The following is a 63,434-nucleotide window of genomic DNA, read 5'->3' as shown; positions in this document are numbered from 1 at the left end:
GAAAAGGCCTAAAGCCCTAACCCAAGTAATATGTCCAGGAGATTTCCGCATGGCTTGGTCATTTTTTGCACCGGCGATTTGTTCTTTCTCTATGTAAATTTCGGGAAGAAACATCATATTCACGAGTCTACCATTCAAAAACCATTTGATCAATTCCGTTGCAAATTTGATTTTGTACAACTTGAGGGGGTCTTCTTTGCACATGATAAGGCTTAAAGCCCTAACCCAAGGAACACGTCCATGAGATCTCCGCATGGCTAGGTCACTTGCCAGCGATTTGCTTTTTCTGTATAAAAATTTCGGAAAAAAAACATCAATTTTACGAGCTTACCGTTCAAAAGCCATTTGACCAATTCCAATGCAAATTCGATTTTGTACAACTAGAGAGGGTCTTGTTTGCACATGAAAAAGCCTAAAGCCCTAACCCAAGTAATATGTCCAGGAAATTTCCGCATGGCTTGGTCATTTTTTGCACCGGCGATTTGTTCTTTCTCTATGTAAATTTCGGGAAGAGACATCATATTCACGAGTCTACCATTCAAAAACCATTTGATCAATTCCGTTGCAAATTCGATTTTGTACAACTAGAGAGGGTCTTCTTTGCACATGATAAGTCTTAAAGCCCTAACCCAAGGAACACGTCCATGAGATCTCCGCATGGCTAGGTCACTTGCCAGCGATTTGCTTTTTCTGTATAAAAATTTCGGAAAGAAACATCAATTTTACGAGCTTACCGTTCAAAAGCCGTTTGACCAATTCCAATGCAAATTCGATTTTGTACAACTAGAGAGGGTCTTATTTGCACATGCAAAGGCCTAAAGCCCTAACCCAAGTAATATGTCCAGGAGATTTCCGCATGGCTTGGTCATTTTTTGCACCGGCGATTTGTTCTTTCTCTATGTAAAATTCGGGAAGAAACATCATATTCACGAGTCTACCATTCAAAAACCATTTGATCAATTCCGTTGCAAATTTGATTTTGTACAACTTGAGGGGGTCTTCTTTGCACATGATAAGGCTTAAAGCCCTAACCCAAGGAACACGTCCATGAGATCTCCGCATGGCTAGGTCACTTGCCAGCGATTTGCTTTTTCTGTATAAAAATTTCGGAAAGAAACATCAATTTTACGAGCTTACCGTTCAAAAGCCGTTTGACCAATTCCAATGCAAATTCGATTTTGTACAACTAGAGAGGGTCTTATTTGCACATGCAAAGGCCTAAAGCCCTAACCCAAGTAATATGTCCAGGAGATTTCCGCATGGCTTGGTCATTTTTTGCACCGGCGATTTGTTCTTTCTCTATGTAAAATTCGGGAAGAAACATCATATTCACGAGTCTACCATTCAAAAACCATTTGATCAATTCCGTTGCAAATTTGATTTTGTACAACTTGAGGGGGTCTTCTTTGCACATGATAAGGCTTAAAGCCCTAACCCAAGGAACACGTCCATGAGATCTCCGCATGGCTAGGTCACTTGCCAGCGATTTGCTTTTTCTGTATATAAATTTCGGAAAAAAACATCAATTTTACGAGCTTACCGTTCAAAAGCCATTTGACCAATTCCAATGCAAATTCGATTTTGTACAACTAGAGAGGGTCTTATTTGCACATGAAAAGGCCTAAAGCCCTAACCCAAGTAATATGTCCAGGAGATTTCCGCATGGCTTGGTCATTTTTTGCACCGGCGATTTGTTCTTTCTCTATGTAAATTTCGGGAAGAAACATCATATTCACGAGTCTACCATTCAAAAACCATTTGATCAATTCCGTTGCAAATTTGATTTTGTACAACTTGAGGGGGTCTTCTTTGCACATGATAAGGCTTAAAGCCCTAACCCAAGGAACACGTCCATGAGATCTCCGCATGGCTAGGTCACTTGCCAGCGATTTGCTTTTTCTGTATAAAAATTTCGGAAAAAAACATCAATTTTACGAGCTTACCGTTCAAAAGCCATTTGACCAATTCCAATGCAAATTCGATTTTGTACAACTAGAGAGGGTCTCATTTGCACATGAAAAGGCCTAAAGCCCTAACCCAAGTAATATGTCCAGGAGATTTCCGCATGGCTTGGTCATTTTTTGCACCGGCGATTTGTTCTTTCTCTATGTAAATTTCGGGAAGGAACATCATATTCACGAGTCTACCATTCAAAAACCATTTGATCAATTCCGTTGCAAATTTGATTTTGTACAACTTGAGGGGGTCCTCTTTGCACATGATAAGGCTTAAAGCCCTAACCCAAGGAACACGTCCATGAGATCTCCGCATGGCTAGGTCACTTGCCAGCGATTTGCTTTTTCTGTATAAAAATTTCGGAAAAAAACATCAATTTTACGAGCTTACCGTTCAAAAGCCATTTGACCAATTCCAATGCAAATTCGATTTTGTACAACTAGAGAGGGTCTTCTTTGCACATGAAAAGGCCTAAAGCCCTAACCCAAGTAATATGTCCAGGAGATTTCCGCATGGCTTGGTCATTTTTTGCACCGGCGATTTGTTCTTTCTCTATGTAAATTTCGGGAAGGAACATCATATTCACGAGTCTACCATTCAAAAACCATTTGATCAATTCCGTTGCAAATTTGATTTTGTACAACTTGAGGGGGTCTTCTTTGCACATGATAAGGCTTAAAGCCCTAACCCAAGGAACACGTCCATGAATTGGTCAAATGGCTTTTGAACGGTAAGCTCGTAAAATTGATGTTTTTTTCCGAAATTTTTATACAGAAAAAGCAAATCGCTGGCAAGTGACCTAGCCATGCGGAGATCTCATGGACGTGTTCCTTGGGTTAGGGCTTTAAGCCTTATCATGTGCAAAGAAGACCCCCTCAAGTTGTACAAAATCAAATTTGCAACGGAATTGATCAAATGGTTTTTGAATGGTAGACTCGTGAATATGATGTTCCTTCCCGAAATTTACATAGAGAAAGAACAAATCGCCGGTGCAAAAATAGACCAAGCCATGCGGAAATCTCCTGGACATATTACTTGGGTTAGGGCTTTAGGCCTTTTCATGTGCAAAGAAGACCCTCTCTAGTTGTACAAAATCGAATTTGCATTGGAATTGGTCAAATGGCTTTTGAACGGTAACCTCGTAAAATTGATGTTTTTTTCCGAAATTTTTATACAGAAAAAGCAAATTGCTGGCAAGTGACCTAGCCATGCGGAGATCTCATGGACGTGTTCCTTGGGTAAGGGCTTTAAGCCTTATCATGTGCAAAGAAGACCCCCTCCAGTTGTACAAAATCAAATTTGCAACGGAATTGATCAAATGGTTTTTGAATGGTAGACTCGTGAATATGATGTTCCTTCCCGAAATTTACATAGAGAAATAACAAATCGCCGGTGCAAAAAATGACCAAGCCATGCGGAAATCTCCTGGACATATTACTTGGGTTAGGGCTTTAGGTCTTTTCATGTGCAAAGAAGACCCTCTCTAGTTGTACAAAATCGAATTTGCATTGGAATTGGTCAAATGGCTTTTGAACGGTAAGCTCGTAAAATTGATGTTTTTTTCCGAAATTTTTATACAGAAAAAGCAAATCGCTGGCAAGTGACCTAGCCATGCGGAGATTTCTGCTGTGTGCGACTTGCTTAATTTTATGTTGATGTCGTTATTTACGATCAATTATTATTCATTTGTTGATCTGGTATATTAATTCAATAAATTAACCTGCAACTGTTTGTATTTGGGTCTATTTACTCAGCTTGAATGACGAATGTCATAAGGTAGAATGCGCATAGCCGAATGCAGCAAGCATAATACAACGCGACATCTGGTGTAATAATATGTGACACCCAAATTATGCTAACAGGTGGCGCTACAGGTATATTCTTGGTAAAGTCCGTATTGCGGTTCGGATTCAGTTTACCAAGTTACGTCCCTTTGTTTTAAAATTTCCATTTGCACTCATGGAGAAATATACAAAACGATTTAACCAATTTTTATATTTATTAATGAAACTCTGTAGGTCAAATTATATTTCCAGCTGACAATGACAAGTTGCACATTTCCAAATCAATGGTTTTAGAATTTTTTTCATCAACAAAATAATTATAAAATAGAACAGTTGTTCAACATTGTTCAAAGTGCTTGGGCCATAAAAAAACTTCTTATTAAAATATTTCATACTCTTGAAAAGTTCTTAAAGTTTGACATGGCTTATTTCCAATACCTGTGACCATCCACAACATTTTTAATGTGTTTTTATTAATTAGGACATTTTGTTGCCTATTTTCAAACTAATTTTGTACACACGTTAGATTTTTTAAATTCAACTTGTCCAAAAAATGTTTTTTTTTTCACTAAGTTGAAATTATTCACTAAGATGCTTTATGAATACGACCCAGGTTCTTGTTCACAGTGTCAGCTTAAAACTGAAGAAACTGCTGCCAAAATCACCTGATTCTGAGGAAAAAATAAAATAAAATGTCAAAACTGTCTAGTCTGTCAGACTAGACAGTTTTGTCTTTTTTTTTCTTTTGCAGCGGCACGGGCTACCTCTCTTCATTTGAATTTTTATATCAAAGGTACCCTCTCATTTTTTAACACATAAACTGCTGCCAAAATCAGCTGATTCTGAGAAAAAAAGAAAAAGAGGCAAAACTGTCTAGTCTGTCAATCTGTGAGAGTTTAGCTTTAGGACGAATGATTTCATAATATTAATTGACGAGTACATAAAAACAAAATGTACAAAAAATGTCCCAAGAAATGGTTATAAAATCAAATGAATTGTTTGTCATAGAAGATATTAATAAACATTTTTTTTTTCTACATTCTCAGTGGTGTTTAATTGTATTGCAAATACTATTGCCTTAAGGTATAAAACTTTTTTTGTTTTAAATGAGTAAGATCTGCTATACATTTCCAATATCATGAACGCTATAATTAAAGAAAACTACTAAAAAGACATCTACAGAAACATGCAATATTCATTTTATAACCATTTCTTGGGACCATTTTTGTACATTTTATTTTTATGTACTCATCAATTGATATTATGAAATCATTCGTCCTAAAGCTAAACTCTCACAGATTGACAGACTAGACAGTTTTGCCTTTTTTTCTCAGAATCAGCTGATTTTGGCAGCAGTTTATGTGTTAAAAAATGAGAGGGTACCCGTGATATAAAAATTCAAATGAAGAGAGGTAGCCCGTGCCGCTGCAAAAGACAAAAAAAGGCAAAACTGTCTAGTCTGACAGACTAGACAGTTTTGACATTTTATTTTATTTTTTCCTCAGAATCAGGTGATTTTGGCAGCAGTTTCTTCAGTTTTAAGCTGACACTGTGAACAAGAACCTGGGCCGTATTCATAAAGCATCTTAGTGAATAATTTCAGCTTAGTGAAAAAAAACACATTTTTTGGACAAGTTGAATTTAAAAAATCTAACGTGTGTACAAAATTAGTTTGAAAATAGGCAACAAAATGTCCTAATTAATAAAAACACATTAAAAATGTTGTGGATGGTCACAGGTATTGGAAATAAACCATGTCAAACTTTAAGAACTTTTCAAGAGTATGAAATATTTTAATAAGAAGTTTTTTATGGCCCAAGCACTTTGAACAATGTTGAACAACTGTTCTATTTTATAATTATTTTGTTGATGAAAAAAAATCTAAAACCATTGATTTGGAAATGTGCAACTTGTCATTGTCAGCTGGAAATATAATTTGACCTACAGAGTTTCATTAATAAATATAAAAATTGGTTAAATCGTTTTGTATATTTTCTCCATGAGTGCAAATGGAAATTTTAAAACAAAGGGACGTAACTTGGTAAACTGAATCCGAACCGCAATACGGACTTACCGAGAATATAACTGTAGCGCCACCTGTTAGCATAATTTGGGTGTCACATATTATTACACCAGATGTCGCGTTGTATTATGCTTGCTGCATTCGGCTTTCGGCTATGCGCATTCTACCTTATGACATTCGTCATTCAAGCTGAGTAAATAGACCCAAATACAAACAGTTGCAGGTTAATTTATTGAATTAATATACCAGATCAACAAATGAATAATAATTGATCGTTAAATAACGACATCAACATAAAATTAAGCAAGTCGCACACAGCAGAAAGCATAATGTGCATGTAAGAAAGCAACATGTAAAAGTCAGAATGCAAGATGTATATGTCAGAATGCATAATGTACAAGTTAGAAAGCACGATGTACAAGTTAGAAAGCACGATGTAACGTAAGAAAGCAAGATGTAATTTTGGCATAAATCACCCTCCATAGATATTGGATTGTTTAATTGTTTCCTATATGTAAGTTTCAATAAATTTGAAGCTTATTATAACTTATAGGCTTTTTCTTATCTCTGAGGTATCGATTTGACTTCTGTTTAAAATTGCTTCTATAAAGAAAAAAAAAGAAAAATATATACATCTGTAGATATACCGTATTCAAAATACAATGAATGGGCTAATTGTATGTAATGTAATTGACATGTATTATCTCTTGTAATTGTATGTATGCAAACTGAGAATATGTAAATTAATCATGAATCACTATATATATTGCACTACATATATTTCGTCTTACACTATAGATGGTTAATGAGTTAACAAATGTATTTTCTTTTTCGTCTAAGTATTTACCGAACAACATTAAAAAGGTAAATTGTTATTGAACTTATTTCATTATTTTTTTTTTTTCTACATTACTGTTTCTTATCTTCAAGCCTAAGCAAAAATGTTGAAGTTTTTTTGTTTGTTAATAATTGACATGTTTACAGTATGCCTTTGGCGAAACGAAATGTAAGAAAACTTATGGCATGCGTGCCAGTAGATTTAGCACAAAAAAAAACGTAAAAACACATATACAATTCATTCTCACAGAAACTCCTGACACAAATATATATCATATAAATTTTGCAAGCTAGCAAACATAAACCTGTGTTTTTATATATACATAAACACATACATACACACACACACATGAAATGATGTTTATATGCATATAAACATGTTCATGCATTTACAATTTTTTAAAACATTTTTATCATTAAATAACATTTACTAATTGTAACTTGATTTAACATTATTATCTCTAGAAACTGACATAATCTGATTAATCTAATTTTGTTCTCACTATAATATAAAATTTGATTGTATTTCAGTATATTTGGATCTCTATAATAATATGCTTTACAAACAATTCTCTTTGCATGCCAGTACATAATGAAATTTATTGTCAATATGCATGTGACATAATTGACATTTTCTTTCTGATACTGGAATACTATATGCCATCTTCCAACCTAAATTGGCAGTCTATGGTTTCTACATAGGAATGCCATCATTGTTTTACAGTTCTTTTTATGAAGAATCTTTATATAATTACTTTGCACAAGATTTTCTTTATTAAGATTAAAACAATTTGCACTAGATGTTTGTGTGTGAAATGTTTCCTTTCCGAATTTTCATAAATCGATCTCTTATCTTTTGTTTAAATGACAATGTTAACCATTTTGCATTAACATCTGAGAAGGCATTCCAAAAATATCCATAGCCATTTGATACAATTAATTGTCTAACATTTTCAATCCATTTACATGTAATTTGGTTTTGATTAATAAACATATTGAAATATGAATTACCGAATAATTTTCTGAATTTAACATTACGTAACGTTACTAACCTACTCCAAAAAGCAATAAGTCTAGATTTTATATCTACTTCCAATGGTAGGACAACTAGTTCTCCATATATCATATTAGATGATGTACTCTTTTCAGATTTAAAATTAATTGTATGTTTTAACTGTACTCTTTCGAATATATCTAAATTGCCAAATCCCCCTATTTCACAACCATACAATAAAATTGGTCAAATAGTTTTACAAAAAATATCAACTTGTAGATCAATAGGTAAATCAAGTATTCTGATATTTTAAAGTGAAAAAAAACATGGCTTTATTTGCTTGTTCTGCAGTCTGCTTTTTGACCGTTCAATTGCTGCCACTTCTTGATACATATATACGAGATGAAAGTTGAATATTGACGGGACGTTAGTGACGTCAATTTCAAAACACTAGAAAAAAATCCACGGTAAACGGTACGCGAACTGTTTATCGTTCTTTGTATCTGCTTCGGGTCTACTTATTCAGTTTTAACCAAAGGATTGTAAATAAGACATTTGTTATCAACACTATTTTATTGTATTTAACTAGATATACGTGTAATCAATAGATTAATGTCATAATTTATGGTAATAATTAGTAGTGTTTTCCCAAAAACTTGTTTTGATAAACGATAGACTGTGCTAAGTAGAAAAGGATACTTTTCAACTGATAAATATTCTTATTGTTCTGTATATAATCATATTGTTTTAAATACATTCGATAACATAGTAAATTAATAACATAAATTGCTTTTGCATTAACATTTTAAGTCCTACTGAGTTCCAAGGTTACTAAAAACACGAGAAAAAACGGAGAATGGCCGGCTTTCGGGCAATTTTTTTTTTAAAAAGCTAGTGGAACGAGAATATTATCGCTTTTTTTCTTGCTTCATCTCCACATATGAGGCCAAGTAAAAGTTACATGATTCATACACCTAGAGACTAGGGATACTTCTTTCAGAAAGAATGATGCTTGTTACAATTTCTATTTATTTTACGACGTCATGACCGTCAATTATTGTATTGTTAGCGTGCGCCACATTTCGTACCCCTTGTCATTTGAAAATTTCACAGAATTTTCATTTGTTAACATTTTGTATTGATTTTTTCACTTTATATAGATGTTCCGATATTTATCTCGTGTAAAGTTGTGTACATAAATTAAAAAATGTGAATTGTAGAGCTGCAGTTCTATTACTTTTTGAACAACCCTCGTACATAGGTACTTATTTTCATTTACTATCTCTAATTCTTGACCATTGAATAAAAACTTTATATTGCAATTCTTTTCCCTTGTACCCGCTAAAAATATTTTGGTTTTGCTTAGATTAACAGTTAATTTCCGCTGTAAACAATATTTCTCCAAAATATTCAAACTATTCTGCAAGTCAGGTTCATTTGCACTAACTATAACAGTGTCGGCAGCATAAAGAATTATAAATATTTGTAAAAAAAATGATAAAAACTTTCACATTGAGCAACACTATTTTCACCTTTTTGCTCTTTTTTCACACAGAAACTCTTCTAAATCATTCAAAAATAATGAAAAAAGAAGAGGAGACAAATTTTCCCGGTGTTTAACATCTTTTAAAAAATGAAAAAAAATAACGAATTACGATTTTTTTGTTAAACTTTTTGTGGATTTAGTGTTTGCATACATACTTTTAATCAGGTCAAAACAGTTACCATTTTTGCCATATTTTTAAAGTTTAAGTTAAGTCATTGTCTCCAAACAGAATCAAAGGCTTGTTCGAAGTCTATAAATGCACAACATAATTATTTTTAGATGCTGTTAGTAAATCTTTGAGACATTGTAAAACAAAAAGGTTATCTATAGTTGAATGATACTCTCTAAAACTAGCCTGACAGTTTCCACTAAACATTGTTTTCTTCTACAAATTTATTCAATCTAACAACAGCTGTAAATAATTTACCAACACAGCTTTACAGTGTAATGGGTCTGTAATTTTCAGGCATCGTTTTGTCACATTTTTGCTTATAAATAGGAATAATGTTTCCACTGGTATAATGGCTGTATCCAATATAAGATTAAACAGTTTCACATGAATAGGCAGCATACAGTCAATTGCACTTTTTATATGTTTATTAATAATTTTGTCAACACTAGGGCTTTTATTGTTTTTTTTATCGCTGTCGATTTTATGGTACATTTTTTTTATTAAAATGTAATTTGATAAAAACCAACCGACTCTTTCTAAGTTCTTATTGTCAATGAAAAATAACTTTTGAGTTCCACGTCCTATGATTAATTAACTATGAATTAGCGCTAACAATTAAGGACCGACGTGAAGTTCACCACGACATTGATAGAAAAATTGTCCATAATCACCGTGTATATCCAGTAACGCCGGAATGTGAAAATAACGCATGATTCGTGCAATATATAACGCAGAATTGTGTAATAAATGGCGGATACCTGACAGGATTTCATACGCGGTAGGTAAACTGGCCAAAATATTTTTTATTTAACCGAATTGAAAAAAATCAATAGCTAAAACATTACTCTTAATGCCTTATCAAGATTATTTCCACGAAATTGTTTACTTTTCAAGATCATTCGTGAAAATGATGAATTGACCGTTTTGAGCGAGATTTTGGCTTTTTGTACAACAATGCATATTTTTCCGTATAATTTCGATTTTCGGTAGGCAAGTGACATTTACTAAAATTCTGGTGATATAGAAAATTGAAATAAGCTGATGAAATGGGATTCAGGTAACGTGAATATGTACGTGAATAGTGCTTCGCGGTAACGCCGGAAAATGTGATTTTTTTCATATATGGTACTGAACTACAGGTTTAACGCCATTAATATCTTTTCAAATATATTTTAATTCATTTTATACAGAATTTATTTTAGTTTGATTGCGTAGAAAAAACACAGTCTCGAATCCGTCCCTGAAACCACAGAGCTATAAGCTTCCTAATATAAGTCTTTGTTGAAGTGAGTACGAAGCAATGCGTGAAAAATTTCTTACTCAAGGAAACAACGGGGTAGCAATTTCTCAATACCTATTGAGATGGTAGTTATGAAAATGGGCTTTGTTAAATTATAGAATTTTTCATTGTTCTCACTCTTTATTAATTATTAGACATGAAGAAGTCCACTTTTAGACCTTCATGGCATGGATAGATGAAATCTTCCATAAACACATCTCTAGTAGCTCTCCATATACATGTACATTGAGTAAGTAACCAAAATATATTCAACCTATCTTTAGTCTATGTCACCCTTTACCTGAAATGATTTTGCTCAGCTGTGAATTTGGAATAGTTCATTCAAAGTCTGAGAGATTGCTATTAGATATTTAATGTATTTGTGCAAATGAGCTACCTGAGTGAGCACATGGTCACTCTATATGGATGTGACCTGGCTCTGTACTGGTGGCCTTTTTAGGGTCATTAGTCTTGTTAGTTTTGTAAACGTCTAAAGTAATGCCTAGCATAAACTCGTACGGTAGATTTAAGTGTTTTTCCCATACAAGTTAACAAATAATAAGAAACCCTAAGAGTTGGGAAAATCTTTACCCCAAGGGTTATAATCTATTTAACTTTAGCAGAGGACAATAAGGTGATGATTTTACAAGTTTTGGGCATTATAGTTTCTAAGTAAAATATCTTTTGAATACAAGTTACTTCCTTATATAAGAGAAAAAATAAATTAAAAAAATAATCCATTTTCACAGAAGTTCACCAGGCAAATTGCTACAGCAAAATATTTGTTTTGGTTGGGTTTCACATCACGCCGACACAATAAAGAGACTTTCAAGCTTTACTGATGTATTATTTCAGGCATAAAATATACATACACTTCTCTTGATTGTCTACTTTTATTTTTTATATTAAATTTATTTGCAAACAAAGTTATTTTTTCTTATTTCCTAACAAAATCAGACATTGGCAGCATGTTTACAAATAATGCTTTTATTTCTGGATACAATTGTCAAATTGTACTAAGTTACAATATGCAATCAAAATGTTGAAAGTTTGTCAAGATCTAATTATCATAAATTTCTTAGTTACGAAGAGGATACATTGACTATAGGTTGCAAATAACTTGATTATTTTCGCCGATAAAAGGCATTTAACCTGTGTAATGATTCTATACCATATAAGAAAAAAATAAAATTTTCTGACTATAGGTCGCAAATAACTTGATTATATTCGCCGATAAAAGGCATTTAACCTGTGTAATAATTCTGTACCATATAATAAAAAAATAACATTTTCCGGCGTTACTACGAAGCACAATTCACGTACATCGGCGTTACCTCATAAAAACGTTTTGAATCACATTTTGTAAGTTTATTTTCAGTGTTCTATATCACAAAAAGATAGGTTTATGTCACTTGCCTACCGAAATTCGAAATTATACGGAATAATATGCAGTGTTGTACTTATAAGAGCCGACAAAAAGCAAAAATCTCTCTCAAATCGGTGGTCAAGTCATCATTTTCATGGATGATCTTGAAAAGTAAACAATATCGTGGAAATAATCTTGATGAGGGATATAGTGTTATGTCTACGCAGCCGTATGTGGCTACAATCGCCCTCGGCCCTTTCCGTCAGTCTTCGGATGGACCTCGAACACAACAGTATGAATACACAGAACGGATGCGGTATTTCGGTCTTACCTACGCTAAGAAACTAAACATGTAAACAAATAGTAATTTAATGCTGGGAGTTGTTGACAAGTTTATTTCCAATATATGTAGTAAAAGTCCACCTAAAATAAGTGAATTCATAGGTACAAAAGCATACTACATTATTTATATATTTATTATTATGGCTGTTGAAATAACCAACCTATTGACATTTAGTCGGATTTGTTTAAAATTGAACATCAGTGGGCATATTTAAATTACAAATTGTTGTCAGACATATTTTCATGCATAAGAGTACCGGAACAGACATTATATGTCAAATATATACATTCGTTTTACATTATCTCTGTTTCTGTTTACATCTGAAACCACGTGGTAGAACTACTTTCAATCCTTATTGTTTCCGAGGTTATTATAGATAATAGCCGAGGCAGTTCCGAATGATGTGGCTATTGATGTTTTTCAGTTCGTTCATAAAATATATATTAGCCAGTTTTGTTACCGCGTTGGAAATCCTGTCAGGTATCCGCCATTTATTGCACAATTCTGCGTTTTACTTACTTATTACACGAATCGTGCGTTATTTTCACATTCCGGCGTTACTGGATATACACGTGGTGATTATGGGAAAAAAACACGAGCATTTCTAGAAAAGTCGGTCATTATGAGATTCGGAAATTCTGATTAGCGGTTTCATTCCACAGAAAAATTTGACACTATTTCCTTGTAGCAGTAACACTACACAGATGAAGCATGCAGTAAAAATAAGTAAAAATGTTATTGTGTTTTTGTTAATATAGCAATATTAATGAGTAAAATTAACAATAATTAAGCCCAATAATCATTAGTTATTATTAATATTATCATTAGTTATTATTAATATAATCATTAGTTATTATTAATATAATAATAATGATGATTGCAATCTTGGATTGCAATTCTACATTTTTGCCACACACAAAAAAATCGTCAAATGGCGACTTTATAATAGTGAGGAAGACCTCAGGTGCCTCTTCATGCATTATTTCACAGGGCTGGGAATCAAAACTGCGTCGTATCCTACAAATTGTAAACAAACGCCGCCATCTTGGAACGAAAAATGTATGTTTTTGTTTATAACTCTTTTTGTTGGAAATGACTGAAAACCAGATATATGTATTAACACGCTACACTATTTTCCGCTTCGTTCGGTATATGTTGCTGGCACAACTATTTTGTAAAGTAAAACAAAAGTTATAGCGAACTTGCAACTCGAAGCGGAGCAGAATTTTAATGAAAATGTGTGGATACGACGCAGTTCATATTGCTTTATCTATCGTTTTTTCCTTCAAATCAAAAATATATTCGTTTTCAGGGTTCACCATAAACTTCAAAACATAATTTTGCATCATTTACTAAACTTTCACCAAAAAGAGATGTTTATTTTCCAAGAAAACAATGATTTTTACGAAATGATACGACGCAGTTGAAAATAAAATATGATACGACGCCGTTGTATTTTCATTGCAGGCTGCATATTGGTTAAACTATTTAAATTATGTGCTAGGTATGCTAAAAATGTCCATCAACATTTCTTGTTTACAACTTAAGTCAAAAGCAGAGGTCACTCATTGGTTCCATAAAAATGGAAATGTAATACAATTCCATTAAGGCTGCATTTTTCGGTCGCATTTTAGTACCTATCATAAGCATCTACAAATTCCGAAAAGCTGTATCAAATGCAATATACATTGAAACACGTGATCGCACACCCATATGATAACGTGTTCTAGTGTTGCCTTAGCATGTTTCTAAAATTGTTCCCGTGAGTTCGAAACGGGAGTGATTACTATTTTTTAAAATTCAATATTCCTGTGTAACCTCTCCTGGACCCTGTATTAATCAGGAATGACCTTTTTTTTTAAAAAAAAGGGAAAGAATAACAAATTTTGAAAAGGTCTCTTGCTATCGGAAAAATGCATGCCTACCTTTGTTACTTGTAATTAGCAATAATTTCCGTCCATTTCGTCATTACTTATGTCTTTTGCGTGCCGATTTTATTGTATTCATTTTCTTTATAATCGGTGAGAACAGATGAGCTTTATTATTTGAAACTGAACTTTAAATTTTTAAAATTATATTATAAATGGATAAGCTACAATATATTTTTGCAAGTAGGTTATGCGTTCCGTTTAGTCATTTTATGTTCAGCGCCGCGGAACTTTGCCGCTGATTTTGTCGTAACGCATTTCTTTATCGCCGATGAGGAAAGGTCTACGGAATGTAAAAAAAAACTTTAAATTTTCAAAATCGAGTTACATATGATACAACTACAAATTATTTTGTAAAGAAGGTGTTGCAAAGGTACTTTACGCTGTGCACCGATATATTTGATACAGATGTAGGCAGACATGATCTTTCAACAGTATTGAAGAAGTTTTCACAAAATTGAACAGAAAATTTAGGTCAGATTATCGCATCGAATTTTCAACAGCCTAGAGACATGGCATCTTAACATACCTCCATACTAAAGTGTGATTATTATTTGATAATGAATTGCCTGAAAACTTAAACAAAAGTTTTCAGAAAATGACTTCACAGAGGATTACCCCCTGTTTACATTGAAAATTTCTCTGCTAGTCATACCGAAATAAGAAATTTAAATGTTATTCTCTTTATAATTAATTCAAATATTTATAATCTTAAAACTTCACGCCAGAAGTTAATAAAAAAGGTGCTTATTTGTACAGCTGACGTTAACAAACTTTGTTTTAAAAAAAAATCAGACAGGTGTGTCTGACCGAGGCCGAGCTGTTTATGTTTACAGAATTCAAATCACTTGAACTGAACTGCTATGAATTCGAAAACCACCAGGGACTTTTAATTCTTTCGTTTGGAAAACCTATCAAGCTAGTTTCAAAATGTCGATGGTTCTCTGCAGGTGCAACATTTTGCCTGAAATAATACACAAAGGCGCACCTGAGGTCCTCGCCCCTAGTATAGCTAATGTGTAGAGTGAAAGTTTGAAGACAAACCACAAAAAAGCAGTCATTACCCAGAACATGCAGACCCACAGTTAACTTAGAGCGTAGCTAGCCAAAATGAATTCAAATTAATAGATTTCTACATTTTTTATGCGAAAAAAAAAATAGGGATAATATTGAACAGACAGGAAAATATAAGAATTTATTTCAGATATTATGATCAATTAGGTAACATAATTATATTTAACTGAAAGTAGCTTCCGTAATGTAAACATTCAAATTAAATGTTATATTGGACATGACACACTGTATTCTAAATAATTGCTATATACGGCAAATGATCTGGGTTTTTTTTCTATCTAGCGCAAGTGATTATTCCATAAAAAAAGAAATACATTGCCAAAATTATCCTTGTTGAAAAGACTGTCAAAAATACAACTGCGTCGTATCATATTTTATTTTCAACTGCGTCGTATCATTTCGTATAAATCATTATTTTCTTAGAAAATAAACATCTCTTTTTAATGAAATTTTAGTAAATTATGCAAAATTAAATTTCGAAGTTTATGGTGAACTCTGAAACAAATATATAATTGATTTGAAGGAAAAAACGATAAATAAAGCAATATGAACTGCGTCGTATCCACACATTTTCATAAAAATTCTTCTCCGCTTCGAGTTGCAAGTTCGCTATAACTTTTGTTTTACAAAATAGTTGTGCAAGCAACATATACCGAACGAAGCGGAAAATAGTGTAGCGTGATAATACATATATCTGGTTTTCAGTCATTTCCAACAAAAAAAGTTATAAACAAAAACATACGTTTTTCGTTCCAAGATGGCGGCGTTTGTTTACATTTTGTAGGATACGACGCAGTTTTGATTCCCAGCCCTGATTTCACGTGATGTGATACAATCGCGTATGACCAACCTTTTTCATTACGTTTAGGTTATTATTCATTATAGTATGCATTTAACAAAAATAAATTGGTCTGGAACGGCACAGTCGTTCGGCCGAGTTAATGTAGTAAATGCTTTCTTTGAAATTATTTTTTTTATATAAAAAAGATAGACTGATTAAATTTAGCCGATTTACTAAAGTAAACATTTGAAATACTGCAATTCTATTGGACAAAAATTAAATCAAAACACTTAACAACGGAAAATGACGAAGCCTGCCGACTTCATACGATCTAATGATGGGATAATTAAATTAATTTCGAAAATCTCTTTACCAAGTTTGTCGGGTTTATACGATTGTTAATGGATGTAATACCTTAAATCAAATGCCGTTCTAATGTACATGCAGAGAGCATTAGTGGTTACGTAATAGGTTAGTTAGAACACAGAAAATGTTCCAAACCATGCGATATAAACCAATGGAAATAACTGCCGCAGAATCTTATGTTAGTTTCATATACATGTATAAAAAGTCGTGCATATTTCAAAACAAGTCTGAAGTAAACATTATGTTAAGAGAGGTGCTCTCATTCATTTCCGGATGTATATATAGTTTCTCTTATGTTTACACAAGGCCAACAACAAATTTTACATGCTTTGCAATGGAAAATGCATGCAACGCTTAAATGATTTTTTTTTGTTTTGTGTTTTTGTAAAAGTGCGGAATAACACGGGCGTTTGTTATTATATCGGAGCATGTATTACTCTCATTTCTTGTTTGTACGTGTAGATATTCATCTTTTGAACTGTTTAAAAGCCGCAATTATTTCCTAAAAACAAAAAGAAAAATGGCAGCGCCTTGTATTAATTTTAACAGTAAATACTGTACAATACACTGTGTTGTTGTGATTTTATGGGATATTTCGTCCGCATTTGCCTATCTAAAGCCGTGACTGTTATCATGTCGGTGAAGATAAAAGTGTTATAAGGGTCTTTGGCCCTATAAACTCACTGGTAGATAATTGTAACGGATCAAGATGCGCAGTCGTCTAAATATCGGCATTTTAATTTTTAGTTTCGGGTTATTTGTGGTATTATTTCTCAGCACGAGACGATCAGCAGACCAGGTGGTTTGCCCGGTACAGGTATTCGAAGAGCCGGTGTATCACGTGCCAATTTATTTACGGGATGTTAAAGAGGAAAGTGACAAACATTATATTGTGCTTCAGAAAACTCTAAAAGATGACAGAAATCTATTGTCAAAGGAATTAAATAACCAGCGTCGAAAAATTGGCCAGCAAGATTGTGAGGTGAGTTGTTCTTGCATTTTCTCTTTTTTTATTCTTTCCTTTTTTCTGCATTGTTGTATGTTTTTTGCTCTCTTTCTTAAGTATCAATACAAAGTAATCTGTTAGATATATCTGTATATTTAATTATGCGCTCTACATAGCGGCCATGTCATGATGTGTCTTTATAACAACAGTATCCACACTTTAAAAACAGAAATCTTTGTCTTTCAAAGGCTGTTGCTAAATGGAAGTTGCACTATATGTATCGTTATGTGTTGTTGTTTTTTTTTTGGTGTTTTTTTCTGTTGTTTTTTGTTTGTTAGCTTGCTTTTTGGGTTTTTTTTTGTGCATTTATATGTAAACATCGAGACAACATTTTTAAACCACAGTTACACATATACTAATAGCCACATCGGTATATAGAACTGATTGCTCGAATGCTTCCAGAATACCTGTCACCCATGATTATCTATTTATTTCCTCAACGTACATATTTACCAGGTTTTAAAGACGATCTTTCAATAAAAACAGTTTTTTTTCTTTTTTCTAATATTGTTCTTTAATTTTATGAAACCAATGCTGAATAAAATTGACTGTATGTTGACTGTTTCGAATGACCTATGGCTTTTTGTATATGAATGTGATCAAGAATTTAAAATTTATTAAAATGTTACATATGATTTAAGTATAATATTTCTAATAGGTAATCTATAGTTATGTCTGCCAGATATATTATGTCTGTAATCATAATTATGTCTGATTACATTTGATTACTTATGTCTGGCCCAATAATGATCCTTAAAACGCTCTCAATAGGCAAGTATGTTGAAGAAATACTAGCGGCGCTAAAATACACCCCATCAACACTGCCAATTTCCTTCGGGATAATCTATCACAGTTATCCGTTTATAAGTTTGAGATACCTTCGACCCTTTAAGCTATGTGTCCTGTAAACAAATCAATTGATACCATCAAAACGCGGTTTGTTTCCCCTCTAGAAGGGTTTTTGCTGGTCCTAGGTCGAGACAGATACAAAACAATGTAATAACGAATACAAACCACTTGAAATTCTTAAAAGGTTTTCCGTGTGATATAGTTGGTAAAGCAGGCTCAAATCGTGACCGAATTTGAGTAAACGATCAAGATAGGAATGAAAATATACGCTTTAGAGAGGAAACTTTCCTAATACCACAATGATGGGAAATCTTCTTGGTAGCTAGGCAAAGATTTAGTTTTTGTGATAGAAATTCAACAGGTGAAAATCATCCGGTATTCTCTTTTTTAGCTCGACTATTCAAAGAATAGGGAGGGCTTTTGTACTAATTCCCGGCGTCGCTGTTTAAAATTAGATCAGTTTTTGCGTGCCACACTTAAGTTAATTTTAATCGTGCAAGTTGGTATCTCCAAAACTATTGAAGGAAATTGGTTGAAACTCCACATACATGTCCTCTGTGATTATTTAACATGATCGGCAAAGGTCCCCTAACTCTAAGTTGCCTTTTACAGAGTCATGGCCCTTTTCTTAATGTAAAACACTGAGAATAGTCACGCTCTGTCTTACGGACATCGTCCGATACCCACGGTTGCTTATTGGTTCGGCCATGGGTATCTGACGATGTTTTACGGACAGCTTTTGTTGTGTATACAATAATATACATATACCACTGCGGTATACCGTACCCCGGATATTGCTCGATATTATGAGGACTTTCATCCCATTTCGCGACTTTGAAAGGGGAACGAAGGTAAGTTCAGCGACGATATTTTCCAAACTAATGGCTATTTCATTTATCTAAACGGGTTTTATATATCTAGAGGTATTTTTGTAGCTCTAAAAGACGTAAAAGTATTACAGGTATTTGTAAAATTGATTAAACTACCCCTAAACGATCGGCTGCTCACTAGAAAATACTGGCCGCGATACTGTAGAATCGTTAGAAATTATTATATTACCAATATAAAAAAAAATTGAATCGAGCAATTTTTTTATTCACAATCCAAGTATGCCTTGTCCAAATTTCAGGCAAAAAGTGTGAAAGTACAAAAAGATACAGGCCAAAAAAGATACAAGACAGTGTACCGAGTATTGATTTTAAGTGTACAGAGTATTGCAAAAAAGCCCAACTTTAGTGTACAGAGTATTGCAAAACAGAATGAGCACATTAGTATAGAAACTCGATATTTTTGTCTAATTTTCACGTCTGTTTATCGATTCAATTTCATTTTTCTGATAATGTACTGTTTATATGATATTTATTCAAATATTTCAGATGCAACAGTGCATTTTCAGTGTTATTACTGTTCTTTTCCTACGGGCAAATACAATTAATGATTTAATTTCCAATTTGGTTGAAAATCACACTATGGATGAAATAAAGTGTGTGCAGGGTCGGAAGCAGGGTAGAACCATCAAAATTGACGATAAAAAACTTTAAATACATGTCTCAAGACACTTTGATCAAGGAGACCCATCTCTGAAATGGACAAGAATAAAAAAAACATATTTAGATGACATTAATAATAGGTTTTTACAGGGCAAGTTTGCCTTAAGAAACATATCGACGCATCTAATAAAATATTGGCTCGAGGGCTTATGCCGTCCAAGCATGCCGGTATCGTCTTTACCTTTTACTGCATGAGCATAATGCGAAAAATGGCTGTTTTCATTGAATTATAATTAAGCCTCTTGTTACAAGTTCAAACTGCTATGAAACTATAAAAAATCAAACAAAATACTGATCAAACTGGGCACAAATGTTAGCTGGACCATAGCCTGTGGAATAGTATGCTCAATTTTAAATTTCCAATTATCATGGCAACGGGGTGGGGGCGTCTCAAAATTGCCAAAAACCTCTATTTTGCGTTGTTTTTTTCCCCATCAAAACTGATTTCAAGGTGCACCAACTTCTCAATTGATTGAGATAAAGTCTTAGGTTTTCGGTGTTTTTTACACGGTACCTTTAAATCGACCTGAGGTCATTTAGCCCCCAACAAGTCCCAAGTCTTCTCGGCGATTAGAGGGGCTACTGCCCCACTTCAAACCCCCAAACAGAAGGGGGCACATCCCCCCCCCCCTGCGTAACCCTCTAGATGTACCTTCTTAATGGGGGTGGCGCCGAAAAAGTGATCACTCTTTTGAACAACATTTCTTAAACGAAAAAACCGTGTTTGGGGCCTAAATAGCGCATGTTTTACACTATTTGAGGCCTCAAAAGGGGTGGGGTGTAAAGCCTTCAAAACACGCCTTTATTAGGTAAAAGGTTATAAGGAACATAACGTTTTTATTGCATCTGCTGCCCTTTATCATAATCTTATCAAAATCTATTATTCGGTTTTTTGAGCTGTACCCGCTCGGCAGTCATACGGTAACTCATTGCTAATGGCGTAACAAAATTTCACGTGCAGACGGTCTGCCGTTGCTAGAGTGCAGGTACAAAATGCCCGAAAGTTACCTTTATATGGATTTTTGGCATAGTAGGAAGTCGGTTGATATTAGATATTGGCACACTTGCTCAATACCGTCTAATATTGACAATCTTGAGCCAGTATTAATGCACTTTGGATGCATTTTTTTACTATTTAAAGTAAGATATGCAATAATTATTAACAAATTCTGGAAAGGTTGATCCTTCGATAGCAACGAGAACATTATAAACACAGAAAATTGCTGAGTTCGTTCGGCTGAGATTTTTCACGAGCAGGAATGAAAATCTGGATTATTCGCAGATGTTTCCAGTAAAGTACCTCCGAATTCTGCATATTTTGCACATATAGTGTAAATAAGTATAACAGTGAGAAATATTTAAAATTAAATGTGGTAAATACTTTGTGTTCACTACTTGCATTTACTCTTCATTGATAACCAATACTCGTTACACTAAAAGCAATACTCGTGACACCGGCGGGCAACTCCAACGCAATACTCGGTACACTGACATGTGTATTTATTCTCAAAATGCATTGTCATCTGAGGTTCTATTGTTGATTGAGCATTTACAACATAAACATTATCATCATTATCACATTTCACTCGATTCAAGTTTTTCTTTTAAGGAAAGTATATGCACAAAAACATCAAATTTGACGGTTCCGAGCTCATTTATCACGTGAGCAAAGAGACGAATTTTACCTCCTAATTACATTTCAAAGCTATTTCTCAACATTTTTGGGGTTTCAGTAACTAGAGAAATTATCGTTGTATTTGTTTTTCTACAAAATTTATATCAAACCAATTCAAAACGACTAAATATCGTCACTAAACATACCTTCTTTCCTCGTTCAAAGTCGCGAAATGGGATGAAAGTCCTCATAATATCGAGAAATATCCGGGGTACGGTATACCGCAGTGTATACTGTCCCGTTGGAAAGTGACTAACTTTTTTAGGTTAATTAACAACAAAATGTAGTAACAACGTTAAAAATAATGACTAAATAAATCCTAGGAACCTTAAACTATAGTTTGTTGTATTTGAAGAATACACTAAAACGCCTACTCGACGTACACCTTTAGCACAATCGGTGCTTTGCTTCAAATCGGATGTGCGATTTTCCCAGTGCCAATGTTGTACGCTACATATTAGAAACTTTAAAGTAGGTGGTTCCATTTTCTGATGATATAAATCAAAATATTTTTATCAGATATTTTCTAAGTTAAAAACCATAGGTCAACCTTCCTACTATTATAACGTGTGTATTTACTTTCTCACCTCATTAGAATATATTTTGAGAGGGCAAAAATGCAAAACTATACGACCGTTTTCGCTGGAAAAAAAACAGTGTGCACCTTGATAAAAATGTTTTATTATATATAACAAAGTAATTTTAGCTATTAATTTTGACCAAATTATACTTGTGACTTGTGTAGACTTCCGACAACTTTAAGTAAAGTATCGATGTCAAAGAGTTAATACAACAACATTGATTTATTTTTTTGTCCAGTGATGCAGGTTATCCGCATGGTGCCTCAGGTTATGTGCGCGGTGTTTCAGATTATGCGCAAGGTGCTTCAGGTGCGTGCGTGGTGCTTCATATTATGCGCACAGTGCTTCAGGTGTGTGCTAGGTGCTTCATGTTACCAACGAAGATATGAAAAGATGCACACCTGAAGCACCACGCGCACACCTGAAGCACCACGCGCACAGCGCACACCTGCAGCACGAGACAAATAAAATGGATAAATGTCGCTGTAATTACTCGTTGACGTCATATATAAAATGAATTGTATATGTAAAAATGAAACATTTGTAATCAACTACTATCTTAGATATCATATATCGTCTGATAAATAAACTGAATAAATTAAGACATCAAATGAAATCCAATAATTATACATGTATTCATTTTGAGTAATAAACTCATTCCTTATTTCGTCACATCTATGTATCGGTGTATGACAGTACTGGTTAATTCCTGGAAGGTTCAAATAAGCGAAAGTTTCATCCCAACAAAGGCATGATAGATATGATATAAAACTACTGTACGACCTCTGCAACGCACTCTGCGAGACGGATATCTAGTTGTTGATCAGTGTTCTGCTCTAGAGAAGTTAATTTTATTGCTTACTTTGTCTCACTTTAAAAAGAGTTGAAACCGTTGTTGCAAAGAGGAGATTGCTCTGTAGAGATGGCCATTTTGTGGAGTTTACACTGTTAATCTGTGGAGTTTACACTGTTAATCTATCATTAATATCAATGCAAATAAGTATAGGGCGGAAAAACACAAGAACTAATTTAAGAGTTAGTGGAGTAATAAAACTGTGATAAGTTAATTCGATACCTTTTCCAAAGTTCATTTAAAGGCACAGTATGCCTCAGAAATTAATATTGATTTCCTTCTTTACAAAGGGCAAACATGATTTTTTATAACTTTTAAAAAATAGTTTAAGAGCATGTTAAATGTTTATTGATGGAAGAAAATGGCATTTAATCTGAAATTATTTGTCTTAAAAATCGCAAAAAAAAACCGTAAAAACAAAGTAGTATTTTGACTTCCATACAAAATAATAAATAACTGTACTAATTGCAAAAAAGTATAAGAATGCAATAAACTGTTCAGGTAAATGGCCGATGAGAATCGTTTTGGAAACTATTACAGAACACCAAAAATCATTTCTTGGACATAATGGGCCTTTAAGATGTCGCATTGTAGTAACATGAAACTCAGTATATAATCATAAAACTAGCTGGGTTGGAAACTCGTGGTAAGTGTCAGCTTATCTTGATAAAGATATATTACATGTGTTGGTATTGCATTATCTCATGTTTGCTTAGACTAACCCTTCCGAATTTACAATCTTTAATACTTTGCTATCAATAAATTTAAGAAGATTTATTGCGGACGAAAATTCATACGGTTGCATTTTAGACAATACTCCCTTAAAATTAATGTTCACATTTGAATCTATAATATAAATGACTTTTTTTAACTAAACAAGCTCACGGAAAGAGAACTATATAACCTGTCTTTACAAGTAGAGCTTTAACTTATCAATGTACATACATATGAACCGCGTCACGACAATACCAACGTAATGCGTTTGCGACCTGCATGGATCCAGACCAGCCTGCGCATCCGCGCAGTCAGATCAGGATCCATGCTGTTCGCTATTAGTTTCTCTACTTGTAATAGGCTTTGTAAGCGAACAGCATGGATCCTGATCAGACTGCGCGGATGCTCAGGCTGGTCTGGATCCATACTGGTCGCAAACGCATTACGTTGGTTTTGTCGCTACGCGGCTCATATAAAGATGTACACATCTACAAAACAAACCAACAACAGGAAACGTAACAAACATCACTCTATTATATTGTAGTATGACAGTATGTATTGTTCATTAAAAAAAAGAGAAATAAGAGGTGAATAATCTAACAAAATACATTTCATTTAGAACAATACTACATGTCTATACATGTAGATGTATTGCATGACTCTTTTAATCCGACAATGCAAAATCGTCATAGACGAAATAATATGTAAGAAAGGAAAGACGTTAATGATATTTCAGGTGAACTGGTCGCGACAATGTTTCGTCTGTAACGGTTAGATCCAGGAAGGTCCCTTGTGGTTGAGGGGTTGCCTTTAATAATTGGGGCATGAGAACTGCAACCACCATTTATCCCTGCGTGATCGTAAATGGGTTCGAATAACTGGAGTCTATGCATCTCTTAGCTCCAGCAGGTGAGGTGGTTTTGACCCCTTATGTTGCATTGTAGTTTGTAACACCCGAGGTTAGCCAATTGCAAAATCATCTTTCCTGTTTCAGCGCCATATGGCTTGTACTGTGTTGAGGCGCTGAAAAACCGAACAAACAAATACCAGGAAGTGGACTCAATCTTTGTATCAATTGCACTGAAATAATTACTTGGAATTGTGAATTTTGCTCTAATATTACACGTCCCTCATCTCGTCATCTTTACTCACCCAACACATATTGGAAATTTGCCCCTTTCCCATCGAAGTATTTACATTTATGATTTAAGATTTGCTCCCACCCATATCTATGTCCTATCCAAGTCTTTAAATTAAGTATTGGTGATTTTCTCGTCCCCCATCCAACAACAAGTTTTCAAATTTATTATAGGCCATTTGCTACTTCCATAAAAAACCCACTAGATTCGTCATTGGACATTTGTTCCTTCCCCGATATTTCCCCGAAATTTATCATCGGACTATTCACCCACCCAAGTCTTTAAATTCATTTTTCGAAAATTTGTTTTTTCCCCCATCCAAGTCTTATTTATTTCTCATTAGACATTTGCTTCTTTCCGCACACAAAACTTTTAAGTATATAAAGCTCTATATCTGATGCAAAAAATATTGTTTGAATTTTATAAATGAATACTTCCAGAATGATTGTATGAAATAAAGATGGCAATAAATTGCCTTAAAGCGAATGGCTAAACAGATAAAATCCTACTTAAAATAGCAAAATTATATTTTGTTCCGGAACATTTTATTATGTTTACATACATTGTATCATAGTTTGGTGACCTTTTTGTTGAAAATGTGTCAGAGTTATATCGTATGGAGTGCAGGTATTAGTTACCCGCACTCCAGAGCATGCCCATTGATTGGCTCATTTTTGCTGAGGTTACATATTGTGACGGCAGAGAAAGGGAAAGCGACAGAAATATCATATTCAGATGTTCGCTCATTGGTTCTATTTTGCCGGGGTTTCATATTGTGACAATAGGGAACGTGTTTTTATGTTTGACTATGATACAAAAGAGAAAGAACATCAAAACACTCGGCAATCTGATTAATACTCGGGGGCTACGCCCCCTCGTACAAATCAGATAGCCTCGTGTTTCGCTGCTCTTTCTATTACTTATTCATGTGTGTTGAATAACATAGACATTTTATGTTATATCTTTTTAATGAATTAACCATATAATAATGTACCCAATATAATTTTACTGTTGATAAAGTTTATAAAAATGGTTTCATAAGATATAGATTTATACCCTTTAAATCTAGAGTTTAGGTCAAGTCTTTATATTTATCATTAGACATTTGCTTCTATCTCCAAAAAACTTTAATTCTAGAATTAGACATTTGTTCCTTTCCCCACACAAAACTTTACATCTATGATTGAACATTTGCTTCTTTCCCCACACAAAACTTTAAATGTATAATTGGACATTTGCTTCTTTCCCCACACAAAAGTTAAAATCTATAATTGAACATTTGCTTCTTTTCCAACACAAAACTTTAAATCTATAATTGGACATTTGCTCCTTTCCCCACACAAAACTTTAAATCAATAATTGGACATTTGCTCCTTTCCCCACACAAAACTTTAAATCTAAATTTGGCCATTTGCTCATTTCCCCACACAAAACTTTAAATCTGTAATTGGACATTTGCTCCTTTCCCCACATAAAACTTTAAATCTATATTTGGACATTTGCTTCTTTCCCCACACAAAACTTTAAATCTATAATTGGACATTTGCTTCTTTCCCCACACAAAACTTTAAATCTATAATTGAACATTTGCTTCTTTTCCAACACAAAACTTTAAATCTATAATTGGCCAATTGCTCATTTCCCCACACAAAACTTTAAATCTGTAATTGGACATTTGCTCCTTTCCCCACATAAAACTTTAAATCTATATTTGGACATTTGCTTCTTTCCCCACACAAAACTTTAAGTCTATAATTGGAAATCTGGTCCTTTCCCAACACAAAACTTTAAATCTGTACTCAAGTCTTTAAATTCATCATCGGACATTTATTTTTGTCCCATATTTTTTATGCCCACATATATATAGTAATTGCCCGTCCGTCCGTCCGACCGCCCGTACGCGGTGAACCGTAGACGGCAAGTTGGATTTTTTTAAGTTCTACCTGTACACATTGTTTAATAATTTACGCACTTACATATCAATAAAAAGTAAATAATCTGGGCAAGTAACATAACTATGGATTCCATTGTTTTCAAAGTTATTGCCCTTTTCAGGACTTTGAAAATTGATATGGTTAACTTATACCATCAAGTTTGAGCAATCTTAAGTTTTATTTATACTATTTGCTTCATAATTGCCGCACTTACTTATCGATTAAAAGTACATGATATTGTCAATTTCCCTTTTTATCACTTTGAAAATAGGGCTTTGTATGGATAACCTATTCCGGCAAGCTGGATTATTTTAAATGTCTCTTAATAACTTCATTTATTTAATGATATCTTCCATATTTGATAGGTAGATACCTTTAATGGTCCTCTATTTTTTTAAGCTCCCCGAAATATTAAGGGGAATATATAGTCGCCCGGTTGTCCGTCCGTCCGTCCATCCTTTCATCCGTCAGTCCTTCCGTACGTACGTACGTTCCGAATTCGTGTCCGGCCCATAACTTCGTTATTTGAGGTCGGATTTTACAACTATTTCACAGAAATGATCACCATATTGAGACGACGTATCGCGCCCAACATTTGGGTCGCTACCTTGAAGGTCAAGGTCACAGCATGACCTTGCAGCCAAATTGTGTCAGGCCGATAACTTCGTTATTTGAAGTCTGATTTCACAACTTTTTCACAAAAATGATAACCATATGGAGACGATGTGTCGCTTGCAAAATTTGGGTCGCAACTATTTCACAGAAATGATCACCATATTGAGGCAACGTGTCACACGTAACATTTTTTACACTTTGAACTTTGTCTGTTACATAGCTCTGACACTACAAGAGGTATACCTTCCTGGGTCAAAAAACCTATTCTTGTTTGTTTTTTTTGGAGTAAGGGGTCACTTGGGTCAAGGTCATTGTTTTTAAAAATAAATTTAAACATTTTTGCTCATGCAGTCTTTATTTTTAAATTGATTTCTTTAATGTTATGGATATGCCTAGGAAGGTCCTCTTCCTTTGATTTCAGTCAAGGGTCATTTGGGTCAAGGTCACCGATGTAAAAGATGTTTACATTTTTACAGGTGTAACCTTATTCTATTTACTGATGTCTTAAATTTTTGGTAGGAACAAAAAAATTGAGGAATCTTCATCCTTTGGATTGAGTAAGAGGTTAGTTGGATCAAGGTCACCTGTGCTAAAAATAGATTTTCACACTTTAGTCCATACAGCTTTAATTTATTGGCAGAATGTCCTTCATATTTGGCAGGAAGTGTGCCAAAAATAGATTTCTACACATTTGCTTATACAGACTGATGTTTTTCAGATTTGAAAGGATGATAATTTGCATGGTCTTCTTCCTTTGAATTGAGTCAGGGGTCGGTTGGATCAAATCACCTGTGCTGAAAATAGATTTTTACACTTTTGCCCATACAGCCTTTATTTATGGACAGATGTCTTTCATATCTAATAGGAAGATATCTTGCACAGATTTGAGTAAGGGGTCAGTGGGTCAAGATCAGGGGTACCAACAAAAAAAAGATTACTACACTTTGCTTATACATACTTTATTTATAGATGTTTTTTTTCATATTTGGAAGGAACATACCTTGTATGTTCCAGTGTTGAGTGTCGCAAGGTCAAGGTCACTTGGGCTAAGAATAGATTATTTACACGCGTTTTATACTGCCTTTGTAAAAATGTTTAGCAAGGTCTCATACTTGCAAGGAACGTACCTTAGCTGGTTCTTTAAATTTGGATGGAGTTTTGGGTCACTGTGTTCAAGATCAAGGTCTGGAATTTATATATATTCGATAAAATTTGATTGGTAAGTCAATATTTTTCAACTTCATCACAAGTAAAGTCATAAAAATGACTTACAAACCTATATTTTTCACATTTACAAAAACACTTCTGCCATGTTATATAATTGTATTTACAAATATTTTAGCAACCTTTCTGTCAATAACTGAGTGAATAACTAAAGCTTTTTTGAAAAATTGTTTCTTACAAGAATCTTAGCCGGGGGCATATGTGTTTAACAAACACGTTCTTGTTTTAATTTATAATTGGACATTTCTTCCTTCCCCCACCCAAGTGTTTATATAGTTATCATTGAACATTTACTCCTTTCCCGATTAAAGTCATTAAATACACCATTGGACAATTGCTCTTTCTCCAATCCGTGTCTTTAAATTTATTATTAGGCATTTGCTTTTTTCTTTCAAACTGGGGCTCCAATCTTAGCTTGTAAATGGCATTGTTTTTCCCCAATCCAAGTCTTTAAATATATTATCGGACATTTGCTCCTGTCTCATCCGTGTCCATAAATTTATCATTTGAATTTTATTCTTCTTTACTGGACATTTTCTCCTTCCCCCTTTCCAAGTCTTCAAACTTATCAAAGGACATTTTCTCGTTGATCCATGTCCATTTTATTTTATTTAATTGTTTATATAATACATTGTATTTATTTTCCCCCGCCGAAAAGGCGGCCGGGGATATAGAAATAGTCTCCGTCCGTCCGTCCGTCCAACCTTCCGTCCGACATTTTTGTCCGGATCATATCTCAAAAGTATTTGAGGTATCACCTTGAAACTTCATAGGTGGATAGTCCTTATTGAGGAGGAGTGCAGTACACAAGAATGATAACTCTATTCTGCATATTTTTTGAGTTATTGCCCTTTGTTATTTTTCAAAATTAATTTTTGTCCGGAGCATAACTCAAAAAGCCTTTGAGATATCAACATGAAACTTCATAGGTGCAGAGATCTCACTCAGGAGGTGTGCAGTGCACAAGAATGATAACTCTACCTTCATAATTTTTGAGTTATTGCCCTTTGTTATTTTTCATATTTAATTTTTCACCTGAGTGGAGCATAACTCAAAAGTGTTTGAGATGTCAACATGAAATGTCAAAGGTGGATAGATCTTATTGAGGAGGAATGCTGAGTGCAAGAATGATAACTCTTTGCTATATAATTTTTGAGTTATTGCCCTTTGTTCTTTTTCATACTATTTTGTGCAGAGCTATCTCAAAAGTATTTGAGGTATCAACTTGAAACTTCATAGGTGGATGGATCTCATTGAGCAAGAGTGCAGTGCACAAGAATGATAACTTTACCCTGCATAGTTTTTGAGTTATTACCCTTTGTTATTTTTCAAAATTAATTTTTGTCCAGCGCATAACTCAAAAAGCCTTTGAGATATCAACACGAAACTTCATAGGTGCATAGATCTCACTAAGGAGGTGTGCAGTGCACAAAAATGGTAACTCTACCTTTCATAATTTTTGAGTTATTGCCCTTTGTTATTTTTTCATATTTAATTTTTCACCTGAGTGGAGCATAACTCAAAAGTGTTTGAGATGTCAACATGAAATGTCATAGGTGGATAGCTCTTTTTGAGGAGGAATGCTGTGCACAAGAATGATAACTCTTCCCTATACAATTTTTGAGTTATTGCCCTTTGTTCTTTTTTCATACTATTTTGTCCGGAGCTTATCTCAAAAGTATTTGAGGTATCAACTTGAAACTTCATAAGGTGGATGGATCTCATTTAGGAGGAGTGCAGTGCACAAGAATGATAACTCTACCCTGCATAATTTTTGAGTTATTGCCTATTGTTATTTTTCAAAATTAATTTTTGTCCAGAGCATAGCTCAAAAAGCCTTTAAGATATCAACATGAAACTTCATAGGTTCATAGATCTCACTCAGGAGGTGTGCAGTGCATAAAATGATAACTCTACCTTTCATATTTTTTGAGTTATTGCCCATTGTTATTTTTCATACTTAATTTTTCACCTGAGTGGAGCAAAACTCAAAAGTGTTTGAGATGTCAACATGAAATGTCATAGGTGGATAGATCTTATTGAGGAGGAATGCTGTGTGCAAGAATGATAATTCTTCCCTATATAATTTTTGAGTTACTCTTCCCTATATAATTTTTGAGTTATTGCCCTTTGTTCTTATTCATACTATTTTGTGCAGAGCTTATCTCAAAAAGTATTTGAGGTATCAACTTGAAACTTCATAGGTGGATAGATTTTACTGAGGAGGGGTGCAGCACACAATAATGATAACCTACCCTGCATTATTTTTCCGTTATTGCCCTTTGTTATTTTCAGCCATCAGTATTCACATAGGTTTCAAATCTGTAATCAGATCAGCCATCAGTTTTCATTACCAAAAGACCTCTTAAAATTCAATTATTCTGCTCTACTACATATACATTCTTCTAATGAGCAAACACATTCGGCGGGGGATGGCCATGTTGACATGGCTCTTGTTTATTGTTGTATTTGTTGTTGTTGTTGTTTTGCATACATTTATAAAGGACATTTCTTAAAAATACATGCGCTATTAAAATTTTGAAGGAAACTAAAAGAATATTCTTTAAACAAAGATCCCTTTGTTCTATTTTTTTGTTGGTTTGTCGTTATTGTTGTTGTTTGTGTTTTTTTTTTCGGAAATAGCAATTAGCTCAGGTTTTGTTTTTCGTATTTCGATATTGAAACCCATTTAAACTTTGAATGGAGTTCAATTAACTGTTTCATCTTATAAACAGGACAAGTTAATTTAAGAATTTCAGCAAGTTACGAATAAAACAAGTTTGGCATGTTATAAATATAATACTATGTGCATTGTACACTATTGACATTTTGCATTGCATCATTCTAATTTGCATAATATAAGTGGTGTAAAGCTACAAGTGGGGAAAGATTCTATAAATAGTTCAATATCTGCACAATCACGTGGTATTCATACACTTACGAGAATTCTAACAAAGTGTCTCTGTTATTCAACACACTCCACGAATCAAATAAGAAAATAGAAAAATGAAAGTTATACGTTTCCTTCAACTGTGATTTGATTATACCCCCGAAACGAAGTTTGGGGGAGATATAAGAGTCACCAGGTGGTCGGTCGGTCCAGCGGACCGTTGCATTTTCCTTGCCCGGAGCATAACTTGAGGACTAATGGTTGGAATCATACAATGATCAAGCACATTGAGAGAAAGTGCATTGAACAAGAACCATAACTTGAAAAGTACTGGTTGGAATTCTAAATAACTTCGTACAATGGTCAAGCACAATAAGAGGAAGTGCAGTGCACAAGAACCATAACTCTGTCTAAAGTAATTACAGAGTTATTGCCCTTTGTTACTTTTTTGTCCAGTGCATTACATGAAAACTAATGGTTGGAATTCAATGCAACTTCATACAATGGTTAAGCGCAATGAGAGAAAGTGCAGTGTACAATAACCATAACTCTATCTCCAGTATTTGCAGAGTTATTCCCCTTTGTTCCTTTTCCTTGTCCGGTGCATAACTCAAAAACAAATGTTTGAAATTAAATGCAACTGCTAACAATGATCAAGCGCAATGAGAGGAAGTGCAGTGCTCAAGAAGCGTAACTCTATCTGGACTTATTACAGAGTAATTCAATAAAATTTCTTCAAACCACAGTGAAAGGAAATGCACCTTACAAGGACCACAACTATCTTTAATTGGCCACGACCATAACTCTATTTCAATTATTTTACAATGTATTTTGTTACTAGTAAGTTACTAACTTCCTCATTTCCTAAGCAGTCTTGCGGGGGTATTTATCACATTTAGTGATAGTTCTAGTTTTAGTAGGTTTAGCACTAAAGAAATGATTGCGCATTTGTTAAAGATCCTGTATGTTTTGTGTACTGTATGTATACCACGCACGCAAAAAGTTATATATGTACTAAATACAGACAGCATAGTATGGATTTATACCCTTAAGTTTTGCCCTACGTTTTCGTCAGACGAGAATGTCTAGATTTGAAAAATTCTGACAGTTTGTTTCCCATAAACTATCCTCAATAGTGTTTATTTAATTTAAACTGGATAAACACTATTTGTGGCTTCTAAAAGTAGGTCAACGCCTGTAAGATCATCTACAGTCGTTCCTTTTTGTGCTGTTAATTTTTTCATTGTTTCTTATTAGCAGACACTATTATACCTTAACAATCCATTTATTTTAAATCTTTAAAATTGTCAAATATGTGTTTAATAATGTTTTTGTTTTTTTATAATGGATTAAAAGTATGTCAGATATTTAACAACTGAAAAAGTTGCGCTGGACATGCAGTGATGTGTCGTGAATGTATCAAAATGTATACAAAGTAGTATTTTGACTTCTATTTTCACTTAATATACTATACAAAATAAGCCCAAGATAGTTTATTTATATTGCAAATCAGTAATAATTTGGAAACTCTTGGCAAGATACAAAAAATTTAAAGTTTTTTATTGAGAAATAGAAATTTTAGGATTTCTAAGACATTATGTGCCTTTAATGCTGATATTATATATTTTTAGAATGAGATTAACAAAGAAACGAACGCTGCCGGCGGATGGTGCAAGACCTCAAGTATGGAAGATGGCGGCCAACACATGACAGATTTGCCGTTAGCCAGAGGCCTTTCAGAATTCTTAAAGAATAAAACGGTTGGAAGTTTCGGCGATGGGCCTGGGGCGTACAAAAGGGAAATTTTAAAAATGGAACAAGTGAAACTCTATGATGCTTACGACGGCGCGCCATTTTGTGAAGAAACAAGCAAAGGTATGGTGAAGTTTATGGATTTAACAGTTCCACAGTATGGGATACCAATGTATGACTGGATTTTATCGCTGGAGGTCGCAGAACATATCCCTAAAGAATACGAGCCAGTGTATATTGACAATCTTGTTCGACATAGTAAAGAAGGAATTATAATGAGTTGGGCTGTACCAGGTCAGGGTGGCTTGGCACATATTAACAATAGACCCTTTTCCTACGTGGCTAATTTATTGAAGTTTCATGGCTTTAGACATGACAATGTAACTTCCGAAAAGTTAAAATTGAAATCATCATTCCAGTGGTTGAGAGATAATGTAAATGTGTTTAGAAGAATAGAGGCCAATGCATCATATATTGAATTCCTTTCAGAATGGTACACGTGAAAAAAAGGTTTACTGTAGATGGTACAGAAAAGAGGTGAACTTTGTTAAAGATGCATGCCTCCAGATGAGTCAAAATATTTCAATAAAATCAAACTTGAGAAATATGTACTACGATTTTAGGAAACGTAAAATGATTCAAGATTCAAGTAATATTTTACATGTTATGTGCGGTCAATGACTGATATTTTAATATTTACAACTATATTTCTACTGCGTTACTAACGCAGTAAGGGCTATTTATGCATATTTTGACCAGTTTTTGGTAATTAACATGGCTTGTAAGTGCCATGGACAATGTGTAAATGGCTTAATTTTGGTTATATCACAATATTATACATTCAAATACAATTTTCAAATTTTTTATGAAAATTAGCATGAATCTGGAGGCGTGCTAACCTAACTTTAAAATTGTATTTGAATTATATTGGATATAAGTCACAGTTCACATGTGAGGTACCGTTCGATATCTTGATATCTTTTAATTCTGCAGTTCGTCTAGTATATAAGGCACAAGGCGTTGGATCGATGCCCATGTATTTTTATTTGCATTTTTAAAGGATGGCGGTGAAATCGATATTCTTTAGAAAGCCTTTTTTAGTCAGGCTCGGCCTTTTTCTGCATAGATAGTCTGTTGTTTTTATTATTATTTATTTGAGTGTTTGCTACTGTACATGTACCACTTGTATGTGAGAGAAAACGGAAAAATTGCTTGACATTGCTAAAAATATATTCAATTTCAAAATCAGCTTGCATTTTAATTACTCACAACCTTGCTTGCATATATGTTTAGAATTGTTTGTAATTTGACCCATTATGCCTGAAAAAAGTTTATATTTTTATTTCTCCAAAGCTTTTTGATGTTGGTGTACTTTTATAATATCTAGAATTGAAAAAAGTTACTCATTGGCCAATTACCTGAACCATCTTTTTTGTGTCGCCTCTACGGAGTAGTGGCGACATATAGGGATCACTTCTCCGTCGTCTGTCCGTCCGTCCGTCCGTCCGTCACAAAACTTGTCCGGACTACTCCTCATAAACTACCGGTGCAATTTCATCCAAACTTTACAGGAATAATCAGTACCAAGTGTAGTTGTGCATATTGTCAGCATTTTCCGGTTCAATGATTTTTGTCGGAGTTATGGCCCTTTAATAATTTTTATTTTTAAAGTTTATCCGGACTACTTCTCTTATACCACTAATGCAATTTCAATGAAACTTTACAGGATTGATCTGTAGCTCAAGTCCTTGCGCATATTGCACGGGTTTTCCGGTTGAATGATTTTTGGCGAGTTATGGCCCTTTGATAAAAGGTGTTTTTTTTCTGTGTGTTGCCTGATACACAAAAGCTTGTCCGGACTACTCCTCATAAACTACTGGTGAAATTTTATCCAAACTTTACAGGAATGATCAGTACCAAGTCTAGTTGTGCACTGTCCGTCTGTCTGTCACAAAACTTGTCCCAACATGAATTGGCCATCATGAGGCGACACATGTGATCACTGATCGCTCTTGTAATTACTCACAGAATTGTTTGGAATTTGACCCATTATGCCTCAGAAAATCTTTTATATCTTGTTCTCAAAAGCTTTTTAATTTTGGTGTACTTTTATAGTATTTAGAATTGAAAAAGTTACTCATTGGCCAATTACCTGAACCATCTTTTTTAGCTCACCTGAGCTAGCTCAGGGTGATCTTTTAGGATCGTTGAATGTCCGTCGTCCGTCGTCCGTCCACACTTGTTCGTTAACACTCTAGTGGTCACATTTTTGCCTCAATCATCATCAAACTTTGTCCGGATGCTTGTCTAGGTGATAGCTCGGATAAGTTCGAACATGAGTCATCTCGGATGAAAAACTAGGTCACCGGAGCTAAAAATAAAAAAACCTTGTTAACACTCTAGTGGTCACATTTTTGCCTCAATCATCATCAAACTTGGTCAGGATGCTTGTCTATGTCATTGCTCAGATAAGTTCGAACATGGGTCATCTCGAATGAAAAACAAGGTCACCTGAGCTAAAAATAGAAAAATCTTATTAACACTCTAGTGGCTACTGTTTTGATCCAAATATCCTTTTAAATTGGTCTGAAAGTTTGTTTTGATGATTTCTTGGTCAAGTTCGAGTATGGGTCACCTGGGTAAAAAACTAGGTCACACTGCTCAAATATGGGTAATCCTTGTTAACACTATAGTGGTCACATTTTTGACTCACCTGTCATGAAACTTGGTCAGAATGCTTATCTAGGTAATTGTTCGGATGAGTTCGATGGGTCAGGTGAGCGATCTAGGGCCATCATGGCCCTTTTGTTTTCATTTGTTGCTATTTTTGGCAATAAGTACAGTCATCGTGAATTAGTATTTGTTTGCTACTTTCATGACAAATTATTTTACATTTATCGCTACATTCTTCATGTAACAACTATCTAACATTCTCTGAAACGATTATTTAAACATTATGAAATTCATGTTTGCCCTTTCGAAAGAAGTAAAACATTCTTTATTTCTCAGGCATAATGTGCCTTTAAACGTTCAACGTTCCATCAGAAACAAAATAAAGCATATATAACTTTAATTTTCATTGTTCTGTTCATTGATACAAAATTACATGTTCAGTTTTTGTTTCATGCTTCACTAGTTCTTCAAGAACTACGCTAAAATTTTAATTATTATAATTGTTCTGTTTAAAATTGAATATAAAAAATAATTCTGTTCATTTTATTTATATACCAATTACGTATAAGCACTTTCTGTGCATTTTACAAGTCCCTGCAGAAGGAACTTTTCGTCATCAGAACAGCAAACTCCCCCCCCCCCGCCAAGTCATTTTGGCCGACAAAAAAACTATTTATTTATCTGTCTGTTTATTTATTTATTTGTCTGTTTATTTATATTTATTTATTTTATTTAATTTATATGTCTGTCTGTTCTTCATTCATTTATTCATACATTGTAATATTTCTTTCCATGTAATGATGTCTTATAAGTTACTTATAATGTTGAAACACAATTGTTGATTATAGTATGACACGAGGCGGACTTTTTACGCCATTTATTATCACGAGATATTCTGAGTAGGGCAGAGTGAAAAAAAACATATAGAATGTCACGAAGTAGAATGTATACTAGTAACTAATGGATGAACTACCTTAAATTATCTAGTAGAAAAATAATCGGTTTACATTTAAATTAACAAAAGGAATTTAAATCGTCCCTCGTAGCAGAAGATAAGTTAAACCATATTGCATGACGCGATAAGATAGTCTAGTGAAAATTTGCAGACATGCCACCTTTGACATTAGTTTTCCACAATTAATTTACAGTAAACTCCGCTTATATCAACATTCAGGCGACCGCCGAGTTTATATCGTTTTAACCGGATATCGTTATATCCGAGAGGCAACCAATTTGAAAATAACATTCGGGACCGCGGCAACAGCATCGTTATAAAAACATTGTACATGATTTAATTAGCCGTGTCTAATTTTGTGTCAGTGTCTAATTTTTGTGTCAGTGTCTAATTTTTTTTCGTTCTGATGTAGTCTCAATATTTCGACGGCAAGACCGACCGATGTAACAAACTGATATTACATAGATGTCGATGCGAAGGGCGATCAACAAAGCCTAGGTCCACATTTTATGGGGTAAGGATGATGGTGACACATTTTATGTTCACATGCCTAGCAGAGAGTTATTGTTTACGGATCGTCTATAAATGTCCCTTTAATTACTTTTTTGTATTACAACTAAAATCTCATAACATTGCCTTGCGGTAACGGGACATTCCCCCACGTTTATAGGGCAAATGTCCGCCTTTCAAAAGTTTAGTGGGACAAATGTCCGTCCTTTCAAAACATACGAGGAGGTCAAATGTCCGTACCGCAAAAAAAGTGTGGGCAATCGTCAGGGGGCAAATGTCATAGAATCCTTGCCTTGCAAAAAGTATAGGAATATTTACCGATTGGTTTGACCTGACTATAGTATGTTTAAATTCCTTCAATTAAAGGAACTCCACTGAGTTCCAAAAGCCTAAAACAAATTGAATTTCTTACAAATATCAGCATTCTGAACACTTAACACATAGATATGTGCTAAAGGTAATTAAGAAATATACTAAAAACAAGTTGAAAGTCGTATTTTGTGCTATTTTTAGTCCGACTTGAGTGAAAAACGTCGTGCCAAGTGTTTCAATTTTTGGTCATTTTCCCATAATGGCTAAACTAAAATTTTTGTACTTCAATTATTGGTCTAGACCTACATCAAATGGAATATTTATCTCAAAAAATTATCCCAAGTCCTGTTGTGTCAATAAAACCTCAGTGGAGTCCCATTAACAAAGGACAGCTTCATATCAAGCACATTAAACGGGGTTATGGTCAATTCATACATGTACAGCATTCGGATCTGCCTCGGCTATTATCTATAATAACCTCGGAAACAATACGGATTGAAAGTAGTTCTACCACGTGGTTTCAGATGTAAACAGATACAGAGATAATGTAAAACGAATGTATATATTTGACATCTAATGTCTGTTCCGGTACTATTTTGCTTGAAAATATGTCTGACAACAATTTGTAATTTAAATATGCTCACTTTAAACAAATCCGACTAAATGTCAACAGGTTGGTTTTTTGTACTTTCGGTTTCTACAACCATAATAATAAATATATAACTAATGTATTGTTTGCTTTTGTACCTATGAATTCACTTATTTTAGGTGGACTTTTACTACATTTATTGGAAATAAACTTGTCAACAACTCCCAGCATTAAATTTCTATTTGTTTACATGTTTATTTCCTTAGCGTAGGTTAGCCCGAAATACCGCATCCGTTCTGTGTATTCATACTATTGTGTTCGAGGTCCTTATCCGAAGTCTGACGGAAAGGGCCGAGTAGTTGCGATTGACATGTACAGCTAATCTGATGTAAAATCATTCCCTTATCGGTCCCCGCATTTATAAATATATCCTGGACTTAATATAAACAGCAGTTTAATAGGAAATAAAAATTGTATTACACTTGTGTTGATAATTTTGTTTTCCGGGATGTAACGACTGTTGTGAAAATGATTATTATGTTTCACCGATACAGAGGTCTCCAGCTTTTTGCTCGCTTGAAAGAAACCAAATGACTTATCGTGCATAATTTCAGATACAGGGCGAGAATCTGGATGTCCAGAACCAGTTAGTTAATAATGTTTCATATACAATATGTACTACGTCCCTAGTAGAGTCCTGGTAAACTTTCCGTCAGATATATCATGGGTCACGCCCAGGTTTATTCATATGACACCAGTAATAATACTTAGTCTGTGAAGCAAACACAAAAGTGGTCCAAATAAGCTGAAAACTTTCTACCCCTGACCTTACTGGAACCGAAAGAAATGGACTTTTCCACCAGTAGGTCTATAGAGCCAGGTTCAGGCCGCATATTCATACAGTCTGAACAGGCTCTATACTGTTGGCAGATGGGGTTTATCTTTTCATCTTGATATCCCATTGTAACATTGTATTGGACAGTTACAGGCACTAAATACCATTTGATAAATTCAGCGAGTAAAAGTTTAGACAAAAAGGTTGAAAGATTTATGTCTACGACGTTATATTCCAGCGAAGCAACACGCGGTTTTTAATAAAAAAAATTTACTGTGATGGTCATTTAGCGATTTCCTGGTTTCACTGATTAAGGAAGACCATATGTGTCAATCCGCGAATTATTTCAGACACGGTCGGGACCCTGAGAAGATCCACCGACCTTCTTCCGTAGGCCAGCTAGACAGTTTCCTCACATGGATGATACATCCGCGATTCGAACTTAAAGCGTTCAGGAGCATGAGATATGTAGTCAAAACTCACTAAACTGTCACTTAAAGTGTAAAATTTGCAGGGGAGACGCTGAAGCTGAGTTAACATTAAATTTGATTTAATTTGACGTTTAATTTCAATGGCTCAATGGCTTAACCGTACAGTAACTAGTAAATCAAATGTGAAAAGTTGCGAAATTGAGTTCATTTCTCATTCTATTACAACTGATTTAGTTTATACGAATTTATTTTGGTTCGATTGTGTTGGAAGATATTAGCTTATTGAAGCACTCTCGAATCCGTTCCTGGAACCAACCAGTACTAAGCAATGTATTTTAAGTTTCTTGTTAAAGTAATCAACGGCTTGCCCCTGAAAGGGTTTGAACCCATGCGGCCGGCAAACCTTAGATCACTAGTCTGACTCGTTAATCACTCGGCCATGCCACCACCACTCGTACAGATTCCGTATACTTATAAGTGCTCCTGTACATTTAACAAACACTGTAGATGATAACCTTTGGCGACTAAACAATGGTGCCAACAGCCTACGCATTCGTGCAGTTACCATCGAATTCTCTACTGTTTAGGAAATAGATATCAATTTTGAGTGCACTGTTGTAGATAATGCACGGTTCGAGTTCAGATGCGTAGGAATATAATCACAAAGGCCAATAGGTCTTCAGTATACCCGTCTTTATACTGTGACAGGACGTCTACGCCGCCTCAGAGAAACAAAAAATGTTTAAAAAGCAGCTTATACAGTTTTGGAAGCAAGAATTAGATAGGCCTGAGTGATTAATTACAAAGCACTTAAACAATTAACCTTGAATTATTATACTACTTGCGTGAAAAATTACCATCTATTTCCAATTCTAAAATTATTAGCCTTGAGATAAAAGGTTTCACCAAGGTAAGAAATGTGTCAGTATTCACAATGGAATGATAATTTGCGTTTTCTGTGCAAAATGAGAATGAATATGCAATAGCTAATCCCAATCACTTACAGAGAAATTGCTGTTCCTGCAAGATTTTTTTTAATGTATATGGTAATTTCTTTGGGTATTTAAGTACCTAAAGATTGCTTTAATCTCCCTCAGTTTGTACATTTTATCAATTAGAATTATTCTTGTAGAATGTCTAAACTGGGGACCAAAAGCCTAAAAACATAAACAAAAACAAATTTGAATTTCTAACATAGATGGACAGGGGCATCGGTAAAAATGTGAATTTCCGCGCTATAACATGCTATAACATCATATGTGAAGGAAAATAATAGATCGATTACAGGGTAAGTTTTAAACCTTTCAAACATTTGTAAAAATTCAAAGACTTTTTTTTTAAGAAAATAGAAATCTGGTTCTACCCTCCTGACTTTTATCTATAATATAATGTTAATAATTGTTTTCATAATGACCTTGATATTGGGCTGAAGTCCTTTTCTATGAAAACACTAAATTATTGACAATTTTATTATTAACTACACAATCATAAACTAGAAAAGTTAATTACTTAGTGAACAAAAAATAATATTCCGTTGTTGTGAGGTATTGCAAATGAGATTCATGTTTTAAAAATGTCTTATAACAATTCAAAATGGCGACTTTTTTTCAATGAAAATAGTAGTCTGGATTACCTGCCCTTTTCTCTCCTTTCAATAGTACTAAATTTTATAGTACGACGGGAAAAAGTAGATTCATAATGGCCGAGCTTGGGAGTCAGTCAAAATTCTCAAATCTAATAATAGCCGAGTTTTCTCATAAAGGCCGTACTTTTTTCATAATGGCCTTGTTTAATGTTCATAATGCCGTGCTGAACTTCATATTAGCCTTACGTTTGAAGTGAAAACGTGCCTAATATTGAAAAGTTAATTAATAATTACCCATATTGTATATAATTTTTATATTTATTGATATTCTGTTTCCGTTTTAGTTTGAATTTTGGTAAATGGAATTCACTTAAAATTTAACAAAATAAAGATACTCTATATCGACAACGATCTGTGCCAAATACTCATATTGTTTTAAGGGGTGGAACCGTGGAATGATTTCAAATAATCTTAATGAAACAAGTAAAATGGTGTTTTTACTCTCTCAAATTTGACTTCCAAATATAGCTCCTTTCGTATGCTGAATGTTTTTCATTGATGATGTTGGGACAATGTCTATTTCGGATATTGGTTTCAATTACAGAATGATACACAAAATAATAAAACATTGATTGCATCCGTAATTATGTTGATGATTTGTATACCATGTACCTATGGATCTCTTCAGCTAATATGGAGCGTAGATGGAATTTTGACCGGCAATTCACAATCTCAATTAGAATTTGTTCGAATGTTAAGCATCTTTCGGTAGAATTAGTTTTTGAAAACTTTGTAGTTCTAGTCCGTTTAGCGACATTTTCTTCAAACGCATTGCATGTTTTGGAACACGGAAAGAATATCTCGAAGGAGACTGCATAAAAATAGGTAAATACAGAGGAGAGTCAGGGGTAGAATCAGGTTTCGATTTTCTTTAAAAAAATTCTACTTTCATATACAGGTTTAAAAAGTTGAAAACTTCCCGTGATTGACCCATTTTCTCCTTCACATTTGATGTTATGGCGCACATCTGGATCAGCGGAAAAAAGACATGTTTTTTACCGATGCTCAAATCTTGAGTCATATAGGGTTCACCCTCGTGAACTGGCACACAACACAAACTGATATGCTAAAGATAATGAAGAAATCCTTTAACCACTATTGTATTTACCCGCTTTTTAACGCTCATCATTTTGGGGTACTTTTTTAATAAAAATATTCATTCTTTTAAAAAAAACAATGTATCTCTGAAAAATTGCAGAAGTTATTGGTCAAAACCTACATCAAATGGTACATAATTCTACATTTCAAGTCCCATCATCTAAAAAAAATTCAGGCAAGTCCCTTATTAATAATTGTGTATGTCCCGTCTATGAGATACAGCGTACAAAACAAACACACACATATATAATTTAATATTATTTTATTCTGTCATAATACATGTAGTTTTCTCTATCATCAACATGTACAACATGTATACTTTTACACATTCATAACATCTTAAATTCCCCCATTGTTTACCCCATCATTAAAACAATACAATACATAAATGCAAGAAAATGGTCCACCATAATCTTCAACATGAGAATTTTATTTTTTCAATCAATGTAAGATTAGGCACATAATACTTGAAATAAGTCTCCTTAAAAAATAAACTGTTAACATATACAATATTAAATGATATGACTTTTTTCTAATGACAAAAAATATATGAGCCGTGTCATGACAAAACCAACATAATGGGTTTGCGACCAGCATGGATCCAGACCAGCCTGCGCATACGCGCAGTCTGATCAGTATCCATGCTGTTCGCTTACCAACCCTATTACAAATAGTCTGGTTTGGATCCATGCTGATCGCAAACGCACTATGTTGGTTTTGTTGTGACACAGCTCATGTCAAATCAATTGACCCTGAATCTGCTGTATTTGCAAAATGGATCCGCCAAGCTTTAAAACTTGGAACATTCCATTGCAAGTTGTAGGGATTTCAATATCAAAACACAAAAATTGAGCCTATCAACAGTACAAAGCCTGGTCAGCCTGCACGGATGTGCCCGCTGGCCTAGATATATTTGGAAGTGAACTGTTATGATTGAATATGTTATGAAATTTTATATCATGTTTTTTTGTTTTTATTTTTTTTAACATGGTAGTAACTAAAAATTACTTTTATGGAAGATTACTATGGAACCTGTTTTTGGCAGATGCACTCGATTGTCTCTTTAATGATACAAGAAAAAACTTGATGGATGCATGCAACAATGACATAACTAGGTCTCGGTGACATTTTGCTGTATATTATCACCTTATTTTCTCAAAGTCTCAACTTTTTTTTTCACAAACAGTTATAACACTGTTTAGATGACTATGATAACTGAAACTGACAAAGTAAACTGAGCCCACGAGAATTTAAATCGCACAAATTTCTAACGGACATTTTCTCATTCATACAAAAATGACTATATCACACTGAATTACAATGCTTTCTTTCGATCAAATACTTGTAGGCCTATATACCATACTCATATATACACATAGAAACTGTTACACCATCGGGAAGATAAAATCACAATATTCGATAACCAAAAGTTTTTTAGCACTGCTACTTGTGTATTGTTTAAATTGGAGCACTTTTTTTTTTGTAAACGGCAAGAATTGAATCCTTTTATTTCAACATTATGATAACAAACATACAGGCTTAAAACCAAAACGCATTTACAAGTCATTAACAATCTGGCAGCCTATTATATTTATATATGAGAAATGAAAAAAAAATAATTTTTTTACATCATCCAAATCAATAAATTAAAATTTATTAGCATTTTAAGGCCTGAACAAGTGTAATCAAATAAGCAACATCATCTCAAAAACAACCATGATGTCACAGCATTTTACACCACAAGTTCAATAGAACCAAAACGTAGAACTAATAAATTAATGATTTCCTTCCCAACAAGTTAACACAAAAAAAAACCACATTTTCACTTTTATTACTGTTGTTAAACTAAATATTTAATAACGTTCATAAACTAAGCAGTCAATAAAATTTATAAACCTAAATATGTAATTTTGTAAACCAAGTTTTAACAGAAGGAAAAAATACAAATAGATTATTTTTCAAGTTGTTGGTAAAAAATAACCAGCATTCCCCTTCAATAATACATGAGCAATATATTCCAGCACCTGGCTATACTATATGATACATCTTAACATGGTTCATAAATAAAATAAAATCTTCAATATTTCATTTCACACTTTCAATATTCACTTTAAATAATTGTCAACAATTTTGTACATCATGAAAATTAATTCCCCTTAGTTTAAATATTTTCTAACAAAAAGTAAAATTGTTTCCAAAATGCTATAATAAATTTTCCATGAAAACGCATTCATCAGTAATAACGCGTTAACACAATGTGGAGTAAAAAATTCAAATTTCACACTTAAGTACAGTCAGATGAATTTCGGGAACAAGTACTTAGAACCGGACATTAAGCTACTCTAAAACAAGACATTATGTGATATATAATATGATTAGATTTGATGATTATCACAAGAACAACAAGAACCGAAAACCAGCTGGAAAACACCCCAAATATCCTTCCGGTTCTTTATTATTAAGCATATAACAAGGTAGCTTTGGGTAATCCTCTACTATTTTTTGTAAGGATCCCTTCAAAATCTAGAATATTAATCTAATTCTTGTAAAATATTTCCTCACGTTTGAAGCACTGATGGGAAATTTTTTTGCAATTAATTTTAAACCTGCCAAAAAAAACCAAAAATATTTTAAGTAGTCTTCAATTTTAGATAAGCTGCCCTGATATATACTTTATTTCTCTCTATTTCTTACATCGGAATTCACGCTGTTAGTAAGTCTTTTTTTTATTTTTTCTAATTTAAATATGGTCTAACACTTATTCTTATTTAATTTGTTTACAACTCTGTTTTCTTTCCCTTCTTCTTTTTCTTTCCATCTCTGGTATAACCCTGTAATTCTTCTTTACATTCCTTCGCCAAATATTTCACAAAGTCAGATACTTCTCTTCCACCCTGAAATAACAAAACAAGAGTGAGCGTGAGTGATAAATTTCAAAGCAAAGCAACAAGTAAGGGTCACCATACTCTGTAATTAAGAACATTTTGAATTTTCCCCCAGCTTATCAGTAGGTACAAACAAACTTTTACAGTTAAAGCTTTAAAAATAAGCGAAACGGGTCAACTAATCTATTGTGGCGGATAGTTCACTGTGAAGCTATCAACTGTAAAAGTTTGTTTTAACCTGTAGATTAGCCCGGAAAAATCCACATTTGCAGAGTTCTGGATAAAAACAAGTTCAATAAGTAACAAAAGAAATTGCCCCAAATTAAAGTTACTTGTCTTTACTGTAAATATGGAAAAAATACAAAGGGACATAATTCTACCAAAAATGATCAAATAACAAAAACCCTGGACATTTTGGTCCAGGGCACTTGGTGACAATAGTGAAATTTTGGTTGAAATCCCTTTAAAAATGTAGGAGTGAAGCTCGGAAGAAATTATGAATGTCAAGATGTTCTACAGTGTATTAAAATTCATGTCCAATTGTAGAAGCAAGCTATATTAATTGTCTATTAACATGAAATACTTTAATTTTAGACTAGGTCTAGGCAAAGTAAGCTTACTTATAATACTGTTCAGTGGTTGATTTCCTTATTAAGAACTAAAGGCACATGGATACAGAAATCAGTATACACTTACCTGGTATTTCTTTGGCTGACCACCCTTGGGTTTAAAGTAAAGTGTTGGGAATCTAAAAAGATAAAGAAAACAAGGTAAATATTCATCCTGATCAGTATATCTTTAACAAATCAAAATTTCTCATAAATAGCAATTATATGTCGCTGGGAATCTTATTAAACATATGGCTGCCATAACGTTGACCTGGGACTTTCTACTCTTTATAACATGGTTAGATATTTGCCTCCAATGAAATTTCAGTACAGTATCAAATAGTCATGTGACCTCAAAAAGAGATAAATTCTTATAATTAAGCTATGCTCAGTTACAATCTTAAAGTGTAAAAAGCTATATTTCTGTACACAAACTTGAATTTAATTTTGAAAACAAAAAAAATGTATATTTCTGTAAGAGCCAAAGGCACATGCATTCAATCATTACAGAACAGTTATAATAATAAAAATCGTTTTTTGTTCTGAAACATTTTTTATAAGATTTTCAAACAATATTTATGTGTCTTGTGAATTAAATAACAAAGACAATGTGCAATCAACCACAAGCTCATGTAAACAACAATTTTACTGTTCATATATTTTATGAAAATATTTCATTAGATAAAGCTTTAAATCCTTTAAATAAGGATCAATACAATAATAAAAAGTTCAACTTACCCCTGTACTTCATATGGTGATGGAACATCATTGGCTGTAGCATCCATCTTAGCAATGACCAAATCAGTCTCATCTTGAAGCTGTAAAAGAAATAAGTCTTATTTACCCTTACCACACTTAATACCCTAAATCTATAACACATTTAAGCCGTGTCACGACAAAACCAATGTAATGCGTTTGCGACCAGCATGGATCCAGACCAGCCTGCGCATCAGCGCAGTCTGATCAGGATCCATGCTGTTCGCTTACAAACCCTATTACAAGTAAAGAAACGGATAGCGAACAACATGGATCCTGATCAGACTGCGCGGATGTGCGGGCTGGTCTGGATCCATGCTGGTCGCAAACCCATTATGTTGGTTTTGTCAAGACGCGGCTCATTTAAAGTTTGTACTGGGAGATTAGGTTTGAAAAACCTACATTCCTGGTAACAAAACTACATGCTTTCTTGAGATGTAATTTTATATTTTGATTATATTTAATATTCAAAACTGCTAAAAAAGCACAAGAAATTTTAATCTTTGGTGGTTAGAATACAATCATTATCACATGATGGTCATTGTATTAATGTTCATTTTACATTTAAGGTGCCTTTTCCCAGCAAGGTAAAGCAGGGCCACCATATTTTAGTTAAGTTTTAGTTTATACGAATTTATTTAAGTTTAATTGTGTTGGAAACTATAAGCTTATTGAAACACAAATCTGCTCCTGGAACCAACCGTTACTTAGTAAAAAGTGTAAAGTTTCTTGCACCTGACTGGGTTTGAACCTACACAGCAAGCAATCCTTAGATTACTAGTCTGCCAAGTTTACCACTTGGCCATGCCGATTATTATTTTTATGGATTATAAGGAAAATATGCATTTTTCATATCAAAGCCGACATGTGTGCGAAACATAAAGTAGAAGAAAATCACCTTCTCAGCAAGCTCCTTGTATTTTGGTTCCAAACTCTTACAGTGTCCGCACCATGGCGCATAAAATTCCATCAAAACATCTTTATCATCTGTAACTATATCCTGGAAATTCTTTCCTACAAGTACCTGAAATTATAATGTAGAATTTGTATACCAAACCATGCTGCATAGGGTTTAAAATACCTACATTCAAAACTGTAGTTTACAAAATAAGTTCATTTACCCTTTCACACACTAAAATTCTTAAATGTACTTGTCCATCTTTGAATTTGGACAATTCTATGTATGTATAATTTTTAGGGACAATGTTAAAATATGTAGTGACCAAATAGAAATTTCCTGCTGGCTAAATAGATTTCTGACATGAAAAAATCTGAAGTCTGCCGGCAAGATTCAAACACACACCTCTAAGGTGTTTAAATGTTAAATCTCCTACTCACACGAAGTGAAGTTCAATTGTATAACTTACTTTAACAGCTTCATCTTGAGATGGAACTGGTTCAGATTTGAGGTATGCCTCTAATTTTCCATCTAATAAATCATTTGCAAACTTTTCTAAATTGTCCATGCTGAAAAGAGATAGAAAAGCATCAAAATATTAAATATCTTATATTGAATATTTAGTAGAAAAATAAAACAGAAAACACCACTCTTTAACAAACCATTTTTATGGGTATTTATCACAAATCATATCAAGCTGGTATCATTTAAAAGTTACACAATGAATTTGTAACAATCGTATTAAAGTTTCATCGATATCAAGATGACAATACTGAAGTTATAAAAGGTGCAGATGAAAATGTTCTTATGTAATGGAAACATTTTAGTCACCAGCAGTTTTTCTCACATAATTGTGAAGAGGCGTTTGGGAAAGATTATAGCTAAAATTGCTAATTTGGGAAGTAAAAAAGCTGATGCAAGTTCACATTTTTGAGAAAACTGCACAACATTAAAGAAAATTTCGATTGGGAAGAGGCCTTTTTATGGACCTCTGTTATATATAAGGGTTACATAGTATAAAGGGAGAAAACTCATACCTAAACTCATCTGTCATTACAAATTTCTCATCTTTGCTACCGCGTGCTGCAACAACTGGTTTTTCGTCACTGGCTGTAATACCGTACTCGCTAATTTCATGTGAGAAGGCATCCTTGCTGCTTATAGCAAAATTAATGTTTTTTCCAGCATCCTGAAATTTCTTAGCTACTTTCATTACTCTGAAAAAAAAAAAGTGTTTTGTCAAATTATAAATTTTTGAACATGTGCTATGACACAGTTACTATTCACATGAAATGTAACTTTAGAATGTAACATTTACACATGTAATAAATATAAAAAATATCTTAGATTGGACAACAAGTGCTTAAACAATAACTTAAAAGTCAGTAAATCAAACACGCCAAATCCGTACGAATCAGATTTTTTTAAAGTATGGCTGTTTTTGAAAGCTTTATGTTAATTCTGGAATTAAAAGCCCCTTAAAGACACTTAAAATGTATTAAAAAGTAAAAAAAAACATTTTTTCCTTTCATCAAATTAACAAGGCTACCAAATACTAAAATTCAAAACTAATAATTTGAACTTTGTAGATTAAATGCTCTGTCTTTATCGTCAGCTGATGCCTCGTGTTTAAGGTGCCTGACATTCAACTCTGGGATCATTGGTTCGAATTCTTCTTGGGTTACAACTAAGTTTCCTCATGTAAAACTATAATTACCTGTTTCTCCAATAGTTTGTTCCCTTCACGTTTTTCACGTAATCTACATCGTAATAAGCCACAATAAATGGTTTCTTTATTTTATCAGCATTATCTGGTGTTCTGTGTGCACACAAACCAATGCTGAAATAAAGAAAAATCAATTTATACACACTGAAGTATTATAAGTTACACATTCATATAAAAAAATGTCCTTAGATGATAAGATTAATATACCTAACAGCCACCATCTGGCAAGGGGGTAACACTAGACTTTATTTACATTTTCTACAAGCAAACAAATAAAAGGTTTTAACAAATCTTTAAAAAAGAAAATTTAAGTATTTTTCTAGTTTTTCCTTTTTTCGAATTATTTTATAGGTCAATCTAGACACATGTGCGAGGTATCGGCAATGGAAATGTCAACGCCGACATGAAAAAAGTTGAGCTAAAAATAAGTGGAATGACTAGCTTGTTCAGAAATATCTCTATGATCAAATGTCTTAATAGTGATTAGATTATTAGTTACCTCTGTTCACCAATCCACTGTTTAATTTTAAATACTGTTGCATCGTCAGTGTACTTTCGGACCTTCTCTTCAAATTTGCTCTGTAATCTCTTTGGTTGGAACATGACAATATCACTGAAAATAAAAACAAAAATTTTACTTGGTGAAAATTTATGATATATATGTGTATTTTTGAAAGCCCATAAACATATTCAAAGGAAGTTAATAAATACTCCATGAACATATAAATAAGTCATGGAAATAAAACTGTTTGCCTTTCATTGTTGTAGGTTTGAATACAGCCATCACTTGTAAATTAATTATTTTACCAGCTTGCTCAGGTCTATGCAGGATTACATAAAATTCATATTAAAAATTTTCTTAATTCTTAGTACACATACTTCAGTCTATAAAAATTCTTATCATAAAAGTTATTTCAAATGAGTAAGGAAATTTCATTTATACATCATAAGTATGCCATACAAGAATCAAATTCCTCCCCATGTACAATTAGAAAAGAAACCTCATTTCTCTGAATACAAATAGGAATAATAATGCTCAGTATGTCACCAGACCAGCATTCACTTTGGTATGGTGTGTACAGTCTTACCAGAATCCATTAGATGTAACACTTTCATATGGAAATCACTTAATTAAAGTGAAAAAATTACCCTTCCCCCACTCCCAAACAGTGGGGGCATAACAAGAGTAATGGGTGTCATGCCAGGAACCATTAAAAGGTTTAAAACTTGTTCTTACTCTTTGTATCCCTGTTTCTTCAGTACATCAGCATTTGAGGTGTGAGCGAATCTCATTTCACTACTCAAAGCAGATGCAACTTTCGAGAATGTTTTGGCAAGTTCACTGTCAGCACTGCTGAAGAAACCTGAAAATACACCAATCAAATTAACCGAATACATCTTATGTTAAAGTTCCAAAAAGATTTTATACCCGATACAATTTATGTCAGTTTAAATTACTTTGCATGCAAGATTACGCAGGGTTACCAAGGTGGGACCTCGGAAACATTTAAAAAAAAAAATCCCTATGATTCTGTAAATGACAGATTTTAGAAGTCTTAAAAGGTCATCATTTTGGCACAGTTTAAAAACCTTGTTTTTTCCAAGGCTAGAAAAGCTATCCAATAATGCTTCAAACATTTAGCATAAACAATTCAACATAATTTGAAACTGCATTGATACATTCAAAAATCTGACACTCAAAATTTTACAGATAAACGCAAAACCAAAAGATATACATATATTGAAATATTGTCGGAAAACCTGGTCAAGGAAAGAAACTTTCACATACCTACAACACCATAGTCATCACTGTCCAAAAATTTATCACAGTCTTTGTTATTTCCAAGTTCCTTGGATGCAGGTCCTGCCTTTGATTTCATTGTCTTCACAATACCGTCTGAAACATTTCATTTGGATATCATACAGATGGATTAAATACAAAGGATGTAGCACAATGTTTTTTCAACACATTAATGTGTTTAATTTTACTAAGTTTGTCAAATACTATAGACTTTTAATAATTATTTTACTTTATATATTAGATTTAATAGGTAGAAATTTTTTTTATTTGTAGATGAAATTATAATATGTAATGAAGTCTCTAATATATTTAAAATAGTCAGTTTTAATTTTAAAAGCTGTTCACTTTAACCCTTTATTAAAGATATAGAGGTTTCAATAATGTGACAGCTAAGCATTAAATAATTGACTTGTGTGACACAAGATGCAATTAAGACTTATTAGAGTGATAAGTTCCACTTCTTAACACAAAATTTGTAGTCTGACAGAACAATTTTCCCTAATTTGTCATTAAGAAATAAGGAAAAAATACATTTGCACACATGTTTCATAAATTAAATGTTCCTTTTGAAGTTTTAATTATATTAATCACAATACATATTGTATCCAAGCAACAACATTGACACAGTAAGTGAGAAATCCATTGTGTTCTTACAATACACAAATACTTGTGAACATTTGATACAAAAACTACAGTTTTAACAACACCAGTATGCATGTAATACTTTATTACTTACACAGGACCATCAATAGAATATTATGTCCAGCAAAGATATAAAATCAGAAAATCAGACCTCTTACAAATTACTCATCTATCCAGCCTCCTTCGCTTTAAGCTGAAACTTTGCTATAAATCTTATTTTGTACACTTGGTGTAGCAATTTACACACAAGTTGACACAACTTCCCCAGGATAGTATTCCACTTTCCCCAACTCATTTATTAATCAATACAAGCATACTAAATTTGCATAGTGGCTTTTGCCCCATTTTAATTCTGGAAACGCTGATTTCTCTATTATGGAGTCAACTGTTTCATAACCAAAATTATCAAATTTAAGCAGGCCAAAGTATAAGCCTTGTCAAACTGCATGGGATTGCTGGCCGTCATTTCCTTACTCTGATGGCAAACTCATCAAGCCAAAATCATCCTTCAAAGCTACATCAAATAAACCACTCATTTAAATTATTTACTAAATTATGGACAAGGAAGGGAAAACCAGATAAGGAAAAGCAATTTTTAAGTACATGTACAAGCACAACACAACACTGCCTATATCACACACGGACAACTCTATATACAATTATTAAAACATTCATAATGAAGTAACCATGCCTTCTTCAACTGGTAAGACAGTGATTAAAACGTTAAACAACGGAATCACCACACAAAGGCCTATTATGGATAGACACCAGAAAGAAAGAAATGTTCTCAGTAATGGTCAGATGCACGACAACAATACTTGCAAAAATCTTTGTCAAATATCTTTTTTTTAATAATTCTTTTCAAGCTGTCAATATAAAACTGTTTTACCAACTCACGCATAAATCAACTGTTCTTTATATGGTAACATATGTTATATTTATTAACTCTAGATATAACTATGGGCCTTGTTCTCTTGCTTGTACCTTCATTAAAGAAGAAAGCTCGTAAACTGTACACGTGTTATTTTATCAATTATGTAAATAGCATAAAACAGATGGTATTGATATTTTTACATGTGTTAACACAATCATTTATTCATATAAAACCATCAGGAACGAAAGCCACTCGACAAAACACAGTAAATAATTGGTCATATTACAAAAAGTACCAGAAGTAACAAGGCAAATCTGGATGTTTTTTTTTTCTCATGAAACCAACAGCCAGTATACTTTTTGTCAATTTTGTGTATTATGAGTAATCATTACTTTTATCATGATCCACCACATGAAATGTGATTTTGTCAGGTAAAGAAAATAAATTAAACAAAATTAAGGAAAAATCAACTTTGTCCGGGAAACAAAATGACAAATTCAATTATATCCAAGAAACACAAAAACAACTTTGTCAGGGAAACAAAATGTAACTATGTCGGAAAAAAAACAAAAATACTACTTTAACAGGGGATCAAAATACAACTTATTTACTTCACTGGGCATTCAACATTTAAAGCATGACATCAAAGCAACTAAGCCTACAACTCATCTAGATATGTACCTGCTTCTCTAGGGCCATTGTAGTCTTCGGTCATTTCTCCACCTTTAAATATTTTCAGGGTAGGGTAACCACTGACTCCATATTTTCCACATACTTCTGTATTGGCTGTACAGTCAACCTGAGATAATCATTGGTAAATATTGAACAAATGATATAGTTCTATACTAACTTAATATAGTTGGCACCAGTTTCATGTATATCCAGTCTGAAATATAACTCAGACCTTGTATTTCAGGCAAAGTTTAAGCTTATGTTTGTTTCTGGTGTTCCTCATAGCATATACTTTTGCAACTTTTTTTCAGGGACGGCAAAATCAATTGTTCGTATAACCCAGGTTGTTACCACAGCTTGTACTGACAAGTTGAAATTTTTAATTATTCACTATATAATATCATACGGACAAATGAAGAAATGCTTAAGAATAAAACAGATTATTAAGACATAATCAGATTTTGCCGTCCCTGAAAAAAATTCAACATAGGAAATACTTCCATGAATAAGTTACTGAAAAAGAAACAAGTAAATAATTTAAACACCAGAAATACAACTCTTTTTTTTTGTTTGCCTAAGTTACCACTGGTCTGTCTTTAACATTATATATAAATTATTAAATATACTGACAACAAAGTATTGGACGACAATATCAAATTTCCTTACAGGGATTCAATGGCTTTCAGAAAAATAACTAGCCTTTTCCTGAGAATTATTTTCTATTCTCAAAATATCAATAAATATTACATATGAGCTGTAACAATGCGGTTGAAATTTTTAAAGTGAAAAGGCTGATCATGCTGAAATTTAATGAAAATAATGTTCAAAATCCATAATGTGTTTTTTTCTTATTTAACCTTTTATAATTTATTTAGTGAACAATAGTCATTTTTCACCTGTCTCCTTAATAAGATATTCAAAATTTTAATGACATGATTACTAGATACTTACAACATTGAATATTTATGCTATAAGATCATGTTAGTGTGAACTGTGAAAATACATCTTTTCTAGATAAAACAGCATTCCTTTCTGCTTTCAAATTTCTGAGAAAATGGCTCAAATACAGTGCAATATGAAATTTCATAAGCATTTAAGGATTTAAAATTAGAACAGAAAAGAGTGCATATGTTTATCTAGAATTTAAAGGTGAAATCTTATTGAGTGTAATATGCATGTATTATAGTAGTCCATCTAATGTACCCGCAGTTTTTTCACCATCAAACTCCTCAGTCCATTCACCTTTCCTGTATATTGCTAATGTTGGGTATTGTTTTAAGCCTTGCCTCTTGCAGAATTGTTCATATAATGAACAATCTACCTATATTTAAAAGTATTCAGGTTTCTTTCATAAGATAATGTTGCAAACATATTTAATGCATTCACAATCATCATTTAAATGGAATATATTTCAATCAAACAGATCCTAAATCATGTAAATGCTGTTACATCATGATAGAAGAAAACAAATAACTTTTGCTGAAACAGAACCTATTTAACATTGTTTATAAAAGTTGTATATTAAAACTTATAAAGTACCTTCACAAGTGCCACAGGTGGATCACTTTTTTTCAAGGTGGTTGCTGCCTTCTCATACTCAGGAGCTAGCCTTTTACAGTGTCCACACCTGTAGATAGACAATTTAAAGAAAATGAAACAGAATAATTACAAAAGTATTACACAAAAGTGATCGTTCTGGCAAGGATTGTTAGAGATATTCTCTCAGTGTCATTTGGCAAGTAGTAATGAGAGAACTTAAGATTTCCTGAGAGATATAATTTCCATGATGGTTGAGTCCAAAATAGAATCTACTGAAATTGTCTGAATATCCAAATTTTGATAAAAATACTAAGCAACAACTTTACTATTTACTAAATTACAGCTTCTAAGTTATATTGTGTATTTTTATTGTCTAGGACACTATGACAAACAGTTCTGAAAATAGATTCACATTATAGTTTTCTTATATTTTACCAATCATAACCAATGTCAATGAGATTATAGTGATTTTTCTTTCAGAAAACGCCGCCTCAAAGTGAAGAACATTAATATCCTGTACATATCATGTGTCATATTATAATAAATTTAAAAAAAAATTAAACATAAATAATAAATAAGAAATGTTATAACAACACATTAAATAAAATACTTTCATTAACTTTACTCCTGTTTTGTGATTTAACAATGCATTGTCAACAAACTGACAAATCATCAGAAGAAGAAACATTTAAAACAAATATTTTTTTTGTTAATCATGTTTTTTTTTAAAGAAAGGTTAGATCTATACTTAGATGAAATTCATGTTTACTGCATATTTTTAAAAGATACACAAAAAGGGAAGTGGTTCGACTTTCTTGGCCTGTACACTTAAGACTTTGCGCTTATACTAAAAAAGCATTAGACCTAAAAAGAATACAATTTTTAAGACATGGTCATACATTTGTTATATCATTAACAGATACAGCCACACACTAGGGAAGTCCGGTTAACACATCAGTTAAATTCATGTCTGACACGCGATTCCAATTTTTTTTTTTTTTTTAACAACATCGTTTTGACGTTGCATCATGTTATCCATAATAGAAATATGACTGTAGTTCAAATATCTAACGTTTTTTTACATTAGTGCAGACATTTATGTGATAAACAATGCTATTCAGATTCATAAAAACTAAAAGTTTGTACCCCACCCACTTCACTTACCACGGAGCGAAAAACTCAACGAGGGCAACATCATGATCTCCAATTTTGTTGTTAAAATTACTGTCATCGAAATCTAAAACATCACTAGCGCTTGCCAAAGACAAAAGCGCAAAAACTGCAAAGGTAAGTATCATCTTTACGACGCGATCTTTTCTCTCAATTGTGTTGACAGATATGCCGGTTCCTGAACGTGGACGGTGCAAATGTGTTGTCGTGATTTCATTGGTCCACGACAATCTCTTAACAACTTCCGGTAAAGTCTGGTTCCCTGCCCGTTTATTTCATGAGCACACAGCGGTTACTTCCCTTACACTGTAAGCCAATTTATCGAAAAAAAATTCAATACATGTCCATTACGTGCACTTAAAAAATTGAGGGTCTTAGTACGGATGATGTAGAAGTAAATCAGGGTCTTTCAAATAGAATTTGAAAGACACTGAGCACGTTTAAAAATATTTTTGTTATTGTATGCTGACGATACTCTTTCGCTTGTACTTTGTAGAGTAACATGTAAATTAATTCAAAACGAAAATTGTTGTATTTACAAAACGTAAAATAAGACATGTTTGTGATTTTTTGTATGATGGAAAGAAGTTAGAGACCGTTTTTCTTACTTTGGTGTTCTCTTCATTTACAATAGTAGCTTTGTTATTTAAAACTAAGGCAAGATTGGTTGAACAAGCAAGAAAATCCATGTTTTCAAGTGTCCGCACGATTACATTTGTTTGATTTGATGGCATCACCAATTTTTTTTGGCTGTGAGCTTTGGGGTTTTCAGAACATTAACTAATCACGGCTTTAATTAAACTAGATCTATATATAATTATTTAAAGTCATAAATAAATTTATCAATTTCAATTGAAATTTTAAAAAATTATCTTGAATCTCAAATCCTACCACAAATATATAGTATGCGTTGTATAACAGTTAATTATATCGTTTAAATTGAGACTACTGGTCGAGGACCATCAACCGGACACTTTTTGAACATTTTTTCCATAAAGATTTTATAATTTCAAACTAAGAGACCTGAAAATTTGACACAGTACAGCTTGGTTTTTCTCCTAACTAGAGCACCAGTTTGTAGATCTACAGTACAATAGAAAATTCGCCCAAAATATTTGAATTTATTTAAAAGCAAACATCACGTTCAGGTCCGAAATCAAACGATCGGACAAATAAAGAAAAACTTTGTTACAAGAACTTGTCAAGATATATATAGGATTCAGGGGCACACAAAAAGAAGAATTACAGGGAAAACCAAACATATTAGATAATACATGCAAACCAATATGAATATAGCAAAAAGTAGTAAACTAAGAAAAGAAAGATAAAAACAACTACGCAAGCAAATAAATATACTAGAGAATAATAGATAAATAGGCACAAAATATATGTATACATGGCTCCATATACATGGCACGCACAGAACAATTGCATTCAGATTCATTCCAATCCAATTCCAAACTGTCGACCAGAAAATTCTTGAATTGTTTGTAAGATGACCAATGTCTGAGCGTGTAGATAGCGAGTTCCACAGCCCGACAGCCGAACAGGGAAAATAGTATCTTTTAAACTATACTTCTTGTTTGTATTTTAGTGCTTTTTAACACGAGTATATTTGCATTGGAATTTATTTCATGCAAATTACTGACAATATACATAAAATCTTAATTTATAAGTAAGAGTCCACTTTATCGAGACTTGTACCCTTTATTGAAGTCTAGACTAATAACTTGTGTGCAAAATTTCAGATCATTCCCTCGCAACTTTTCCCCAGATTTATTATTTTGTTTTATTGTGCAAAATGACCACAAAATGTAACGTACGTGTTGCAATGCTTTTCACTCAAACAGAGCTTTAAAAAAGCACAAGAAACCGATTTTCAATTTAACTCTATAGAGTATATTTTTCCATTTTAAGCGCATTACTTCATTTAAATTTACAAATGTTATGTTATTAGGTTGTTTTTTTTACCTCAGTGGGGCTACTTTGTGTTTTTAGAACTCATAAACATCTAAAAACTGTGTTCATACGATGGAATCTTTGATCATTCAATGTGCCATTTCATGAAATGCGATGTATGGCGTGAAGTTAAAGAATGCCATCTAGAAACGAGACATCAAATGAACGGAACTAAACGAAATAAAAATTTCGAGAGCCGGACCACCTAGAAAGGCGGATATGACATATTGTGAAAAGACAAAAAAAAAAAGTAAAACGACGATTAATACCGTAATCAAGTAGATTTAGAAAAAGTGGAGCCATCAAACGGAGATTGCTTTGCAATAATTCTAAATACCCACACATATAGCATATCAGTCAACTGTTTTAAATGTTTTAAACTTATAAAAAATGTATAAAAAATCCATAAAGAACATAATTATTAAACGGATAAACGGCAAAATTCAAAAATGTTGCAAGCTCGGATTGATTTAGCATATTCATGGAGAGCAGTAGTAAATGCGAGCTACTGCCCGTGCCCCGTATCACCGGCTTAACCAGTATTCAACATTTATACATGATAATGGGGAAATTTAGAATTCATAAACATTAAGCTACACATTTACCGCCATTTTTATCAAAGTATATTAAATTGTAGCAAATGCATCTTTTTTACAAGAACTCCATGTACTTTCACTATTAATAGACTGAAATGTAGTGTTAATTATATGAACGGATGGGGATATTTCAGCTATTGAGCTTTCCATTACGTATACATCTTAATGAATTCACAATTTCGATTTCAAATGTTCACTATTCATGAATTTACGATATCAACATCATGAACTCACGACTTAGATTTCACTGCAATATCGCATTTTCACGAATTCACGATTTCATGAAGCTGAAATCCGTCTTTTGTATAGGTATGAATAAAATTCATACGCCCGTGGGTCGCCTACCAAGAACGGTAAGACTGTAGGATGGTCAAAAAGTATCTCCTTTCAAGAAATGTTCATCGATCAGTTTTGAAATACGCTTACATGTATCAGCAGCGTCCAGGCTTTGCTTGTGAAAATTGTCTTTAATAAATAGTTCTTATAGTATCATCATATTGACAAAATTGAAGAAGAAAACTTGCAGGTGAAGTCAATCTTTTTCCCACACTGCACAAACCTTAGCACTTCACAGTTCAGTGAGTTGCATTTGTGGTATCGGTGTCCGGATTTCTGTAATTACACATTATCTAATGTAGGAATTTTTCGTATCTAATCAAAAAAGTCTTTACGACAACACAAAGACACAGTCAATGAGCAGATTGTCACCAAGGAGAACTAACTGAAATGCTGGTATACTCCGTTTTTGTGTCGCCTTGAAAAGGTGACATATAGGGGTTACTTTTGTCGGCCGGCGTCGTTGTCGGCGTCCCCTAAAGCTTGTCCGGAGCATTACCCAGTCACTTTAAGTCGGATTGACTTCAAACTTGGTATGCATGCTTCTTTCAATAACCAAAAGTGCAGTGCACAAGAACCAGTACTCTGCGCTTCTTATTTTTTGAGTTATTGCCCTTTGTAAATTTTCATACTTTAATTTTGTCTGGGCCCATTTCTCTTCAACTATAAAAGCTATGGACTTGATACTTCATAGGATGATAGATCTCATTAAGGAGAAGTGCAGTGCACAACAACCGTTACTCTGCATTTCCTAATTTTTGAGTTATTTCCCTTTGTTAATTTTCATACTTTATTTTTGTCCGGGCCATTTCTCCTAATGTTTAAAAGCTATGGACTTGAAACTTCATAGGATGATAGATCTCATTAAGAAGAAGTGCAGTGCACAAGATCCGGTACCCTGCATTTCTTAGTTCTTGAGTTATTGCCCTTTTTAATTTTCATACTTTAATTTTGTCCGGGCCATTTCTCTTCAACTATAAAAGCTATGGACTTGAAACTTCATAGGATGATAGATCTAATTAGGAAGAAGTGCAGTGCACAAGAACTGGTACTCTGCATTTCTTATTTTTTGAGTTATTGCCCTTTGTTAATTTTTATACTTTATTTTTTGTCCAAGCCATTTCTCATAAATTATAAAAGCTATAGACTTGAAACTTCATAGGATGATAGATATTATTGATAAGAAGTGCAGTGCACAGAAACTGCTGCTCTTCATTTCTTATTTTTTGAGTTATTGCCCTTTGTTAATTTTCATATTTCATTTTTGGCCTGGCCATTTCTCCTTAACTATATTGTTCACAAGGCGACACACCCGACTCGCAGAGTTCTAGTTATTGTTTGTCACTGTCATGCTAATACCTCCAAAGAACTGTGACTAGCAACATTCTTGTACAACTGCCAATAGGAGTTTCAGGAAGTGTGCAACAATTGGCGCTCGAAAATGCAGCACTTTAATTGCAGCAGGAAATATCCTCTAATTGCAGTATGCTAGTGAAGCACTTTCAGTAGCATTTGTAGCATTTGTAAATATGGCTCCCATTTGTGCTCGCCAATGAAGCTCTATCACTTAAATTTACACAGAATCGGTGCTCGCCAGCGAAGCACTTTCACTATTATTCTAGGTGTGTCAGGAATGTGCACAAATAGGCAATCTCATTAAAATCATATCATCGTTTTCGCTCCATTACTCTTCGCTACATAGCGAAGGGTAGTGCAACGACAGTTAAGAGATTAACAAATAAGGTGTACTGACATTCTATGAGCATCAGACAATTTATCCCGATGGCGCTCGCTAATGAAGCAATATTCCTGACAGTGCAGGAGCACATGAATAGCGCTCGCCTGAGATTCACTATTATATGAATGTCAATGAACCTAGGAGCATCAAGCAATGCACAGCTCTCCTCGCTAACTAACCGTCCGGCCCCGGAAAAATTGTCGTAAGAATAACGCTGATACAATCCGCTAGAATTCATTCATGTCTGCATAGCTCCATTTTGGGTACATTTACTATAAATTCACATATATGTTATATAGTATGCATATAATTAGAGAGAGAAAAAATGATGAAAGTTATGAATAAAGTCTTTCGTTTTTATTGATTCTATATATATGTGTTTTTACGTGCGATTTTGCGCGTAAGAGTTTCGGCCAAAGCAAAACACCATTTGGGCGAGTATATCATGTCATCTACCAACTTTATCTTATTTCTTGCGAATTATACAATTATGCCTACTCTGTATCTTGTTACAGTACTTTAATAATACTTTACAATTCTCATTAATTCATATTAAGTGTAAAAAATGGAAACATTGGTGGTCGACCTACAAGGCAAAATTGTAATTAGCTCATTTTGATTGTTCCTTTGCATCGGCGTAAGTGGTTATTGCAAGCTACTGCCCACGTCCCGTAGCACACCGACTTTAGTAGATTTCAACATTTATAAATTCCAATGGTGATATTTAGAATTAAGTAATTTCCACCGATTTAATTTGTTCATGTAGTTGTGAATGTGGTATTTTTTGTCCATGAAAAGTGAAAAGGGGGCGTATAACCCTTAATTAAACGAATATTTGTGTCATAATTAAGCTATTTATGCTATAAATGTGAACACAGTGGGGAGTAAGAAGGCGGTATATGATGACAGCTATCTAAGGACGATAGCTAACAACAGTTCTTAACATAAAGCAACCTACACAGCACACTCTTTTGAGATACGAAGCGCTGTACAGATAGATATTTATATTATTCATCTACTTTTAAAAAATGGTTACAATCGTAATGTTGATTTAATTTCAAAATCCATTAGTGCTTTTAAAAAACACTTCTGTGACAAGGGATTAGCCAGCCTGGTTTTTATGGCGGTGTGATTTACAATTCGTAAGATTTTGGTTCATGGTAATTTTTCTGCTGTTTTTACTAACATAATTAAACGTTTTATTAAAAGAATAAGGCCCTACTATTTTAAGACATACTGCATGCTTAGTGTTAAATCCTTTTACAGTTGGACACTACGTACCTTTCCTCTTTTGATTACATCTGACGGACCAAGTGAGAGACTCTATGATGGGCAGTTTTTAAGCCCTTTGGGACTGAATTGTCTTAATGTTCGTCTTCTGTCTTTATTCGTCGGCCCCTTGTAGGTGATTTTCTTGTTGCTCTGTCTTCCTTTAAGACATTGAGTACCTTTGTTAAGGTCATTGGGTTTACTTTTATATGTATCTACATGATCATTTCTGTGTTCTACTTATTTCACCTTTTGTAATCATAACAACTGTTAGAATTTCACTTGGCGGGAATTCATTTTATTTACAATGTCTCTTTCAAAGGAACATGGTGGGGCTAAGAGTGAGGTTTGGTGCACCATTAACCGGTTTAAACTCTCCAGCAGTCATTATTATGCTGCTGATCGTTCCAAGGCGGCGCCCCTCTGTGTTCCTCAGATGTATATCTTTGTTGTTCCATGTTTTGGTGTCACTTTTGTTTGTGTCCCTTGCTTGTTTTTTGTCTACGGTAAGTGTCTTCCCGTTTGCCCCTAGTCTTTTGTTGTTGTTTTTTTGCCCCTCCCTTCCTCGAATCTCGAGTCCCCTTCCCCTGTGCCCTTCTACTTTGTGGGCCTATTCATCTACCACTTACATGTATTTGTTTTCTTTGTTTTTCTTGTCGGTTACTATTGTTTCTTTTTAAGCCGCGCGCCCTGCGCTATTTTTGTTTGGGGCCCTCCAGGGCTCCTTGCCGCTGGTTCTTGTTGCTAGGTCGTTTGGGGGTTGCTTTCATTGAACGCCGCCATTCCTTGTTGATCTTGTTCATCATATTTCGATGCTTGGCTGGGTTCCCTGTCGGTGGTTATGTATTATCGGGGTTTGTTGGGGGCTTCGTTCTTTGCATGAGCGCCTTTCCTTGTTGATCTTTGTTCTCATATTTAATAAATAGAGGATCTTAAATGAGTGTATATTAAAAGCAGAATTCATACAACGAATAATATCATGACAGCCTATGACCAGCATAATATTGTTTTATTCAACGAGTTCAATAGCTTCGATCAGTATTAAATCTACACGAATATAATATTCACATAACCAACATAAGAACTGTTTTACAGTGAAAATAGTCCTTTTATGTTATTGACGCGCATATAGTGAAACGCTATCATTTAGCGCGTCTTTATGCTGTGTTTGTATAACGCAAATGACATCACGTTAATATATCACGTGCAAAGCGGCACGGGTGTGTGATAAATCCGAATTAATTGATATTGCATCTAGAGTATATCCTGGTTCATAATTAGTTGTTAAAAGCACATTGTCCCTCGAAAACGAAGAAATCTTTTCTTCTTTCGAAAGGACAAACATATATAAGTTCTATTACGATTAAATAATGTTTTTAAAAATGCATGTAACTATACTGTAGGTGAATATCAATTGAAGAAAGTATCGATGAATGTGAACTTATTTGTCATAAAAGTGGTATTTAATGTAAACAGAGTAGTATTTTGACTTTCATGCCAAATATTAAATAACTATAACTGTACTATTTGCAAAAAGAGCAACAGTTCTAGCAATAAAGGTTTCAGGTTTTTGACCAATGATTAACTTTTTGGAAACTATATAACATGACACCTGTCCTGGATGACACTAAAAAACTTCCTTTTAAATTCAACTTACAAATAAAACTGACCATAGTGGTTTATTAC

At 33.6% G+C, this 63,434-nt stretch overlaps 2 protein-coding genes across 2 annotated transcripts; one reads left to right on the top strand and one right to left on the bottom strand.

The window, feature by feature from the left end:
- The first annotated feature begins 16,761 nt into the window (after positions 1 to 16,761).
- On the top strand, positions 16,762 to 36,304 carry LOC132747971 (uncharacterized). The gene is made up of 2 exons (XM_060737507.1): positions 16,762 to 17,431; positions 33,111 to 36,304. Exons 1-2 carry the CDS (start codon positions 17,159 to 17,161, stop codon positions 33,732 to 33,734), a joined length of 897 nt encoding a protein of 298 aa, XP_060593490.1. The 5' UTR covers positions 16,762 to 17,158; the 3' UTR covers positions 33,735 to 36,304.
- A 6,220-nt stretch (positions 36,305 to 42,524) lies between these two features.
- On the bottom strand, positions 42,525 to 56,123 carry LOC132747970 (protein disulfide-isomerase A3-like). The gene is made up of 13 exons (XM_060737506.1): positions 55,845 to 56,123; positions 54,681 to 54,768; positions 53,151 to 53,268; positions 50,942 to 51,049; positions 50,390 to 50,516; positions 49,652 to 49,765; positions 49,144 to 49,266; positions 48,464 to 48,643; positions 47,896 to 47,995; positions 47,427 to 47,552; positions 46,511 to 46,590; positions 45,861 to 45,912; positions 42,525 to 45,173 (listed from the first exon to the last, which is right to left on the bottom strand). The coding sequence occupies exons 1-13, from the start codon at positions 55,976 to 55,978 to the stop codon at positions 45,057 to 45,059; spliced, it is 1,467 nt and encodes a 488-aa protein (XP_060593489.1). The 5' UTR covers positions 55,979 to 56,123; the 3' UTR covers positions 42,525 to 45,056.
- Positions 56,124 to 63,434: the final 7,311 nt, after the last annotated feature.

The sequence above is a fragment of the Ruditapes philippinarum genome, unplaced genomic scaffold (genome assembly GCF_026571515.1).
Source record: "Ruditapes philippinarum isolate M1 unplaced genomic scaffold, ASM2657151v2 ctg449_1_1_1_1, whole genome shotgun sequence".
Taxonomy (NCBI): Eukaryota; Metazoa; Mollusca; class Bivalvia; order Venerida; family Veneridae; genus Ruditapes; species Ruditapes philippinarum.
This window is presented reverse-complemented; position numbering and strand designations above follow the sequence as displayed.

Excerpts from the sequence above, each read along its gene's own strand:
- LOC132747971 (XM_060737507.1), top strand. The coding sequence starts at position 17,159 with ATGCGCAGTCGTCTAAATATCGGCATTTTAATTTTTAGTTTCGGGTTA. Across the intron at positions 17,432-33,110 it reads TTGGCCAGCAAGATTGTGAG|AATGAGATTAACAAAGAAAC; the intron begins GTGAGTTGTTCT and ends ATATATTTTTAG.
- LOC132747970 (XM_060737506.1), bottom strand. The coding sequence starts at position 55,978 with ATGATACTTACCTTTGCAGTTTTTGCGCTTTTGTCTTTGGCAAGCGCT. Across the intron at positions 51,050-53,150 it reads CAATGGCCCTAGAGAAGCAG|ACGGTATTGTGAAGACAATG; the intron begins GTACATATCTAG and ends GAAATGTTTCAG. Across the intron at positions 45,174-45,860 it reads GTCAGCCAAAGAAATACCAG|GGTGGAAGAGAAGTATCTGA; the intron begins GTAAGTGTATAC and ends TTGTTATTTCAG.